Below are 72089 nucleotides of genomic sequence, written 5' to 3' on the forward strand. Positions count from 1 at the left end.
GAGGCAGAGACAAAGTTAAACCTCCACAATCTCTATCCTGAGTCTTTTTTAGTTTTGCACACACTTTGCAGAAGGAAACCAAATCTATCCTATGACAAAAATTACACTTAGTTTTCTGCTCAAATGGACAGTAAGGTCTGTTAATGTCTCACAAATGATTTTACAAAACAAAAATTTTAAGCCAGTATTGTTATTAGGAAAAAGTAGATATGCTTCAAACTTAACCTCTGAGCAGCTGTTTTGAAAGAGATTCTAAAATCCAAACAGAGATCTATTGCAAGAGCAGTTGTTCAGTACGGTCCATGTTGGCCTACCTATATACATAGTGTGAATACTAGCCATATAAGATTATGCTTTTCTTTTGTGTTTCGTTAGGTCTTGCAGTTAAGGTGGTATGATGAACAAATGCAGTTTCAGTGGCTTTTAAAATACATTCTGAGGGCTGCAATTTTCATTCACAAAACACTCCAACTGAAACATAGCAAGGATGTGCGCCTGTCAATTTACGTGGAAGGCACATTATGTCAAGCTGCTCCCAATTAGTGATTGACAAACTCTGAGATTATCTCTGTTTAGCTCTGGAATTTTCCAAGGTTTCCTGGGGGAAAAAGGGAAACCCCGATAACAATTTCCTGAATCAAACCAAGAGATCAGAAAAATGTCACCCCAATTCCTCAAACACATTCCTCATTGTTTCTGGCATAGAAGGATTAGCAGCAGCAATAAGCAAGAGAAGTAAAAAGGTTGATGGTATAGCATGTGATGGACTATGGAAAGTGTTGTTCTTTGAAGGGGCCATGCAATTTCCAAAGATTAAAGTGAAAGGGGGTACTGCATTTTGGCGATGGGGAAAACTTTGGAGGATGTGCAGGGGTTGCAATAGATATGGGCAGCGGGAGCTTGGAAGTCTCTTCGCTCTTGGATTTTGCTCTGGGTAGGAGAGGAAGTTTGACCATGTAAAAAAAAAAAACCTTCTCCTTTTGTGGTGAATTTTCTTGGTCCTCAAAGTTTGATTCTGTGTGTTGCTCATGAAAACTCGTGAGTAACATAATTATTCCAAATCCTACACCCCATCTGACTTCGAGCATACACCTTTTGCACACATTGGTGACACACCTGTGAGAGAAAATAGTGTGTGTAAATATCAGATTATGCTCTTGGATTTTCTTTTCTTTTCTTTGGTGTCAGTAGCTGCTGTTTGGCTTTCCAAATCTCTTTTCATATATGGAGAAGTAGACAAAAGGAATGTAGTGGTTTGATCCATGGAAATCAAAGCAGAGAGTCCAGAGGTACAAATGTGAATCATGTGAGCTTATGAGCTTGGCTTCTCTTAATTGAGACCACTGCGAGCCATGGCTCTTGGAATGCCACTGAAATTGGAATGTTTAGTCTGACTCTTCTCCTGTTGAAGTCAGAAACAAAATTCTAATTCCAGCTATCAGTGTCAATCTCCCTAAGCATTTAATAGCAAAGGAAAATTTTCATTTTCTTATTTGTTTAGGAACTGCAGTTCTGCCAAAAATGGCACACAAAGCAGTGTACAATACTAAAAATTAAAAGTAAAATTATTATGGTCATGCTTACTATCTTATAAACCGTTATAAACTGTTAGCACAACATTGTCACAGATATGGAAAGGAAATGTTATAACACCCTGTAGCCCCTAATAGCTTCTATAATACCCTCCATTGGTTTCTGTAAGTAATTTGAGAACTTCATTGTTCAGCAGAACAAGTAATTCAGAAAATATAACTAATATTCTAGCATATACAAGTTGCATCCTATTCTGAATGATATAAAATAAACTTTTAAAATCTGCTGTCTTTATGACGTATTCACTAAAAGAAGTAGTAAGACATAAGAATATATGAGTTAATGATACTCTCCATGATTTGGAAACATTCTATGTCTTTGTGTATTCCAGCTTAGATTTTTTTAAATTTTCTCCTTAGAAATTCCCTACTAGATACATTTCCTTTGCTTGCTCAATAATCTTTTAGGAGATGTACACTCTGGAAACACTAAGCAAGTGCTGTTGTTTTACTCTATTACAGCACATAGTAAATCCCCATAATAAAAGCACTGTAGCTTAGTAAATGAATCTCAACAGTATCAAAGTCACCAGAATATTTTAGCCTTTGACTTACGTGAATATTAGTAGTTACTGTAAATTTTACAGTGTAAAAGTTTAAAGGAGCTCCTTTCAAAAAAAATTAAATGCTATAAATGTTTGTGTGCACCAGAAAGAAAGTGTTTAGGAAGAAATAGTTTTGTATTGATAAAACAAGGTATCTACATAGCAGTTCATTTCAGAAAACCTCATTTTGACTTTGTTTTCAAGATCAAATGCGATGAATCTTTGTGTAAAACTAAGCTGCTTCAGAATTACTCTAGCCTTGTTCTTTAGAGCTAAATTCAGAGATTCTCCCTTTAACCCTTTCATTCTAGCCTAAAAAAAAAAAAGTCTTTGGAGGCAATAACATTCCAAAACAGTCTTATTTGGAAGCAATATGTCTGTCAGTTCACTAATGTAGCAGTAATGTGGTTCTTTGGATGATGCTTATGCCAATTTTCTACTAACACAAAAATAGAAAAGAGGAAATTGATAAGCCAATTCTTTTTGCTGTTGCAACTTGTTGGCCAACATGAAAGTCTGAATATCCTAAAGGGCTGTATTGCGTTGGAAAACACGACACACCCACCAACAGCTGCTGGTTCAATAAAATGTGCACCCAACCTTCTTTACTGTCTTTCTTTCAGTTGGCTCCATGTTAGTACTTAGATTCTTGTACAGTCTTTAAATTAAATTCCAGCACATCCTTCTGTGTGCTCTTTGTAGATTTTGGCAACAATCCACTGCAGTTATGCGCTGCTTGATTTTAAACTGGACAAAGCAATTGAAATTAAGCATACCTATTGGCCTATTTATTGTGTATGCTTTATGCATGTATGATTCATTTTAGTGAAGAATGTTTTGGTAGTATTTTAATTTTATTATTCCCTTGAAAAGTCTGAAACCTAAGAATAGTATTAGCACTGGAGAACCAGCTGGAAAGCTCAAGGAATTGAAAAAAAAAGTAGCCTACACTGACTTAGGAAAAGAGCAGAAGATTGCTGAAAAAAACTGACAGTGGTTTTCAGACTATGTTCCCAGGAACTCTCGTGTCCCCTGGAAGTTATCAGGGCATCCTCAGTAAGAAGGTATGCAAAAATTGACAAGCTTCCCTGAAATACAGCTAGACCTCCATCTTCCCCTGCAATGTGCAGCCACAGGAAAAGGTTGGATGTATTGTAGTTCTTAAGTTACACACTCCACTATTTATGTAGGGTAGCTGTGAGATTGAATAGGAGTCACCAGTTTCTCCATGAGGCTGAATGCATACCCTAAAACATGCACCAGAATAATCTACAATGTTCAGGGGCCAGTGAGGTGGTACACCATAAAGAGGAAAGAATAGCCACTTCTGCAGGATGGCAGACAAGGACACACAGACACCCTTGCCAGCAGGAGACATGAAACAGTGGTAGAAGCAGGAAGTAGCACCTTACAGGTGTGGGGCTGCTGGGAATGACCAGGAGTGTCCAGAACTCATGCTGCTTCTCTGGTAACCACTAGCTGGTTCTATTGGGAACCATATAGGAGCTCCTCAACAGAGGAGTCAATATAGAGAGATCTCTGAAGACTGACATTAGAAAGAAAAAAAACTGATCTAATAGTATTTTTAAACCAACATAGGTAAGAGGGATTGTTGTTAAAACCTCCATATTCATGTACCCTTCCAATAAAATAGATGGTTATATTATTCCTTTTAGAGAAACCTGGGATTATTAGCATGAAGTCTCTCAACCCCTATATTGAGATGGGGATTCTCTGGCCTTCCAGATGTTATTGGAGTGCTAATCTTATTAGTTCTAACCAACAAGGTGAGCGGCCAAGAATGTTGGAAGCTTTGGTTCAGCAACATCTGGATGACCACAGCTTCCCCAGCTCTGTTCTATATCATCAAAGGAATCTTGCCACTGAATGAGAATTTCATGACTGGGGAAAGAAAGAAGGGGAAGGGGCGGACTGGCCCAATATGCAAAAGTCAAACATACTACTTTTATATACATATAAGAAGATCTGCTCGTTATTATTTACACTTTTAAAAAAGAAAAGAAAAATAGCTCTTCAAATGTACTCTCACTTTGACTTTCCAAGGTGAAATAAAACAACCTCAAATAGACATTTTTTTCTTAATAGAAAATTATGATAAGAATACCTAAAAAATAACATGTTAGCCAGATGTCACTTTTTATACAACAAAAAAGTTTGGAGTTGCCTTTACTGTACAAAACCACTCTAATACTTAATATTTACATAGTTTGGGCTAAACTCAGGTCTCAAAGGTGGCCATGGGGTGTTTGCTTCCAGCTGAAGAATTTGAAGCAGGGATGATATATTGCATCCTCACTTTGTACTCATTTTTCTCAGAAGTAAAGTACCACAGGTTTCAATGGAACATGCTGCTGACTAATGGCCTGATTATTTTTTTAAGCTGTATTATTCAGTTCCTAAGATTCTCTCATCTGCACAGCTGCCATGCCCACACATCTACACAAATCAATATTCTTGCCTTGTCCACCTCTTCCCATTTTACAAGTGGGAACCAGAAGGCTAAGGAAGCAGAAGGGCAACCTGGTGGAGAGAAATACAGAGGACTTCTAGCTGTTTTTTATTTTTGTGTGTACATATCACTATGTACATAAAGAGATCAGCCAAAGGTGCTTTGTCTGAGGCAAGGATCTCATTTACTGTTATTGGCCTAGTCTACACATAAAGCAGGATGAAATGGGAATGAGCTGACAGATTGGACTAGACTACTTCAGAATGCAGGTAAGGGATGCTTCCCTGTGTAAATAATAATATTTATGCAGAAACCTAGCATGGCTGTGAAAGGGAGCCTAGAATTTTCTCCATTTTACCTGGTGCCCCCTCTTGCTCAGTTATTGGGAAGGATTCAACTAATGAATCACATCAACAGAAGCCCTACACAAAGGCTTCTGCTTGTGCAACAGGGCTTCCCTTCCCTTCTTCTGCATGCCCCATATCCCCTGAAACTGGCACAGGGGTGCGAGAACCCCTAGAACAGTGCATGGGGGAGGAAAGTAGGGACTGTTGCATCTGGCAAGCCACAATGCTTGCCCTTTTGGAACAATCGCCTTAGTACAACATTCAGTTCCTTCCTTTTTTAAAATAACTTGGAGTACAGTATTCAGAAATGGCACCTCCTCTCAACTCATCTGTATTCTGAAGTTGTAAGACCACTCTACCACCTCAGGGTTCTTTTACCTAGTGTCATGTTATGTGCAGATCAGGCCTGCCTCTTTCCTGGAAATGATTCACGTTTATTTTACACAAGAAACACCCAACAGATTAAAAAGCAGGAGACATGTAACCAGTGAATGCATAATCCTACAGTGATCTCTATGATAGGACCACTGCAGAATCCATATACAGGTCATGAAAATGATACAGAGGAGGGAGCTTTCTTGAAACAAAAATGCCATGTAAATGGAAGTTCTCTTAAACCCAAACATCCCCAGGAACACAGGCAAGCAGTTGTCCTGTTTAGAGCAATACACAACATATTTGCAAAGGAATCCTTTCACAGGGAATGCTATTGGAATGATATCCAAAACTAATTTGTGTAAGTAGGTCCTTAGAACCAAATACTATCTTTCCACTGCTTTGGGATTTATTATGTTCTATAAAGACGCTTTCGCTCCTTTCCCATAAATTGTATTGTTTTGTACTACCTCACACTTCTTTTGCTCAATTCTAATCTCCACTATTCAGTGCTGAACAATACGAAAAAGCAGCACCTGTGTCTCTGAAACCACATTCCTTTTATAATCTGGTATGAGGTACAGCTAACGAAGGTCCGCTGAATGAACCTTCACGTTTCCAAGAAACAAAATGGCTGACCAGAGCGACTTGTCTTGGATACACACCAAGTGTTAAAACCATCTTGGCGGGGCGGGGGGACACACTCATTCTTTTGTCATTTTCTTTTCCACAAGATAAAAAGGCCACGTGGATTAATGTGGCTAGTAAATCATTCCTGAGTTTCTGAAAGAAATTAAGACAGAGTTACTCTACTTTTAAAATGCTGAGTCCTTAATAAGCTTCTTTTCTGTTGCTGTCTTTGGTAGTTAGTGTCCATTTGTCTACAGATTTCCTCCACACACAAAAACCAGTTTGTTTCTCCTTACTTCATGCAGCAGAAAAGTGAGACCTTATAGAGTCCTCTCGTAATTGCCAGTGCTTGCCGATGTTGTATTCTTCCAGTCGACTTCGCCTCTCAATAGTTATTTTGTATTTTTTTCTGCATAAAAGAAATGGGTAGCACAGGGTAAGAAAACCTCCTTCAGTTTAGGATAATTAGGAATATAACTCCCTTCACAAAAGAATGTCTGTGAAGGACAAATGTGTTCCTAATGATAAATGAGATGAATGAACACCATTGCCAAAAGATTAAAGAGGTGTGCCTTGAAGCATTTTTGCCTGGTCTCAAAGTTAAGTTATATTCAAAGATTTCAGACAAATTGAATGTTCTTCCACAGATCTGAAACTAAGTGAGCAGGAAGCCAGTATAAAGTGCAACAGATGCTTTGAAGTTAGGGCTGCAAATAGTGAAACCATTTAGTAGTTAGTTCTTTCAAAAACTTTTTTTTTAAAGAACTGCTTCAAGATTGCAGCATATTGCTTCATATTGTTCAATGGAATAGATTGCTTGCCACCTCACACAGTTAAATATAATTTGTGTTCTGTATTTGTGTTCTTCAGTGAAATCGGGACTGCCCCATTAAAGTCCAATCACAATTCAGTAAAATCTAAATACTCAAACATATCTAATTTGCTAATTAATTGTTATTCTGACTAAATTCTTACATGTGTTACTGCCAAAAAATATTTATAGACCGTTTTTATGAGTAATAAACGCTGAATGTCTCTTACACTAACAGAATAATAATACAATTACAACTATAATAAAACAGAGTGCAATACAAAACTGCTCATAAAGTTCACAACATTAAAAAATCAGCAATATTAAGTACCCATCTACTCCTCAAAATAAATAAAGCACGTAAATTAACAACAATCTGCCCCACAGATGATTTAACAAACCATGGATTGTTTCTCTAATGATTGATTTGCTTTCCAGCTGCTCTTCCCTTGTGTCACTGCAGTTTGGTGAACATCTGGGGTGGGATGGCCAAACAAACCATGTTTAAAAAATGGTGTGAGGCTCACATGCAACACGAAGCCATAGTTAAACCAAGGTTCATAAGCCAATAAGCCATGGCTTCAGATCATCGTTTGCTGGCAGTAAAAATACCATAGTTAAGCTGCTAGACAGAGGTCACAAATACTAAGCCAGGCTTCCTCAACCTCGGCCCTCCAGATGTTTTGAGACTACAATTCTCATTATCCCTGACCACTGGTCCTGCTAACTAGGGGTCATGGGAGTTGTAGTCCAAAAACATCTGGAGGGCCGAGGTTGAGGAAGCCTGTACTAAGCCATGGGTTAATAAACCATAGTTTAATAGAGGCAGTTCCTCCACTACATGTATGTCTAAATTTGCATGGAGAAATGTGACCTAGGCTACACTCTGACATACCTGACAGAAATTTTGGTGAGTGATCACAGGAATCACTGGGGCAATTTCTGCATTCAGCTTGGTTCAAACTTATGTTATTATTTAGGGAGTTGTGCACCTTCAGGTAGCTAGGAGCGATCATGTGAAGGAGCCAAAGTGCAGATGGACTCCTGAAGGCCTTTCTCTGCAAGCTAGGATAAAAAGCAGGTGGCCACACGAGAAAGGGCTCTGTCAGCAGTGGCCCCGTTGCTTGTAGAATATGCTCCCCAAAAGGCTCGCCTGCCATTTACTTTCATGTTGTTTTGCAACAAGATACAGACCTTTTTATTCTCATGAGCCTTTTAATTCTTATTGTTTTAAGCTGTTATTATATTCCGCTGATATGATTCTTAATTTTCTCTCTCATGCTGATTGGCTTAATAATGAACTGCATTTTGTATTTTGCAGTTATTATTTGGTGTATATTACAGCAACAGTTTAGTTAAAGAAAATAAAGTATGAATTTCTGATAAACTTTTCCTATCCTTTTCTTCAAAACAATAAGGAACATGCTTTTCAATTATACAAATTATAAAATGTAGGCAATATTTCCCCCCCAAACAGAACCAACCTGAAAAAGTAGAAAGCCATCAACAATCCTGCTCCTAGCAAGGCACCCACAACAATTCCTGTAACTGCTGATTCTCCTAGACCACCTGCTTGAAAAATTAAAAAAGAAATAACCAATAGCAATTCACAAAGAAATATGTTCAAGCTCGCAGAATGACTGAATAAACGATCAATGTAATATTATAAACAAATCTATTCAAAATCCATTTTGAAAAGTGCCAAAAGAAACTTTTATATAGTTCCAACTGCTTTTATGATCTTCCTTTATGTTTACCTTGGAGCTTATTGTTGTCACACTCTGAAGTGCTGCTGATTTATTTCAGTTATTTCTAAGCCACCTTTCAAGACTATACAAGGCGGCTTACATTAAAACAAAGATAGTTTCCATTAAAAACAAACATTGAAATATACCATTCAAATCACAATAAATCAGTCAGCTAATAAATTTCAATAAACGCTAACAGAAATCCCAAAGTTTAAAATTAAACATTTTGTTAAAAAGCCAAGGAAAACAGGTGAGTTTTAAAAACTTTCTATAACAGCTGAACTGAAAGAGTTGAACGGATCCTTTTAAAGGGAAGGCATGTATTTTTTCTCCAACAGGCCTTGAGGGCACTGCGCAATGGTAATTCTCAGTCAATAATGAATTACCTTAGGATGGGTTGCAATACAACTTTTTACATCCATATGCTTTTTTGTTGTTGTGATTTTTATGTGTGTGTGTGTGTGTGTGTGTGTGTGTGTGTTGAAATGCTTCATCCATAGAATTCAAATCTTCTCAAATATATAAAAATCTGCCATCTTTTATATTGATGCTGGGAGATAGGAAGTGAGCCAACAACCTGACTACCACCTTGGCTGCATTGTGGAACCTGCTCCTTGGTCAACTAGCAAATGCCAGCTGGCCATGGATAGGTGGAAAGGGAGTGAAGCTAGGTGGTGAATCATTTGCCTTGCATACAAAAGGTCCCAGCTTCAATTCCAGGCATCTCCACCTAGGACTGGGTAAGACTCGAGAGAACTACTGCCAGTCAGTGTAGACAGTATTGCACTAGGTGGAGCAAAGTTCTGACTTGCTCTAAGGAATTCAATCCATCTGGTGCACTTCTGGACTATAAATTCTGGCTCCTATCCTGGTGGAGATGGGGTGGGGAATTCTTAAATGCCCTAACACTCTCCCTAATTCTTGGATGTTTCTTCTGCTTGCTATCTTTGTTATGGGCTAATTGCTGGTCACTGGGTGATAGTGCCAGGAAGAAATTTTACCTGCATTCCTAATCAACCATTTGGTTCCAGGCCTTTTTTTTTTGCCTTCCTCCTAACAAGGATATTTTCTTTCATAGTGCTTTCAGTCTCTTGCATCAGTAATTGTATCACAACTTACTCTACCACTGGGGCACTGGACAGGGAACATAGTTTGAGAGCAGGTGGGAGTGATTTCCCCGAATGCCTTCCTTGGGAGAGCCCTTAAGGGCTCTGGGGGTAATGTCTCGCTTCTGGACCATTTTGGGTACCTTGGCACTATTAACATTCTGTGGTTGGTCACAGCAGGTAGAAAGAGCAGTCTGCAGTGAAGAAGCTGACTTTCCTCTCAACATCAGTTAGGCTATAAGGCAGGCGCCAGAATGCTTTGGTTCCCTCGGCTATTCTATGCCAAACATTTCAAAACTTAATAAACTTTGGGCCTGATTCATTCTTGTGCCTGTTCAGCATTTACACTCACTTCATAACAGCTTCATTTCAACTGCATCTCTGTAACTTCTCCCATTTACTCCTTTATCCCACCTAGCTCCATCTGCAGCACCACTATTCTCTTCCGGGGGTTTCAGCAAGGTTATTTATTTATTTTATATCCCACCTTTACTCCAAGGAGCTCAAGGTGGTGCACATAGCTCTCCTATTCCCTGTTTTATCTGTACAACAACCCTGTGAGGTAGTTGGGCTGAGATACAGTGACTGGCCCAAGGTCACCCAGTGAGTTTCTTTGCTGAGTGGGGACTGGAACCCTGGTGTCCCAGGTCCGACACTCTAACGACTATACCATATTGGCTCTCTACATTGCAACCTTTTGCTTGGGAAATCTTGATGCTATTGCCACAATACAAAACTGTTTGCACATAGCCACTTTGCCAGTGTTCCATCTTCCCATTTTGAAAGAAACTATCCCATAAACATTAGCTATACGTAAATTGAGCCTCAGTAAATTTCCTCTGGTCAGGTTGTTCTTTGTAGTATTGATAGTGATACAGAAGTGTATCTGAAAACAAGCGCAATTCCTTAACATGGACTGCTGTCCGTTGCAGATTTGGAAACGAGAAGTTAACCTCAGTAAACTTACATGATTTGCAGGGTGTGTTGCTTGGGTGTTCCAAACCTCGGCTGTCATCTGTTCTTGCTTTGAGTTTCCAGGGGTAATTTACATTTGGAAGCATTTCAAGCCGTCCATGCTTTCCATAATAGTTCCAAATAACCTGTGAAGAAAATAGATACTGTATATAGCAAAATGACAATTATTTCTAACCAGCTTTTGGAAGTAGGGAGAAAACTGGGGTATATCAGCTAGCTTAATCTCTGTTATATATAACATATACTTTTCAGAATCGCATCCCAAAATCCATCAGTTGAAAGACATAATTGGTGTAGCCATAACATTTTTAGATCATAAATCCCTCCTTGCCCCATTCTGAAATTTGGAGGAACCAATTGTCTAGCACATAAACTTTTGTTTACTTCACCGAATGGTGTGTGAATTATTGCTGTCATTTGTGTGTAGCTGTCAGAGCTCTTTGGGCTATGTGCCTGGCTCTTGTTCTCCACCACCACAACTCTATTTTTTGTGGTCCCAAACTACTCTGTTTTTCTTTAAAATGTATGTTTACTTCATTTTAGGTTCATTTCATTTATCATATTCTAGACACCAGATTATCAGATAAAGATTTGCTGGTGAAGCCTAAATTGGTTTGGCTGCATTCCACTTAGAAACTAAGGTTTTCATGACCAGTGGGAATCAATCTTCCAAATAAACTAATATTACCACCAGCACCATCAAACAGAGGTCAGCATTATAAATTAGGATGAGACAATCCCAGCAAAATGAATGATGTCAACAAACATAAAATGGAAAGAAGCCGGAATGTGACATGAGTGAGGCTTCCAAAGGGAAACAGAAAGGATGTACTAAATATACAAAAAAGTCTAATCATGCAGTTGCTGGATTTCCTGTCATAGATGAGAGCTGCACATGAATATATGTAGAGACTGAGGTCAATATTATCCTTCCCATGTGCACTTCCCCTCCACTCCAGGGTTTTGGGTTAACAGGCTGTGTCCTTCAGCCTTTCCTCAGATGACTTTCTGGACTTGTAATGAGCTTTATACAGTAGTTCTTTTCTGACATCTTCCATGTTATCAGTCAGTCAGGTCTTTGTGTATGGTCAAGGCAGCACAATATTACACACACAAATCAATCAAAAGCACCATAACAGCAGTACAAACAGTTGGGTTGACACCAGATCACCAGATCAAACCAATTCACTGTCCTTACATTTAACAGGTTTATATGTACAATTTCCAAACTAATCTTAGCAGTTTATTACTATACTTTATAAGCCATTATTTCCATTTTACCAACATTCTTCTTGAAATGTATGACATCTAAGTAGCTGCGGCTGCGGACCACTGAGGCAGCCAGAAAATTTCACCTCTCTGCTGCCTCATATTTAGTTTCTTGTTCACTGCAACTAAAACCTTCTGAACAATGCCACTGTCTAGGAAATTATCCACATCTGATATACATCTATCTGGATTTTCACTCTAGCATGTAATATTTTTGGTTGAATGCTGTCTTTAATTTCTACAGATGAAGACCATGACATTTGTAAACCAAGGACCCTGTAGTGTTATTATGCAATTATAGTGTTTAATTTCACAGTACCAATACTCAGGGCACTCTCCTTTGGCCTCATTGTATCTCCTGCTTTTGATGACCAGCCTAGCTAAACAAGGTCATGAATACTTTTCATTTTCTTTGAAAATGCATGCAGTCTCCCACATTCATTAAGATCTTGAATTCAAGAGTCTAGGTTGCACATACCATATCATATTTTTCAGGCTGATGATGATCCAGTAATAATCCAGTAAGAAAGTGTGTGTGTGTGTGTGTGTGTGTGTGTGTGTGTTTGTTTTAATGGCAGTTTGTTCCAATCCCTGCACATCAAGCTTTCTTAGGTTCTGCTGAAGGGTTAGTAAGAATGGAAACTGCAAGATACATAATATGCCTTGCCCAAGGTAGAGTCAATAAACATTTTGCCACCGAATCCTTGTTCCAGCCCTAGCATTTAGCATTATTTCAGCACTTACCTGCTGCATTCCAGTTTCTGGATCAGTCATTGCAATCACAGAAAAATCTCCGTATCTTTCTCCATTGGCATCTATGGATACTGGCCCTGCAATGCCTAGAGAGTGGCAGGTGAGAAATTTTAAAATTAGTGAGTTGACAGCACATAATGCTTCCAAGAAAAGCAAATGGCACAATTATTAGAGACTGATATGGCAGAAAACCTCATCAGTCTTCCAGTACTTCTGTTGGCATTCCAAAAGAAATTGTAATTTTACCTCTGGGGCTGCATTCCTAAAATTCCTAACACCCCCCCCCCCTCTCTCTCTCTCTCACACACACACAGCCTGCGGGGCATAAGTCCTATTTTGCTGATTTTAAAAAAGCCATTAAGGGGCAAAATAATTTTACACGGGAAAGTCTAGGCCCTGGAATATTTGAGGAAGCTAATACTTTAATGCATCTACTCATCTGAAGTCAAAAGGCAAGCAAAGAGCCCTAATACATTCACCCTTTGAGATGGCATAGCATATTTTGGGAAAGAGTGGCAACTATGAGGCTAGAAATCCTTAACAGCATGTTACATGGTTCTTACTGCTACCCTTCTATCCTCACAGCAACTCTGTGAAGTAGGGTGAGAGACAGAAACTGGTTTAAGGTCTCTTCAGTCTAAATCCAGCACTACTCACTGCACTACACTGGCTATCTTCATATGCAGTCCCATGTTTACTGCACTGGTATAAAGCATGTAAAATGCATATGGTACTAGAATAATCCTTTTTAAAAAAAAGTAAAATCAACATTACTGATTTATTTAGGATAATGGTATCCTGCTTTGTAGCCCTGAAAGGCTCTCAAATTAAGTTAAAAAAGGGTTGTTACAATAAAAATCACATTCAAGCTGAGTATCAGGAACAGAAATAACATCATCCTTTGGTGCAGCCCTTCAATTTCTGCCTATTATAATTTTCTATCATTCTTATTTATCTCTTTTTTTTTAAACAGAATTTATTAGCATTTTCATAATATAACACAAACCCAACCCCACACCTACAGATACAAAAACAAATACAAATACACATAATGTCAGGATTCTTCTTCTTATTTATATACCTTACAAAAAAAAATTTCTAGTTCTGAATCTTGACGTTTGACTTCCCCCGCCTATTCACCTTCGGTTTTAAATCAATATACTATTTCCTTAACAACTTTTCTCTATAAATTTTTTTTAACTTTACTTAAAAAAAAGATAACTTACTTATCTTAATCTTTGCATTATAACCTAAATCATAACCAAATATTCTTATAGCTAAACTTATTTCTTCTATCCTTTATCATGCTGCTTTTAACTTAAAATTCAATATCTCCTTACTTATTTAAAATAAACTTGTAATTAACAGACTTCACACTCCAATTTCAGATACCATGGCAGACCATTTGGATTATACATTTAGTACTTCAACCCACTCCCCCTCTGTCCATTGTCTTTTTCTGTCTTTCACCGGAACCAAATCTCCAATTGTCTTCCTCTGAGTGTCCACAGGTCCAGGCAACATCCACAACAAACCCCGCATCAAGCCTCAAGGTCTTCATCACTTCCATGGGCTCCTCCGTTTCTTTTTCTTCTTCTTCTTGTAGAAATCTCAATTCCATGTCCCTTGCCCCCGAGTTGCCACCTCGGAGTCTGGATATTGTAAATTTTCCCGTTCCAGGGCTGCCACCCCCAGAAATCGGCTCCTCCTCCTTTCGGAGTTGCCCAGCCATTTCAAACCATTCTTCCAGCGCCCCTCCCAGCTCTTTGCCGAGGTTTGATTCCATTGTGTAAAACTTTTGAAAAGCCTCCTCTGTGGAAAATAAGTCCTTTTTATTTATAATTCCACTCAAAACTTGTAGTTTTCGATTAAGCAGTTCCAGCTGCAAGACAGTGAGCATTTCCTCATCCTTTAAACCAGAGTTCGATACCAGTGCGAGGACAAAGTCCAGCATTTTAGGAGAGAGGGTGAGTATCAGATTTCAGTTCCTGTCTCTTCCTTCCTTTGTTTCAGTTTTTTCCCACGACAAACCAAGTCGTCGCCATTTCTCCGAAGCCGGAGTATAAAGACCAAAGCTTCAAATGGAGATATTTTTTCCCCAGTTAACCCCCGAGGGGAAATCTCAACAGTCTCAGTTTTTAAATTCCAAATACTTTCTATCGATTGTTGTAGCAGCAGTCACTTAAAGAGTTAATTTCTTTCACCACCCGAAGGGAGGGAGGCGGGCTGCCTTTCTTCTTTCCCCCAGATCGTTCCAGGAATTACAAAGAGTCAATCAATTACTCACAGCCTCTGGGTTCTTATCAGCTCCTTAAAGACAGGTAGAACTTAGACGCTCATCACAGGCTTTGTCGCCGCATTTACATCCCGGTTGGGGCATGTCCCCTATAGCCCGGCTCCGTCGTCCCTTCACCCCCACTCCCCCTTTACAGGGGGAGCGGGGGAAGGGTTCGGAGCCACAACGGGCACAGCCGGGGAGCCCAGGGTGCGGGACGCTCTTCCCGCACCCCAACCGGAGCCCCGCTATGTGGCTGCAGGGCTCCTAACCCCCGGGATGGACTGGGTGCCTCGTAGCCGAAGCATCCCACGACCACCCGTAATGGCGTCAGCCGCCGGAAGTCCATTCTTATTTATCTCATTTGTGAATCACTTCCCATAAAACATTCCAAAGTGCTCTATACAATAAAAAGATAGCTAAAAACAATTTCAAGTTCAGTACAGACACAGACTGGGATTTTTTAAAAAATATCATCTTAAAATGTTTGTTGGGTGAAGGAAGGGCTTCAATAGGCACCAAAACGATAACATAGATACTGCCAATCTGTTATGTGGTGGGAGGGAGATCCAAAGGGCAGGTGCAACCACACTAAATGCCTGATTCCAACATCATGCAGAATGGCCCTCCTGAGGAAATGGCATCTGAAGGAGGCCCACCCCTGCAGAGTGCAGTGATTGGCTGCGTATATAGCAGAGCCCACTGATGCAAGAGAGCAGCTAAACTCTCTTAACCCATGATGGATTCGACTCCTTCCCCTGCTGGTAGTTGGCTAACCCATCACTATTTGTTACTGTCTTTTGATCTATTGAGGTTTGGATTATGTGGATTATTGTTGGGGCTCAATGTGTTAAGCTCCTGGATCAGTAAGGTAAAAGGGAAATGACCCCTGGACGGTTAAGTTCAGTCAAAGGCGGCTATGAGGTTGAGGTGCTCATCTCGCTTTCAGGCTGAGGGAATCAATGTTTGTCCACAGACAGCTTTCCAGGTCATGTGGCCAGCATGACTAAATCACTTTTGGTGCAACGGAACACCGTGACGGAAACCAGAGCACATGGAAATGCAGTTTACCATCCCGCCACAGCAGTACCTATTTATCTACTTGCACTGGCGTGCTTTCAAACTGCTAGGTTGGCAGGAGCTGGGACAGAGCAATGGGAGCTCACCCCGTCGCGGGGATTCGAACCGCCGGCCTTCTGATCAGCAAGCCCAAGAGGCTCAGTGGTTTAGACCACAGTGCCACCTCCCACCTGGATCAGTATAAAGACTTGGACAGGATAAATTTCTTGTCCTTTCCAACCCAATGCCTCTCTATTACTGTGAGAAAGAAAAATCCACTGAAGCCGAGAAAGTGGTCCATTATGTTTTTCATAGCTGTTCCAATTTCAGAACTCATTGTTGGGTTCTTATCTAAAGGAAATATTTCCTTTCAGTTTAAGTACTTCCACTGGAAATTGTGGTAATCTTACACTGTAAGAAATGACAGATGTATCTGGCAAGAGCAGCTTGGTCTTACCAGTAAGGTCCAGCTGACCTTACAAAGTTTAATGCACGGGTGTGTGTTCTGGAGTTTGAACATATTCATAGATTCTAAGATTGGCAGGATGCGGGTGGGGCAGAAGGGCCCAAAAGGTTTGGCACTGAAAACCCTGACCACTTTGGCATGCACAGTCTAAAATAGCAAATGGAGACCTTGAAACATTTCTGAACACACACACACAAAAAGCTGTTCAAAATCTAATACAGCAAAGAAAAGGAAGGGGGACTTGGCATTTTTGCATTTTTATTAAACCCAGCTTTTCAGTTATAAAAGCTAAATGGAAAAGATGAAGCAATGTAAGGAAGTATGCTAATATATGCACATGAAAGAGTCAAATGGCTGCAATCTTCAAAAACAAGGAAGGAGCCAAGAACCTTAATGATGACAGCTAAACTATTACTCTAAGGGTTTTCTTTGTATATGAAATTATTGGCAGTGATGCTATAAAAATGTAGACGACAGGGGGCTATTTAATGTAGTTTCTTAATATCTAGTGTGCAGGCATGCTATCTATACACCCTGTTTAAACATGTCACAGTCTACATTTTTGTCTATGTTGTCCATGTTAATATGTATGTGTAGATAACCAGAGGTGGGGAGAACCTTCCAAATACAACATGTGAGGCCTAAGGTGGTATGTAAAGGAATGATAAAAAGCTTTCACTGCGCATGTAGATGGAAACCATTATCTTCTTACCTCCTTATTACAAGTTGCCACTTCTTTTTTGTAACAATAATTATCTACTAGGAATCCTTAATTTATATCTCATCCTTTCAAGGAACCACATTATTCATGGTTCTACCCCCTTTCCTCTTTTTTATTGCTGGAAACAGTACAACACAACACAACAAGGGTGGGGGTCTTTCCCACCCTGAGCCCCACATTCCAGCAGTGGGTGTGCCAAAGCAAAAAAGGGAATGGTAACCCCGTGTGTGTGTGTGTGTGTGTGTGCACGCGCACGCACGCACGCGCACACACGCACACACACAAAACTGTAATTTGCATTGGAGAGAAATATCTCATTCACACCAATAGGAGTCCCCACCCATGCAAGTAGGAGGCACTCTGAACCTAATCTGGATCAGGACCCTCCATTCTCATATTGGCATTAATTTGCTTCAACTGAACCTTTTTTGTGAAAACAAATTGCAAGCAAGAGCTCCTCAAGTCAAATCAGAACCACAGCAGGGAGCAAAGGTTTATAACCCTTCTACAGCACTATGCCAGAGTTCTCATCCAGGTTAGACTCTCAGCTCCTGAAATTTGCTGCTCTTCTCCATCCTCCCATGCTAGCACGGATGAGATAGAAAAGGCATAAGGAGAGGTGCTGGAGGCCAGGTAAGAAATCTCCAAGGGTCATATCCAGCCATGGTGTGTGTCAAAGCTTTCCCATCCTCTCAGAAAAGGCCTTTTTAACAACCAGTGGGGAATGGACGCTCCCTCAGTTTTCATTTCATGGTATGCTATCAGCAGGAGGTGGCAGATTTTAATTTTAAGAAGCTAGAGGGTACAACCGAAAAGTTACAGATTTTCCCAAGACTGGACAAACAAAATCACATCAAACACTTGATTATTCCTACCTTCATATGTCCTATTCCATGTCTGATGGACAATCTTTTCTCCATCTTTCTTAGTGAAGCCATTCTTCAAAACTTCCCGTAAAGCCAGAACATAGAGGATAATAGCATCATGGAATCCTTCCACAAACATGTTAACCTAAGGACAAAGCAAACTTTATTATTATACTGGACTATAACAAAGGGGGTGTTTGCAACATTCAGCAAAATCCCACAATTTGTACAAACTGATTAAGATCAGTCAATTAAATAGAAAAAAACCAAGTAAACTTAGTATGTCTCAGAAAGTGGTTAAAATATATATCCCAGCATTTCTCCTTATTGATGAAAAATCTACATTCAAACTGTGGAACCAAAAAGAATGTCATTCTTCAGAAAATTTTAAATGGGCTGTGTACTTTTTCAAGATTATTGTGTTTAAGTCATATATGACAAGGGTAGCAAGCCTGTGCCCCTTGGGCAACATCCTTACCCAATTGTTTTTTGTGTGTGTGGCCCCAATGCTTTTGTTTTAGGTATTTTTTTAAAAAGATACTGTACTGTATATGTGTGTTTATAAGTGTAAAACTTGGCTGGGGGCAGCAGGGTGAATTTCAGACTGCCTCTAGCAATTCGTTATCAACAAAGATTAGGCAGACATGCAGTGGAGTAGCCAACATGGTACCTGCCAAAAGTTGTTGGATTACAGCTCCCATTGATCTCAGCATACATGACTAGCATTCAAGGATAATGGAAGTTGTTGTTCATGTTGGGTACCCTTGCTTTATACAAATCTGAGATCTTAAAACTCTCTACTGGCCTCACTCTGAGTCTACAACAATTACCCTACTTGAGTTATATGTTTATACACATAATCCTTTAAATCATCTATAACTTTACCTGGAAGTAAGTCCCACTGAACATATCTACTTCTGAGTAGGCATGCATTGCTCTGTAATTCTGCTTTATCTTGTTAGGGTAGTGGTAAAATAATCTGTCATTGCTCAAACCGTGAATAGTAGAAATGCTTCAGTGCCTGCTTTACAAAGCACCTTCATTGGCTATGGAAATACTGTCTCCCTGTTGTAATTGTGGAAGCTTTTTTTCAGACTGTGCTGCTTATTTTGTTTGTCTGATGATTGCTCTCCCCCAGCTCTAAGCCTCCCTTACACATCTGTGAACTCTGGACTTTGCTCAACAGACTCCTTGTCTGTTGGAATATGAACCAGCAGCATGTTTTCTAAAGCGGTAAAACAATAAATAAAAGTTCCCCATCTTTTGTGGCCCTTTCAGTAAATGGCATGAGCTAAATGAAATGTCACTTTCCACTACAAATCTCCAAAACAAATAAATGGATTTGTGTTTTATAGCAGTACTGTCAGTATTGTCCTGCAAGGAATCCAACTGTGAATGCACTCTCTCAGGGTTGCATTTACTATGCTTGGCCTTTTGGGCAAGCTCCTGTAGTTCAGAAAACATGTAAGCAGCCCCTTCAAATTGGCAGGATTTGTCTCCAATAGCAAGCTCGTGATATCACTTTTCACTGTGTATTGATTTTTGTCTTTTTCTTTCGTTCCTCCAATACGTTTGAAGTACACATTGAAAATTCAAGTTCAATATAGCTTTGAAACAAGAGTCAATGTGAAGTAAATAAATTCAGGCATGAAGAACAGGATCAAAAGCAAGTAAGACAAATCAAAAGTAGTGAAAAGACATTTTAAGAATCTGTACTGTCTTTTTTAGGAATGCAATGAAGCTGCTTCAAACGGAGTAATATCCAGCTCAATATTGTCTACATTGACTAGCTCTGACTCTCCAGGGTTTCAGGCAGGGGTCTTTTCGAGCCCTACCCAGAAATGCAAGAGCTGCATAATTTCTTCATGTAAGTGTGTATTCTACCACTGAGCTACACCCCTTCCCTTTGAGAGTTATCCAAAAGAGGGCTGAATTGCACATTTACTGAGTGTTTACAGGAGAACATCTTAAAGGCAATTTGCTAATTTAAGGAGCTATATACTCACCATACTTTGTAGAATAGAATAAAAAACTATACAATAATCTAACAGATGATTTATAAGACTGTTAAGGCAGCAGTTATTTTCAACCAATAACACCAGGTTGAAAATCCAAGATTCCATTTCATTGATGGAGCAATGATGTGACATTCAAACAGTAGGAACAGACAGAACTGTAGCATACCAATTGGGGACATGTGGAATCTCAGCCATGTGAGGCAGGAGAAAGGCTCCATCTTGCCCCTGGTCTGATTATCTTTCCATTGGCCATATGAACCATATGTGAAGACCTCTCTCTATATGGAAGGCAGATGGAGACAATGTGGAAAATTTCCCTTCCTATCCATTTCAGGTAATGTTTGCTGGAGGGGCAGGACAATTCAGTGGCAGAGAGTGACAGAGCACAGGCATGTCCTCCACATCTGCAGTCCCATCACTCATTATGACTGGGACAGAAAGTGTGGGGCCAGCCTATTGCTCTCAGCTATCAAGCTTGGTTCAAGCCAGTATCATTAAGTAGTAGCAACTTCCCATGACTTAGCCCAGGCATAGGCAACCTTCGGCTCTCCAGATGTTTCGGACTACAATTCCCATCATCCCTGACCACTGGTCCTGTTAGCTAGGGATCATGGGAGTTGTAGGCCAAAACATCTGGAGAGCCGAAGGTTGCCTATGCCTGACTTAGCCTCTCCCTTAGAATGTCCCATTTAGCCACATTTTGGGGCAGAACAGGGAGCTCTGCAGCAACAGCTACACAGATGTCACTTTACAGGCAGAGGCTGGCAAGGCTGGCGAGAGGGACACCTCTGCCCAATCCAATCCCACCCTCCCCCAGCTGGTGGTTTGGATTCCAGTCTGAGCCAGAAAAGGGCCTGAACAAATTGGTACTGATGGAGGATATAAAGGATCTGTGTGTGTATAGATGAAAGAGAATGTGCATTCCTGTATGGGAGAACAAGTAAAAGTGCACTGTAGAGACTGAAAGTTAACCTTGAGACTCCTGGAGCCAAACTGGACACGAAATGCAACTTTGTATCTAACTTGCAATATCAAGAAAAATCCTCCTACTGAAGCTGGTATATGCTTTGGGAGGAACACCAAAGAGATGTAGCAGCAGAGGTAAATAGCTAATAGGAGAAACAGTGTCAAAAGGGGTTTAAGCAGGAGGGCAGACAACATAAAAAGTTCTTTGGAGAAGTTGGGAGACAGGGTTGCCTACTCCTAAACAAGGGATATCTATGTAGGAGTAGTTCTGATGCTTGAAGGCATTGCTACCATTGCTTATCAGAGAACCCCATAAGGCAAAATAATAATAATAATAAAAAAAATCAGACAAGCTGCCACTTACAGAAATGAGGAAGATGAAATAGCCCCTGGAAGTGAGCCACCTAGCTACCAGGATTTGGTAGTGCCAGATGTTTTCATCAGCTCCTTCTGGGCAACTAGATGGTATGCAGAATTAAGAGGGGGATGGGATTATGATATTAACAGTCCACTCCCCAGGTCTCAGATATTTACTTAGCTAACAAGCAGGAACAGTGTTATCTTTTGGCACAAGGTTGGCAATTACATCACTGGAATTCTAGTATTTCACTTTCCAGACATTATGGGCAGCTTTCAAATGCAAAACAGTCGCCTGTTCACTAGGGTGGAAAACCTGAAGGTAGACTGTACAACTTCAGACAGCTGGAGGGGGCTCATGACTACTCTTCCATGAGGGGAGAGCGAAGAATATAAAATGGGGGGGGGGGGGTTCTAGCTTAACCTTCCTGGTTTTCATTATGAAAAAGATGCCTGCACAAAGAAAATTGGCATGAATGGAAGAAGGCTAAACCAGAATTTAGTTCCCTGATATTTAGTTTTCTACTTGAGGGGATTGTGTGGAGAAGCACTCAATCATGTGAGCCCCAACCTGCAATCTGAAATAATACAGAACTCCAGACACAGGTTTACCATCTCAGTGAAAACTAGGAGCTGGCGGTGCTGATGTCTAAAAAAAAATATGGCCTAGATTTTGGGCAACGAACACTTATTTAGCTTTTGTTTTATAGCACAAGAGTTAAGGTACAGATAAAATAAATGGTATTCAGAGACCTAAAAAAGAGTGCAGTTCATTACAAAATTTCACAACTTCAGCACACTGTGAACACTTAAGATGATTTTGCAATATTTGTGCATGTTGATGAGCCCTTATCTCTTCCTAAGGTCAATGGCATTTCCTTTACTCCATTCTAAAGATTTCCAAAGGGTGATATGAGGTCACTGTACTTAGCACTGGCAACAGGAGCAAGGAGAAAGCATGCAAACCTACAGCCTATACACATGCTTACTGCACATAGAGGTGGGGGGGAGTCTTTTGCTTGAGACCCTGGAGAGCTGATGCCGGAAGAAGGCATGCAATGTGCCATCCAACCATCTCAGGAACTTCACTCCAGATTTGTGTAGAGTTTGCTTCTTAGCCTTTTCTTCTCCCAATGATATCCAGGAAGGCAGTGGAGGTTTAGGATCAGAGTTTTCCTTCTCCTAGATGGTCTAACTTCCCAGATTGATGAGCCCCATCTACCCCTCACTTCCCTCTACAGCATGTGCAGAAACCGCATTGTATTAGAATGCTTATATTCATAAGGCTTTGGGAAAGTGCTTATTAAGGACTTGCCACCCATTTTTTAGTGAATTGTCATACATTACAGGTATGTAAGGTGCTGAGATTTCCTTAAGCATTTGGCATCTTAATTTCTGTAAAGGAAAAGGAGCAGCTCAAGGAAGTTTGTTCCCTGAGGCATAACAGCAAATGGCATTTGCCCTCCACTTGGTCTCAGTCAAAGTCCGTAGTACCCAAGCTTAGCCAAGTTATTTTGGCACCTGAGACTGAAGATCTCACACCAGCCTTTTCCTGGGAGTTAAAATACAACAAAAATAAACTGAATAACTAGCAATTCTGTCTTTTTGTGACACCTAAAATCAGCTGGCCAAACTGCGAGAGGCAGTGAAGGATAGGTGTGCCTGGCGTGCTCTGGTCCATGGGATCACGAAGAGTCGGACACGACTGAACGACTGAACATAAAAACCAGCTACCTGAGGTGGCTGCCTCATCTACCTGTAATACCATAATAGGTACTTTGGGCATTTTATCTGACACAGAAAGTTGGGCTAGAAATATTTTAATTTTAATAAATAAATGTTCATTTGTAGTGTAAACATGCCCTAAGAGTTATGCTTCATTTGAATAGTCACCTTGTTTTTGTAGCTCTAGGAGGAAAAATAATTTGCTTCGATTCATTTCTGGTTGCTCCCCACCCTTACATTTCAAACTTGAAAATTTACTGATTTTGGAACAGCCACAGCCTGTCCTTTTGATGCAGTATAAATCTATCCTGCCCCTGATCTGTGCAAGAGCGCTATAGTAGAAAAAGGGGATATATACCACAGTGACAAGTAGCTTACAAACAAGGAAGCAAATTCCTTTATCTGCAAACAGTATATCTTATTAGGGTTCCCAATTGTATCTTTTTTATTACCACACTTTTTTGAAGTGATTAACCAGAAAATAAATGGCTGTAAGCTCCTGGCAATGTTTACTTGTAAACTTACAATAAATCCCATAAATATTAACCATACATCACTAATGGTTCCTCTTATTGTCTTCCTACTATTGAAAAACAAATTGCCACTTCATTAGATTTAGGATCCGATACGAAGCCAAGGTTTGTTTTTTATAAAATGGATTTAAATAGGCTTTGAATCAAGCTCTAGGAGAGACAGACTCTTTGGCTCTGCACCAGACATCCGATTCCTTCCAAAATTAAGCTGACATCACTTTTTGTTACAAAGAGCAAAGGAAAGCCAGGTTGGTTCTATTTATCCTTACTCTGTTTGTTCTCTGAGTGGCCAGCCATATTCAGGAAGGTTCACAAGCGGGGCACACTGGCAGTATTTGTCTCTTAATAATCCCAAACACTTGTCAATCAGATAGATGATGAAAAGGTGGTTATGTTAGGCCAACACAGGGTTGGGGGTCAGAAGAGGAGCCTGCTGGATCAGGCCAATAGCCCATCTAGTCCAGCATCCTGTTCTCACAGTGGCCAACTAGATGCCTGTGGGAAAGCCACAAGCAGAACCTGAGCACATGAGCGCCCACTCCACATCTGCAATTAACTTACATTGTTATCTGGTGTTCAAAAGAGGCATTGACTCCTATTATTATTGTTATAGGAATTCTAAGGTCTTATATATATAAAATAAATGTTCGTAACTGTACAAGGCAAACACATACATTAGTATATAAACCACATGACGCCATTTTGACTCTCCCAAATTGACCCAAAATATTTCTCTGCAAGGAGGAAGGAAATGGGGAAAGCTTTCCAATTGTCTTTGGACTGTAGGGACTTACACCTCTCTGTAAATACAGTCTTGCAAGTATCTGTTAAGCTGAGCACACTATCAAGATGCTTAAGAGATTCAGGAACTAAGTATTTACCACCTCAAAGGAATGGCCAGGCTACCCAGAAAAGGCAATCAGATAAGGCATTATCAGGTATCCTGGCAGACAGGAGAGAAGCAACACACTCAATTTTTTGGCTGGGGACCACCTCTTTCTGTGATGTATGTATAATGTTTTGGGGGGTGGTATTGAGCTACAGGGTAGGCAATTTCAAAAGTCTATTTAAGAGCTTACACACCAATGTTCTAGGTTCCTCTCCTCCCTCCCTGCGTGGAGTAAGCAGGGGACCTTGTTGCAACAGTTTAATAAAGATCATGCTTATTAGCTGCTTTGCTTCTCAATATTCTCTGGTTGGTCTCTGTTATTTTCTCCTACTGATAGAGAACTTACATAAGGACTCTATATGGGCTCTTGGATATCCCATAAGGGAAAAAGGAGCAGTTTTTTCTTATAACATTATTATTACTTGTTGTTGTTCAGTCGTTCAGTCGTGTCCGACTCTTCGTGACCCCATGGACCAGAGCACGCCAGGCACGCCTATCCTTCACTTCCTCTCGCAGTTTGGCCAAACTCATGTTAGTAGCTTCGAGAACACTGTCCAACCATCTCATCCTCTGTCGTCCCCTTCTCCTTGTGCCCTCCATCTTTCCCAACATCAGGGTCTTTTCTAGGGATTCTTCTCTTCTCATGAGGTGGCCAAAGTACTGGAGCCTCAACTTCAGGATCTGTCCTTCTAGTGAGTACTCAGGGCTGATTTCTTTGAGAATGGATAGGTTTGATCTTCTTGCAGTCCATGGGACTCTCAAGAGTCTCCTCCAGCACCATAATTCAAAAGCATCAATTCTACGGCGATCAGCCTTCTTTATGGTCCAGCTCTCACTTCCGTACATTACTACTGGGAAAACCATAGCTTTAACTATACGGACCTTTGTTGGCAAGGTGATGTCTTTGCTTTTTAAGATGCTGTCTAGGTTTTTTATTATTACTTATAACATTATTATTACATGTTTATTGCTCCCTGTGAAGATGAAGCTTGTATTTAACTTCTACTGGATTATTGTGTTCTGAGTGTGCATGCTCACTTTCATTTGGATACCCCATGTGTTCAAAACAGTGTGCAGTGTGCACAGCCTTTTGACCCTTGGGAGAAAGGCAGATTATCTATGTAATACATAAAAAATATGGCCAGTGAGCAAACAGAGAATGCTAAACATTCAAATTAAATCAAAGGCTGTGCTTTGAGTGGACCAAAAATCCACACACACAGGCATACACAAAAGGCCACTACTAGAGACATTCAATCTCAACTAAACTACACAGGCCGGAACTCAATGCAACTCAACCATCATGCTCCAGAATGGAATGCGGCATCCCTGTTCTCTAATAGGCCACTTTGCTATACTCACTGTGGCTTGTGTCTTCTCAAAGCTTCCTCATTGGGTACGTACCATTCTGTCATTGGCTGGCACTGATTGGGCTACTGCCATGCATACAAAGGCTGCACGGTCTCAGCTGGGAGGTGTGTGTGGTAATTTGAGCTGTAGTCCAGCACCACCCAGAAGGTCACAGGTTCTGCATCCCGGCTAAAATATTATTTCTGGTGGAAGACACCCAGTGAGCTTCGTGGCCCCACAGGATTTTGAGCACAAGCTTTCTTGCTTCTGTCTATCCACTAGACTATACTGGTGGTAATAGTTCTCCTACCTCTCTTTGATTACAAAACCCCTTACTATGTCACCAAAATTAGCTTTCTGCATGATTCATTCATCGGTTATCACAAATCAACTTGCCAGCTAGCTTGGAAAACAGCAGCCACAGAATTTATGCCATGGAATGGGCATGCCCACCCCAAGTTAAATGTGTACCGACATGGTCCTGAAACCAATACACACGTCAGATTCTCTGCACATCTTTTTTTAAAACAAACAAACAAACAAAAAACCAAGGGTCTATGGCAGATCTTAGAGACACTGCACTTTTAGCAACTGGTATCTCTCATATCAGCAATAAGTCTGTACAATAAAAACCACAGAAAAGTTAAAACGGACATCAATAAAACACCATGGAAGGATGTATTCTTAATTGCCTGCATAGGCCTGGTGGAATAAAGAAGTTTTCAGAAAATGTTTAAAAGTTGTCACAGCAGGCCTGCGCGTGTGTATTTCTACTGTTGTGAATTTTAGAAAATTGGAAACAACTGGGGGTTTTTTAGGTTAGTTTTCTCTGTTTTTATTTTTTGTATTCTTGTGTAGTTACCTTTTTTGCATCTGTTTTTGTATTGAATGGAAATATATATATTCTTATTTCTGTATTATACTGTATTATAATTAAATCATTTTGATCTGAATTTAACCATTAGTAAGTTTATATAACTTTATTTAAAAACAAACAAAATACACCACTATGGCCAATGGACAAGGACACTTTAAGAGTCACTGCCGTTGCAGAAATCACACATACAACACCCAGATGAAGTCACTAGTTCATACAAATGCCTCATCCATTCAGCCCCTGTGGTGGCACACTCCCAATGTTTATTACACTGGAGCTGTCTTCTCTGCAAACTTGCTCTAAGAATCCCCAAAGTCAGAAAATATGCACTGATTAAAATAGATCTGACAACAGAGGTGCTTCAAGTCTCTCAAAACTAGGGATGGAGGAAAATTTCATCTTGCATTTTTAAGTGAACTGACCTAATTCACACCTAGATTAATACATAGATTGGAACGTGCCCTGAATTTTGCAATGGAGCTCTAAAAACATACCAAAACCAATAAAAATGTGTAATTAAGGCTAAAGTAACTTTAGACGTGCATGAACCAAGATAAAAAATGTAATTAAAAATGTTTGTGATACGTATGGGATAACATATGCATTTAAATATTTAAATATTTGTCTTCATACTTTTTTTAAAATCACATTTATGTATAATCAAGGCAAAATTGCCCTGAAATCAAATCAGACAGATCTGTCCATTCCTATTCAAAACACACAGGCATAGCTTTCTTGTGTTTTATTCTCTCAGTTTGAGGCTGTATTGCAAGAACTTCGAATTGAGATAATCAAGGTTTATATTTTGTTTTTGGGAACACAGAAAATAGTACTATAAAGTCTTATAGTACCACAGGACCAAAATAATGGTTTGAAGGTGCATTGGATGTTCCATTACTGGATATGTTCCATTGTGCCAAAAGCAGTTTAGTCCTGCTGGCCACATGACCTGGAAAGCTGTCTGTAGACAAACGCCAGCTCCCTCAGCCTGAAAGTGGAGATGAGTGCCGCACCCCATAGTCACCTTTGACTGGACTTAATTGTGGAGTGGGCAGTGGTGGAGTTAGCTGCATGGGCGCCTGGAGCAGCGGCCATGCCGTGCACCTGGAGGGGGGGGCATGCTGCGCAGGGGGCAACGGCATGATCCGCTGCACGCGGGGGCGGCAGGACGAGCCCCTGCAGTGTGCCTTTTTGTCACCCCCCCCTCAGGGATGATAGCCAGGGCGAACTGCCCCCACCGCCCCCCCTTCCTATGCCCCTGTCCATGGGTCCTCTAGCTTTACCTTTTTTAAACCTGGGGACTGCTTCTTGGAGAAAGAATAGAATGCACATATACTCAAACTAGTTTGGACAATCTTTCAGTAAATGAGGACTAAATGTAAGGCTTGGAGTTTTAATATTGCTGGTTTCAGGACGGGGAATTCTGGTGTGTTTTTACAAGTGCTGTTTTAAATTGTTAAAGTGTATTTTTAATTGTTAGTTTTGTTTAACCAACACTAAGACTTTGGGGAAGGACTGGGTGTGACTGCAAATATATCCAGGGAACACCAAGTTAATGTAGATGAATTACATAACCCTGCCCAAATTAATAAACTCAATTTTGTTAGGAGACCAGGGTGAGGGCATTTTCTCTCTCTCCCAACATTCAAAGCCACAAAAACAAGGTAGGATCTAGCCCTGCAAATATGTGCAATTTAAAGATGTTGCCTTAAAAAATGATTAGACACGGTCACGGAGGATAGCTCAATCAACAGCTATGAGTCATGGTGGCTAAATGAAACCTCTGTGTTCAGAGGAAATGTATCTCTGAATACCAATTGCCAGGGGGAACAGCAGCAGCAGCAGAAGCAGACAGTCCTCTTACTTTTGTGTTCCCTAGCCGATTTTGACCTGTCACAATGGAAAACAGTATGCTGGACTAGATGAGCTTTTGGTCTGATATGCAGCAGGGCACTTCTTACATCATGGATGGGTGGCTTTCTAGATGTTGTTGCATTGTAACTCCCATTGGCCATGCTAACTAGGACTGATGGGAGTTGGAGTTCAACAACAACTGGAGATCCACAGGCTCTCTATCCTTGTCTTGTCTTAAATTGTTATGTGCAGCTACCATTGGGCACTACAAACACCACTGCAATGTTTGCTAGAGAGCTCACAACACTTTTCATTATGTACCATTTCAACTTCTTTAAAAAAAAACACCACACAAACATACACCACAACTCCAGAATTTTGTAAGTCACTGTTATTAGATATTTGAATGAAGCAGAATTAAGGAACAAATTAGATGTCATATTAAATACATCTTTGCATTTAACACACAAGCTTTTTAATTCAAAACTGCTGGTGTGGTGTGTAAGTGTGTACTGTGGAGAGGTGGGGTTTAACTCTTTCTTCTCCTATATGATCCTAACAAAAGTCTATCAATGGGAGATTCTCTCTCATTGCAGACAGTGGCCTCAGAAGAGTGATTGTCAACCGCATGAAGGGAGGAAAGGTTTAACAATTCCCCCGGCTCCTGCAACCCCAATAATTATCAGCTTCTACTAGCTGCATTTTAGAACACTTGCATGCTAAATGCATTTAACATCTAATTTGGCCCTAAATTTCAGGTGTCAGAAATGGTAGCAGTCAGAGGTTAATGCATTGGGGTCGGTACAGAATTTGTACTGGGAGCATGAAGGCATTCATATAACACAGTACAATGTTCCTCCAAAATTAACGTTCCTAAATATATAAGTTTAGTCATAGCTGTAAAGGTTCACAGTGCTCAGAAGGTCTCATTGCCCTCAGGAGATTTCTCATTGGGACAGATGTTTTTAGCATCTAATGGAAACAGAAAGCTCAAGACACACAGCTTTTCATTACAGAGAACCAAACCACAGTATGGACTCAAATATCAATGCAGGTTCCTTCATTTGGGGTACAACATGTCCAGCATTGAGGGCTACACTTGAAGGATACCACACATGAGAGAACTGATTCTACTTTGTATATTTTTCCTTCACATATTGCATTGCTTGTGCATAATCTTTCCTACGCCCTCCCTTTTCAAAACGTTTAACTTTAAACGTGAACAATACATGAGTCCATAATAGGAGTCCATCAAAACAAATTGGGCCTTTCCACATCATTTTTTTTTTACTTACCGTAAACAGAAGGGCTGCAGGCTTAGGATGCAATCCACATTTCATTCAAGCTAATGGCCACAGATTTTAATAAGAGTTGGACTCCACGCCACAAAAATATGCCTCAAGTAGGATCCATTTGTTGCCTTCTACTGAATTTTATCTATTTTGTGCCATAGCATTTGCAGTTCTTTAAGAAGATTTCACAATAAGTTCAACGGCGTTGATATACACACATTTCTTTTGGCATGTAGATGTGCTACTTAATAATGCCCCTCTAGGCCACCTCCTCCAGCACCATAATTCAAAATCATCAATTCTTCAGTGATCAGCCATAAAGAAGGCTGATCGCCGAAGAATTGATGATTTTGGATTATGGTGCTGGAGGAGACTCTTGAGAGTCCCATGGACTGCAAGATCAAACCTATCCATTCTGAAGGAAATCAGCCCTGAGTGCTCACTGGAAGGACAGATCCTGAAGCTGAGGCTCCAATACTTTGGCCACCTCATGAGAAGACTCCCGGGGAAAGACCCTGATATTGGGAAAGACTGAGGGCACAAGGAGAAGGGGACAACAAAGGACGAGATGGTTGGACAGTGTTCTCGAAGCTACCTACATGAGTCTGACCAAACTGCGGGAGGCAGTGGAAGAAAGGAGTGCCTTGCGTGCTCTGGTCCATGGGGTCACGAAGAGTCGGACATGACTAAACGACTAAACAACAACAACAAGGCCAAAAATAAGCATAGCAAGAGCTATGTGGCTCCTACCAGAAGCTACAGTCTTGCATCTCCTATTTCCCTTCCCAGCCCCAGTAATGTCTAGTACTACAGAATACATGACCTGATATTACTTACTGTTCCCATATCCACAAGTGGCAGACAGTGCAGGGGAGTGCAAGTGTGGAAACTCACAGCACAATGATGTACTGCTACACTTAATACTAAGCATTAACAGGAAGACTACACAATGAATTGCTGCTTTTGGTGATTAGCGCGTGGCTCCTATAACTTCCAGTTCTGGCAGGATTAAAAGCTGACTGTTACCATGTCTTTGCTCTACATTGCTTTGTGGTTGTTTTTGGTCCTGCCACTAATCTGCTATTGCTGGTGTATGAATTTTGTATTTTTTATTTTATTGTTGGCTTCATTTGATTTTGTAAACCACTGTGGATCTCTTTGATTAGCAATGCAGAAATATTTTATGAAAGAAAAAACTGGCATTGGCACAGCTTTAATGCCCTGGGTTTGAAGTTGATTAGGTCTGCAGAATGTGAATCCATCAAAACTGCCTTGCAAAAATGTACTAGAAATCCTTCAGTTACAACTTAACCTACACCCTAGCCGTATGTTACCATAAAATTAATTCCAAGCCTCAACAATACCTTACAGCAAGGATGGTTATACCTTAGAGCAGTGGTTACTAGCTATGGTGGCTATGATCTGCCTCCTTGGTCGGAGGCAATAATGCTTCTAAATATTAAGTTACTGGAAACTACAAGAGAGGAAAGTGCTCTTGTGCTTGGGTCTTGATTGTGGGTTGTGCCAGCAGGAACAGGATGCTGGATGAGATGGGCCATTGACCTGATCCAACAGGCTCTTGTTATGTTCCTATGGGGAACCTGTGGCCCTCTAGATGCTGTTGGATTACATACTTCCATCATCCGTGACCATTGACCATGCAGGCTGGGGCTGATGGGATTTGTAGTCCAGGAGGGCTGCAGGTGGTTCCTCATCCCTGCTTTATAACAATATGTTGAATATATTACCAGGTTAGTTTTATTCCCATCTTACTTGCTCTAAATGTCTCCCAAGTATTGCATTCAAAGGAAAAGATGCCTATGCTGGGGATAATATGCTGAAAACCAATAAAGGGACCTAAGGATTAGGTTGCTAAACTACTAAACATAACATTGAATGGGCCTGGTCTGGGTAGATGTAGTCTGTTTCAAAATGTCCACATATACTAGGGACAAAAATGCATTGGGGCATAAGGAAAAATAAGAGTGTAATTTTATTCATTATCAGTAAACATCAGATATCTTGGACTTAATCCTTTCAACAAAGATAGTGGGAAAGCTCTTGCTGACTTTAGTGGCTATACAGTCATTCCACAAACTTCTAATAAATAGTGGATTGATTCTGTCAGCAAAACATAAGCTGCCATGTGAATTCAGGTTTTTTTTGCCACTGAAAGCAAATCTGTGGTTTGCTTTTATTCTTTCAAAGACAATTAGCAAAGCACTCCAGATACTGAATAGTTCTATTCATTTGTACAAATTATTCCTTGGCAGCAGCCTATTTATTTCCTCTCCTTTTGCTCCTGATGCATTTAAAAGAGGATACAAAAGCCTGCCTGTCATTAATCCTACTTGGCTGGTTTGGAAAAAGACAAGTGGTGCACACACCACTGAACATGTAACATTTTTGCTTTCTTTTAAAGAGATTTTTAGGAAGCGCTTAGCAATCTTCCATCACCTCCACTCTCTGTGACTGTATAGTCCCAATTAATGGATAATGTGGGGGGTTTGGGGGGGGGTGCCTGTGTGTGTGTGTGTGTGTGTGTGAGAGAGAGAGAGAGAGAGAGAGAGAGAGAGAGAGAGAGAGAGAGAGAAGTTGGGGGAACTGGAAGACAGATAAGTGGGAGTATTTGGCATGGAAATTATGGATCAGCTGACAAGCATTCCAATTTCTGCTGCCTCCCATGTAGCTTTTTTAAGATAATCAACACACTGCTAAATTGTTGCTTCAGAGGACTGGCAGTGCCTTCAACTCTCATTGACAAATGTTGCCTAACTGACCTGCTCATTAGAGAGCGAGAGAATATCTGATTAAAATAATTAATAATTAATGCACTGGTGCACATTCTTTCAATAAGAAAAGTTATAAATCAAATAAGGCCTGCTCTTCATTCTCTCCGACATTAGTGTTGAGGAAATGCCTCTTAGAGTGACAAAACTCTGATCCCACCAAACAATGCAACCCCGCTCTATCCAACCAACCTTGCTGGAATATTTGTTAAATTAGTTAATTTTCCCCTTGCTTTTAAATGAGAAGAAAAAACAAGCCATGGGTGGCCTTGCTAACCTCAAAAGGCCAAATAGCCAAGGTTATAAAATCATCCCAGCTCAGAATACTGGATCTGAAATAAAAGAAGCATTTATTAAATTCTACCCCCAAACCAGTAACAGAGGTAGCATTAATAATTTTGAAAAGCAAAGCCTAAGCCAATTTCCTGTAAGAGTGCAGAATCATTTAATAAAAATGGACTGTGCCTGAACTTTAACTGAAAAACAATTTTTAGTAAACTAGGTATGTCAGGATCTATTTTTACTCTGGGGTTGTCCTTACTTTTTACAGGCATGGTAACACTATAATGGGTACAAGCCTGATCACACACTCATTTTCTTATGCATATTCAAATCATACCCCTCTTCAGCACTCATAAATTATGATATAAATGTTTTTTAAAAATTGAAATTGCAGTTTTATAGCATGAAGAATGGACAAATTATTCATTTGTTGCAAGACACTTGTTCTCCAGCCAGTAAGGGCAATTTGTGTGTATGTTTTGGGGTGGGGGATTCACACGTCTTCCCACAGCTACCGCTTCCTTTGTAGCCAAACTGCAGTTTGCCAGCAATAGATATGTGCACCTTTCCTAACATCCAACCAACTGCAGGTGTGCCTGGAGGAAGAAGATTATCTGGACCCATTTCATTCTGGCTTCAGACCCAGTTTCAGCACTGAAACATGGATGAGCACCCCAGTTGATGACCTTTTATCTTTAAGTGGCTTTTAACAGAAGAAGAAGAGAAGAGTTTTGGATTTGATATCCCGCTTTTCACTACCCGAAGGAGTCTCAACTGTCTGTGATGTTCTTCTGAAGCTACTCAGAGGAACTGGAGGCAGTTGCAGCGGTTCTACTCTTACCTATAGAGAGCAGCACTGGGGAACTTTTCTCAACCCCATGGCTATTAGGCTGTAAGGTTCCTCAAGGGTCTATTCTGTCCCTTGTGCTATGAAAGCAATGAAAGCTGTCATCTGGGGATTTGCAGCACAATATCATCAGTATGCTGATGGCATGCAGCTCTACCTCTCCATGGCATATAAATCAGCAAAGGCTGTACCAGCTACTGGTACTAGACAAGTGAGGCTGAAGCCGTTGGTGGGCTGGATGGGAGCCAATAAATGGAGGCTGAAACTGATTAAGAGGGAGGTGTTGTGGGCAGGCAGTACTCATGTTAGGAAATTAGGCAGGCAGCCTGCTCTGGGGATGGTTGCACATCTGAAGGAGCAGGTATGCAGTCTCCTTGATGTCAATTTGTCACTAGAGGCCCAAATGGCTTCTGTGGCAAGGGATGCTTATGCTCCACTACAGCTGGCTAGTTCGCTGCAGCACTTCCATTTGGACTACTTCAATCCACTCTACATGGGGCTACCCTTGAAGATGGTCTGAAAGATGCAGCTGGTGCAGAATGTGGTTGCCAGGATAGTGACGGGGGCAGTACAGTTGGACCATTCATCAATATCCCAATGTGTCCTGTTTCAGGCCAGGTCCCAGCAAGAGAGGGTCCACAAGGCCCACAAGCAGTCCAGGAACTGGGCAAACAACTAGCAGTAAAGACAAGGGCACAGGCCAAAGACAAGAGGCAGTACACAGCCTGGCCACACAGAGATAGGTGTTCAGGCCAGGTGTGTAGCTGGTAGAAAAACAGCTCTTCCACCCAGGTACTTTTGAACTGGAGCTGCTGGAACCACACCAGTGTCCTGCTGAATTCCACCAGTTATCAGAGAGACGTTTCCTCATGGGGAGGACGTTGTCTCCAAATGAGTCTTTTCCTGAATTATGGCAGGAATTATGGGGCAGGTTTCCACATGTCATTTAAGGAGCTGTTGCTCTTGTGGGCTTGGGGACCATTCAGCCTCAGCTTCTTGGACAACACTCCCTTGCTGTCTGGTTCAAAAGCCCTGACTCTAAGGTGCTTTTCAAATGTATTTTACATTGTTTTAAATTCTGTGTTGTTTTACATTGTGATGTTGTATGACTGTTCTGGGCTTCTTCAGGGAAAAGGTATAGATAAAAATCTAACAAACAACAACATCTCAAAGAAACAAAAATCAAAATCAAATGTATGTCATTTGATTCTGAAAAGGTTGTAGTTTCAGTTAACTAAGAAAAACAGAACCAGCTTCTGCCCGTGGTAAACTTGTACAGTGTCTTTTGGATAAGAAAACAAACAGTGGGATACTTACATTTGAAGAGAGCATGGCATTATTGAAGCTTCTATACATACACCCTATCTAATCCATGGATTAAAATCTCTTATGGGTGCCCTGTTATGTAAAGTTCAGTAATAGTAATCTAGAGGGAACCAGATTTATGCAGTTACTTAAGATACTGTTCACCTTCCTCTACAAAACAATAGACTATTGAGAAGAAATTTCATATGCTCGGGGCCAGATTCTGTAAGCTTTAAGTATGCAGGACATGCCAACTTGGGAACAAACTTTTGTGCTATAGATTTGCGTAGTTTTGGTGTTTACTTTTAACAATCGCTATCTCAGGGCTTAAGGCTGGAGTCATGAAATGACAGTTTGTAATTTTACCACCAGCTAAGGAATATGTGGGTGAGGCTAGACTTGACTTCTGCCAAGTCATCATGCTTCTGAATTAGTAAATTAGGCTGCAAACATAACCTCACATACCTGGGAGTAAGCTTCACTGAATTCAGTGGGACTTACTTCTGAGTAGGCATGCTTAGAATTCTAGCTTTATGTAAATTTCCAGGATCACAAGAGGAAAATAATGGAACCATCTAATATATTAAGAAACTTTCATCAGACTCAGAAGACACCCTTTTCCCTATCTCTATGGGATTTTAGAAAGGCTGTACTGTATTACCACCTGTCAGGTAAATGGGAATAGGCAGGCACCAGCAGAAGAACTGAATTACAGTATAGTTTCAGGAGACCTGTCTTTCATCTTTCCACCCACTTTGGCTTGTTGAGTCAATACAGTCCAAAGTTAAGGTGCATTTATGATGGCAGCTTACTACCATTGGAATTGTCCCCCCATTGCATGTTTTGCTATTAGCAGTAGTTTGAGGTTACATTTTACTGTGTGATTTAAGAGAACATACTGCTATTTCTACTGTGTTGCTTAAAAGACTGCAGATGGCTCTCGAGAACTGTTAACAGCTCTCTGTCCTTCTGAGCAGAGTTCCTATTCAAGGCCAAGGTTGTATTCTTTTGCACCAAGGCAGAATGAAGAACAGTAAATCAACTCTTTATGCTTTTGTTAGCAGGACTTGAGATAACACACAAACACACACACACACACACACTTATGAACAAATGCAGCAGCTTTCATTGACAATGGCTTAGTCTCAACATCTTTCCTGTTATGCTGTTATCAGAATGGGAAATCAAACACAAGTGTGCTCATTTATTGTGAGGCACTTGAAATCACAGGGTCACCTACAGTAATATTAAAGGGCCATAACAAAACTGAGTGTTTCAGGTGAGAATACTGTCTAGAGTTCATATTTTTGGGGTTTTCCCACCAGGCACCAATTCAGGGCCTGTTCAATTCTGCTTTTTAAAAAGCTATGCTTAAAAAAAAATCCTACAACGCCTGTTTAAATGATTCAGTTTTACATTAATATTACTCCATACTGATTTACTGCTTTGTTAATAGACTGACAAGACAGCAATGGGACAGGGACAGTACAAGAAAACCAATGCAAGAGGATATCTGTATAGCTCACTTTAAGGACCCTGGAAACAGATTATCAACTACATTTGCAGATGCGGTCTACCTTACGGTTGCTTTAGTTTATACCAACACAATGTTCCAATTCTGAAAGAAGTACAGTTGAGAGAAACATTGTTACCTGTTCAACGTTAAGATTTGCTCGCACAGGAAATTCCAGTTTGATGAGAGACTAATAATAATATGTTGGCCAACTGGCTGTGACTGAGGAAGACTGACTTCTATTTAGAAAGCTCTACTACTCTCCTCAGGAAGGCACCCTTGGACTTTCTTAGAATACAATATTCCAGACAAATTCAACCTAACAGAGATCCTAAGTACACTTACTTGCAACAAGTACATTTCATTGAAATCAGCTGCATCTGTTGGAAATGAACCAAGGAGGAACCAAAATATTCCTCCATCTCTTCCTTCATGTGACTTCAGACCATGGCCTTGGATATGGACACTTGAGGAATCTGCTTGCTTCACAGTTGAAGCAAATTGGCCTGATGTGCTCCTCCTAAACTAACTCATGGATCAGAACAAAGCATTTCTGCTACCAATACTGTGTTCAAAATGGAACTGACAAGATCCCTGTGATCAGGTGTGGGGGGAGATGGTTACCTGCAACAGTACACAGTTGTGGAGGCAGATATGCTTGAAGTGGTTACTTTGACTGTTCTTTGAAAAGGGATTAAAATGTTAAAGGCAGCCCTTCAACCACTTTTCAAACATGCAAGTAAGTTGAATAAGATGTTCATGTTTAAATACAAACTTTAATGTGTTTTTTAGTTTCGAAAATTCACTAATGCAATGTAAAGTACAGAATGGATTCAATAAGTAACACATGTGCAACAAAAACAGACTAAGAAGTACAGTCATACCTCGGGTTATGGCCACTTCAGGTTGCACGTTTTCGGGTTGCACACCACGCCAAATCCAGAAGTACCAGAATGGGTTACTTTTGGGTTTGGTCCTTCGTGCATGCGCAGAAGCGGCGAATCACAACCCACATGTGCACAGACACGGCACTGCGGTTTGTGAATGCGCCTCCTGCACAGATCGCGTTCGCAACCCGAGCATCCACTGTAGACTGATCCAGCCATCTCTACCCTGGTACCCTAATGCTGCTATGGTATATTGTTATTCATACTGGTATTTCAATGCCAACATCCTAATTTAAATTTCTAGTAGTTCTTGGGAGGTATGTAGATGGCCTTAAATTAGGTTTATTACTTGTGGAACTCCAAAGTGCAACTTCCCTGTCTCCTCTCCCTTTTCAATGCTATGACTGAACTCCTACGTTCTCTCTTAGGTGATGTTCACAACATATTTTTAAAGCACATTGACTTCCCCCCAAATATTCCTGGGAACTGTAGTTTGTTTTGGGTGCTGGGGTTTGTTGTTTGGGGGGACTACAGTTCGCAGGATTATTTTAGGGTAAACCATGTGCTTTAAATTTGCATTAAATGTATGGTGTCAATGTGACACCATACTGAGGTTGCTAACACTTGTAGCAGTCTGACATTAAATGCTAGGAGGACAGCTACCATTCAAAGCAACATTTTCAGACATCTCAGCAAAATATAGCATTATACAACTCTCCTGAATGGCCTATCATGTTCTCACGCAGACCATGTTCTGTATGGCTCCCGGCCTGGGCGGTGGGGCAGGGCAGAAGTTTCCTCCCCCTTTGGTTCAAAAAAGAAAAGAAACCTTCACAAGTCCTAAGAAGTTTAATTACAGTGGGGCTTTAAACCCAAATCTGTATAAAACAGATTTCAAGGTCTGCTACTAAAAATGATTTGCATTTGGGGAGCATTAGAAATTACCAGATGTACTGTGTCCCATTAACCTTTTGTGGAGGGGCATACAAAATGGATTTTAGTTCCAAATGATTGCTTCCACTATCTACAACTACAAGGAGTTGGTAGACTTTCAATGAGGGCTGTGCCACATCTGACACAGAGTTTTTATTCCTAACAGAGCTCCATAGAGGGTGTTCTCATGGGGAAAAAGAAGGTGAAACAGCAGAGATTACAGTTCAGTGCCTCTGAACAGGCAAAACTCTGGTGGGGTGTTTTAAAAAAAAAATCCTCTGACACCCTGCCTGTCAAATGCTGCATTCAGCAGCTGTAATATAAAGCCAATGTAGAGAATGGAAATTGCTGTAGTGGAATATTTGAAATCACTTGCCGAAAGTGTCTGTGGAACATCTAAGAACCCTTCAGTCACTGACATACAATGGAATATTTATCAAGGAACTTGGCATTTCTTAAAGGGTTTATTAAAGAACTCTACATGTGTCCCCATTGTTATGCTTCATTATGTTCCATGCCTAAAATCTTCACAAGATAAAACACTTCAGGGGTTTTCAGGAGGTAATTTCTCCCCTACAGAAAAGGGTGGTATCTAACTGATGCCCTGTGCTGACAGAAGGCATCTGGAAGTGGACAGAGAGGGGGGCAATTTTGTGCTATTTCCTCTCCCCCCCTCAATATAATCTACCCTGGGGGTCTTAGGGAGCAGATTTTAAGGGACTGCAGGGGCAAAGCGGTAAATTCCCTCCCTCCCTTTTCTGCTCTGAATGCATTCCATTAGCAAAGGGGCACCAATTGGATGCCACCCGAACAGTATACATTTCATTTCATTTCATTTTACTTTTAATGTTAAGGAAAATTGCAACAAAGTTATAATTTGAAAGCAGAAAACAGTGACAACGGATGTTACATGCTAACATCCAACCATAGCTGTCAACTTTTCCCTTTTCTTGTGAGGAATCCTATTCGGAATAAGGGAATTTCCCTTTAAAAAAGGGAAAAGTTGACAGCTATGCAACCAACCATTGTTTTGGACCGAAAATTTTGAATCTTTAACCTGGAATCATCTTCCTCTTAATCACATTGCACTATCTACAAACAGCTGTTACTTACACTCTAGGAACCTACCGGTAATCATTATTCATCTCCTGTAAAGATAGGCCTCACCCATGGATGGAGAACAACATTTTTTGCTCAAGCGCTGTTCATAACTGAAGCTGCAGAGGAGCTACACCATAGCAGCAGGCAGGATAGCCAGGAAAGTACTTACAGCAATAGCCACAGATGGGCCACAGAGCCAAGCAGGCAAGCATAATTGCCTAGAGATTTTTTTTAAAAAAATTAAATGACTCATAAATGGAATAAAATAAATGAATAAAAGAGAGGTGTTTGGTGTCAGAACCTGGGACAGCGATTGTGGGAGCTGGAGCCAAGCAAAGGCAAATGATCAGTGCCAAGGACGGGGAGCAGGCAATCCAGTATATTACCCCAGTACTGACCTGAACTCTCATGAGGGCAAATATACCTAGGCAGGGCGGTCTGTGCCATAGGCCCCACCTCCCTGGAGGAAATCAGTACAGTGGACACTCGGGTTGCGAACACGATCCATGCGGGAGGCGCATCCGCAACCCGCAGTGCCGCACCTATGCATGCACGGGTTGCGATCCGGCGCTTCTGCACATGCACAAAGTGAGATTTAGTGGTCCTGCGCATGCGCAAGCGCCGAAACCTGGAAGTAACCCGTTCCAGTACTTCCGGGTTCGGCACGGAGCGCAACCCGAAATCACGTAAACTGCAGCGTTCGCAACCTGAAGTATGACTGTACTCAATTAAAGAGATGCTTTGTTTTTGCAACCTGCCTTTGACTGAAGTGGTGTTTTCTGCTGCCTCAGGGACTGGCATGTGTGTGTGTGTGTGTGTGTGTGTGTGTGTATAGCAGAATGCACAGAGCTGAGATAAATTCTGGGGTCTTGGGTGATACAGGCAAGAAACCATGATTGGAGCCAGAGGATAAAAGAAGCAAAGTCCCTGGGGATTAGGGACAGACAGCTGTGTCTTCTCTTCATTTCAGGAAGTCTCCACCAGAAGAACTGCCTCAGTGGCTGCTTCCTGAAACGTTCCAGATACAAGGTCTTCCTTGGGTTTGTTATTATTTAGTTAATTAAATTTATACACCACCCTTTACCCGATGACCACAGGGTGGTTTACAGTATAAACCTCCACTGTTATGTCCCCTAACTGTGTCTCTGCCTGGATCCAAGACCACGACAGCAGTATTAGATATTCCAATGCTGATATTTCCGGGTTCAGAATAGTTGTGAGTGCAAAAGAGCTCTTTTCAGGATATTTTGATAAACCGTAAGATGTTTCTGTAACACAATTAAGGAAGTAAAATGCAAATCTCACAAGCTGCATCTGAGAAACCCTGTTCCTCCCCCTTCACTTTTGATAGGTTCCACATTTTCCCATTGTACCTTTGCATGAGCAGACATAAATGCATCTAAAATGCACCTTAACTAATATAAAGAGAGTGAGAGAAAGAGATGCATCAAGAAGAAAAAAGTTACAATGGCAAAACAAACTTCTCAAATTTGGTCTGAGAGCCTGTTCAAGTCAAGAGAGCAGATAAAGTTCATTTAAGTACTTTGCAATAGAACCCAGCTACAACTATAAAGAAAGGAGTGAGAAAAGGTCTCAAGCGGGGAAAGGGATTCATGGCATGGTTTATGTTCCCCAGTATCATCCATCAACACAAGTGGGAAAGAATGTGGTTTGTTGATTGACTGCAATAAATTATTTGATAAGGTGAGGACAGGACAAGGAGCTAGAGGATAACTTGGTTCTCTGCTGGAATGGCTTTTGAGATAACTCAGGGAAACCTGGAACTAAATGGAAAACTAAGGAAGTCCTGACGCAGAAAAAACAGTAAGGGTTACAGAATCAGTTTCTTCAGCACATCATCCCTTAAAAGCCTCATGATGAGCAAGACAGATGAAGATGAAAGGAACTCTGTTCCATATGACTGCGAACAAACAGAAAGAGCAATTTTCACTTGCAAGTGGGGTTGCTTTTTTTAAGGCTACCAGGAAAAGTGTTCTGAAAAAGTAGCTGAACACTCTGACAATTTGGTCCAATTCAGAAAAGGCTACTTTGTTACCTCTGATTTAATTAGGAGGGTGTTTTTATGATGCCAAAAGCTCTAGCCTCATAATCGGGCACTTACGTAATCATCATCATGGATTCCTTGTTTCTGTACAGAACTTTTCACCTCCATGGCAAACCTCTCAAATTCAGGTTTCACTGTCCTCAGTAGTGTGACTGTCTGGAGGGATGAGTATGCTTGCTTTGCTTCAAGGTCATATTTGTCTCCTCTCTTCCATGAGCCATTACCTAAGGGAGAAATAAAAATATTTACAATTCCAAACCAGTTACCATAAAGAGCTCGTTTCCCCCCTTTCCTCCTGCTGTATTCCCCATGTGTTGCTGGGAGTAGCCAGAGATTTAAAGGATGTTGTCTTGCTAACAAAGGTGCACAATCCACCAAATTTAAACACTTTTAAATCACACTTATTACCTATGAGAGCATCAAACACATTATCAAATCTCTCCCATTGAAATTAAATGTGGATGGATTGTACCCTGCGTGATTCATTAATGCAGATTTTTAAAACAAAAGGCTACACACTGTACTACAGAAAAAGGAAGCATGGTGTTTTGGAGGGTGAGATGTGTGGCAAAAGTCTGACATTCTTTACAGGAAGTTCAGGACAAAAATGAAATGAAAACAAGCATAGCTCTTGGGACCTAAGAAAGGGAAACACAGAAATATTTCCATTTGGGGGGGGGTCCCAAGAGATAGGCTTGTTTTTATTTCATTTTTAAAGAAATAACATTGTGCACTGGCAATACAGACATCAGAGTGCCACAACACAACTGCTATAATCTCCCTGGAAATCTAATTTTTACAACTGGAAATTTACACTAATGAATAAGAAAAAAGAATCAAAAAGAATTTAAGAGTGGAAAAGAGAAAAGAAAAAGATGACTAGAGGAGTGAGGTGGGTGGGGAGTGTGTCTGCTTATTGTGGTGGTTATATTTAGCAATTTGGATGTTTGTGTCTTTTAAAAAATATTTCTCGTTGCTCTTATAATATAAGCCGCCTTGAGGCATTGCTGCTTGGTGATGAATTGAGCAAATAATCCACATCATTCCTCTACCTCCCGTCTTGTGGGATTCTATGAGGGTGTTTGGATGAGCATACCTTTGATTAATCAGTTGAGAAATGAATGAGCCCCTCAGTGTAAATCAGCAAACAAACCAGGACACATTCAGCTAACCATAGTTTCCTTATTTGAAATGGAAAACTATGGTTAAACAATTTCAGAACAAGCCAGGCCTTTGAAATCACAGACTCATAGAATGGGAAGTAATCTTTGAGGTCATGAAGATCAACCCCATGCTCATTATCTTGCCTGAGCAGCCAGGGGCTGCACCAACATGTGTGGATCAAACTTCCCATGTGATAATGTGGTTGTCCGATGGGGACACATGTTCAAATTGACACTGGCTTGGCATATGAAACATACTGGTGGTTCCAGACAAGTTACTGTCTCTCAACATAAGCTATCTCACAGGACTCAAATCCAGCTCTGAATTCCTTGAAGGCAGAGGGGGAAACAAATTAAAAACTAAAGGCTATCAGTTTCTCATACATTTCATAGAATCATAGAATTGTAGAGTTGGGAGGTACCCAAAGGCATCAAGTCCAACCCTTGCAATGCAGGAATCTCAACTAAAGCATCCATGACAGATGACCATCCAACCTCTGCTTAAAACCCTCTAATGAAAGAGTCCATGGCCTTTTGAGAGAGTCCATTCCACTGTTGAACAGAAAGTTCAGCTGTCAGAAAGTTCCTCCTGGTGATTAGTGGGAATCTCCTTTCTTGCAACTTGAATTCATTGGTTTGGGTCCTAACCTCTGGAGCAGGAGAAATCAAGCTTGCTCCATCTTTCACATGACAGCTCTTGAGATATTTGAAGATGGCTATCATATCTCCTCCCAGTCTTAGCTCTTTTTTGCGTCACCAATCTCTCTTTATATACTGAACTTTTAAAACCACCCCCCTTCTAATTTCATAATCCAAGTGGATACTAATATGTGTGAGAAGAGACAATGCTATGTGGCATCTTTTAGGACTTACAAACTTAAAGACTAAAGTGATCTTTAAAATGTTGCTTTGTTTATAAAAGCCTTGAACCCACCAGAGGAAAGAAACCATATTACCATATGATGAACTGTTGAAGAGTTCAATACTGAAGAAAGCATAGTCTCCATTGGTCATTCCTTGCCGATGTGCAGCCAACATGATGTTCCTTATTGCGTCACTGCTAGCACACATGATCACAACTGGTGAAAAGAAATGGAAAACACAGATAAGAAACTATTCCTCAAACTACTGGAAACAGATTGTCAAATTTATGTACAGCTGGAGATAAGGACATAAAATGTCCTCCAGTTGCTTTTCAAAATCTTGGAAATAACGGCCAGCAACAAGGCTAGGGGTTTCAAAGGAAAATATACCAACCAATGGGTCAAATTTCACTGCCACTCTGCAGAAGCCCAGGTCCTAATTCTGCTAGGCTTATTTGAAGATACCACCCGAGATGGCCTATTATTGTCAGGCTTTTCATTGACATAATGTTTGTGGGGGTTTTAAACATCAATTTCATCATCCACATTTTAAATATTTCATGCAATGGCATATTATTTTTTATTGTTGGAGGGAAGACTTAAATAGTTGGAACATTTAACAATACATAGTTAGGGGGCAATCCAATTAAAGTTAAGCATTTAAAAATACCATTATAAGTATATGGTAGGATATTTCATGGAAAGCATTTAAAAATACTTTGCTTTGGCCGGATCATACCCATGATGTTTAATAATGTGCAGAAAAGGAGGAGTGCTGTGATTCTTAAGACTTAGGGTGGTAGTTAAGTACGATTTACTCAGAGTAGACCCTCTGAAATTAATGGACAAAACTTAGTCATGCTCATTAATTTCAGTGACTTAAAGGTAGTTGTGTACTCTTTCCTGGGCATTGTGAACTAGGCATTCCTAGATCGTAATGCTACAACCTTCTCCTTTAATCCAGCACTTTCCAACTTTGTTTCCTCCAGATGTTTTGGAAAACATAGCACTTGGCTGGGGCTGATGGCACTTGTAGTCTGAAAGGCACCAGGCTGGGGAAGGCTGCTTTAATCTGAATAACCAAGATCAGTGATAACAATGTAGAATGATTGAGTTACAGAAATTAAATTGCTAAAACTTCACCAGATCTAAATCAAGAGAACTGGAACATCTTCAAAAACCTACGACACGGTAAGAAAAGTATTTTAGATTGTGCGAGAAAACCTGTCTGCTTTAGCCAGACGCTTTAAACCTAAATCAAAGATCACAACTGAAATCTTATCTGTGCTGAACCTAAAACCAAAATATGGCTACACATGGAAAAGAACTGTCAAATTATCATAATTAATGAAAATTGGCTTCATAAATTATACTATGATTAAGTGAGTCTCTGCATTTACAGAATCACTAATCAGAGCAGTCAGTCTGCAGCAAAGGCCACAGCTGAGTTGAGCAAGCAGAAGGCTGCTCATCAACAAAGAGGCAGACAAGGCAAGGCATGGAGGCAAAGAGGAAGCAAATGGTATGCTCATGGACCAGAAGGAATTTACAGGCCTTCTGCCAGCAGTAAGTAATGAAAGGGAATCTATGGCACTCCAGATAATGTTGGACTACAACTCCCATCATATCTGACCATTGTCTTGATGCTTGATAGGGCTGATGAGAGCTGGATTCCAGCACCATCTAGAGCACCACAGGTTCTGGTACAGAAGGCAAACTGCTCAGATTGAGGGGCAGTCTGAAGCCTCACAGGACAAAGTGAAACCCCACAGGTGCATTGTGCTTGCTAATAACGGCCAAGTTGATAGATGCAGTATCTCAACTTGGAAAGATGCATTGGCCGCACAGTCTCATAGGATCACAGCAGCCAAGAATGGCTTTATAGGTCATCTAGTCCAATCTCCTGCTTGGTGCAGGCCCATAGTTTAATCTCCTAACAAGCTGCCATAGCAGTGAAGACAGTATGGCACTTGGGACTGACTGCCAGCTTCAGATGCACACATACAACTTATACAAGCAAAATCCAGCGCATGCATGGATCACTTTCTAGCTACAAAGAAGTTGTGCTGGATTTCCTTCAAAAATACCCACTCAGTTCTAACCTATATATATTTAATCTGCCATTAAGTAAGCAGAATCAAAGACATTCCTCAAGTATCAATTAGCAGAATTGACCCAAAGCACTGAAGAATTCAAGTATTGATAAATCATGCACAACAAACCACAGAAGAGCTAATTATATCAACTATCCACCATCACCGCAATTACATGTTCTCACCTGATTAACGTCATTATGTTATAGGTAGAGAGTGTATAGGACTATTTATTTTTGGTCATTTATAGAAGACCCCGATAACGAGGACACCCAGTGAGGAAAGAGGACCAAGGCCCCAGTCACCATCCTCCAGTGTCTTGTGACTGGCATGTCCTGTTACCACATGCCCCTATTTTGCCTTTGGGTTGGTAACTAGGGGCCTTTTCAGGGAGCAGCACTGGGCCCAATATCTGCCAGTTGCTGATCCTTAACTTGGGATTTACCTGCTGCTTCACCCCATTGGGAGTTTTAATTGTGGTTGTTTGTTGATTTTAACATGCTGTGAGTAGTCTACAGAAAACAGCTGGACAGGCAGCATAAAAGTACAGTATAGCTAATAATGTATAAATATGACTTGCAAAGCTTACTCAGTCCTATATTCAAGACAATGTTGTATAATAAAAGCTAGTGCTTATCTATTTCTTACTGACATATAAATGAGATAGTTAATGTGTAGTTAACTAAGGCTCAGTCTACACATGACAGCAGATTATTTCTGTAAACTGCAGTGTCTGCCCCAAAACATATATACAGTGCATAGTGGGAGTAAAGGTCCTATTTTTAAAGCAAAGGGGTATGTGGTGGTCCTGGTGGGGCACTAATCTTTTCCCCATATGTGATTAATCTTCCTTCAGTCTGTCTCTCTGGCTTTTCTCCAATATCAGAAATGAACTGGGGGAGGGGTGAGCACTTGGGGCCAGGAGATGCCATGATAGGGGTGCAGAACAGCCTACTGTACAAAGAAAAGAGACATATTTACCCACCATTAACATATGGCCCCTTGGAAGGCTTCCCAAGAGGCCATGTAATGCCATCAGGGTGACAAAGGTTCCCCCACCCCTGGAGGATGGGGAAGTAAGCAGCAGTCACATGGAAGGTTTTGTTCCCTTCATTTGTTCAGTCTAAAAACCAACCCCCATTTCAGTCCTTGTAAGTGACTGGGGAAGACCCAGATTTGACACAATGTATCTCCCAATACTTACAGCTCAAGCCCTGGATTTTGTAATTAATTGTATCCACCATTGTCCACCCAAAATGTATATCACTAGTGATCACACTAAGAATGATTATTAAATTCATTTGCTATATTGTATCTAAGTTTTCAACAGCAAGAACAACAAAATGTTTTCCAAGCTGTTTGTCTCCCAGTTGCTTGATTTTCTAAATTGATGAGTGTATTGCTGAACAAATGTGAGAGTCAGGAATCCATGTGCTCCCCTGATGGTTCCTTCCACAAAATGCCTTTGTTATTTATGCAATACTCAACGGGATCTCTCCAAGGTTGAGGGGGAAGAGACTCTATATTCAGCATGGCCAAAAGAAAACATCTCTCACACTCCTAACATAGGCAGAGTCACTATAAAAGAATGAAAGGTTAAGCATCAGATTTGTTGCTGTCCATCCAACATTTCCTTTTGGGTACACTCATGGGGTTTTTGCATTCTTAAAATGAAAGACCTTGAAAAAGAGGCTGATTGCTAAGGAACTATTATTATATAGTATAACAACAACTACTACAGGGGATGCTTAAATCAAACAGGAGGGGTCATTGGCTTGAATAAATAGTTGAATTTAATCACTTTCCACAAAATACGATGGCTCAGTTTGCATGTAACGGTAAGCTATGGTTAATGGTTTACTGTAAATATTCCTTTCTGGACTGTTAAAACTAATCTCTGCTCACACATGCAGTAAAACAAACCATAATCCCTAGCTGAGAGTTATGTCTGATCCAGGGATTGTACTACAATGTGCAAACATGGCTCTTGTCTGATGGTGAAACTAGAAATGTGCTGGGAATTCCTTTTTGCTCTTGATATACAAGGCAGAGGTGGGTTGACATTTGCAGGAGCTACGAGAGGGAATTGGAAGAGGTGCTTAACCCTGCCCTGACCTCACTCTGCAATTTCTTGTTGTGTCTGCCTTCCCCCACTTCCTAGGTCTTGGATGTCCTGCTTGAGGTAGAGATGGTAAGAATAAAGCTGGAAGGAGCAGAGAAAAGTTAAACAACCCCACTGCTCCACATCTCCCACTTCTCTACTGTATATGCCCCTCTCTCATGTTTGGACATCACACAGCAGAAAATCCCATGTTTACTCTCAAATGTTTAGTTCCACCTTGAGTGTACAGTACACAGTGCACTTTTAAAATACCAAAAGAAAGAAGACAGTTTTTCTAATATAAGTAGATTTTGAAAGAAGTAACCCTAGTCACTTTCATATGAAGCAAGCCAATACCAGCTTTATAATCCAATGCAAGTGTCTGTCTGCCCCAATAAAGTATGTGTGAAGGTTTATAATTAATCAAGAAGCCATTTGAACAAGATTCTAATGCAGACATAGCTCTTGCTTAGTTTATCCGTACAAGTGGAAAGCTTTCATTCAGACACTTGGGATTTTTTTGTGGTGTGCTGGTGATGCAGAGAAACATTTCAACAGCCCTTGACATCTCTATTCCATAGCCTACTCCACTCCCCAAATGTTACAAGGGGGTGTTTTATCTCAATTTATCTGCATCCTGCACCTGCAAGCTGATTTTTCTAGAGTGACAGTGCAGCAAACTTCTTTCTCCTGTACAACAGCGTAAAGTTACAATATGTAAATGTTCAACTGTTGCTTCAGAAGACACACACACACACTTATAAATGAGAAGAGAGATGTGTACATGATCAAGAATAACTATGAGCCAGGGCATTTTTAATACATATCCCAAGGCAGTTCAGAAGTGAGGCTTTGTGGTGTCTCTTGTGTAACAGATGACAAGCAAATGCAATGAACAACCCAGAGGTATCAATCTGAAGTTTCAGTGGAGTACATCTCAATCCCCATTCATTGTAAATCTGACTCCTGTGCTTCCTGCTACCCCTGCTGAACTCAAGAAGTCCAAAAGCCAACAGGGTATGACCTACCAGAGAACAACTTCCTACTCAGAATAAAAACAGGAAACACCACAGAAGATTAGACTCTGCTGCTATTGAGAGTAGTTGGCTCGAAAGCTCCAAACAAGAACTATTTGTAACTGACAGAAAAACAATAAAGAGAAGCACAGAAAATGTTATATCTTTAATGCAATGCATTCTCCAAAATTGTATAATAACCTGCCCATATAGATTCTACATAGGCAGGTAATGAAATGTTGGATGAGTCAGCTTTTGAAGGAAATGCAAGGGGAAATCCTGGCCCAGTTCCTTCACTGGCAAATCTAAACAAAGAAACAGAAAATGGAAATGAGAGAGGCTGGCATAGACAGGAACATTACTTTTGAGAAAGTTGCACAGGAAGTCAGGAAACAGAACCCTGGCGTTAACTCATTCTTGCTATATTATCTGGGGCATTTCTTCTGACAGGATTCGCTTTCCTATTTTATTTTTTCATAAAAGGCATGCTGAAATGTATAACCTCAAGTTTATTCCCTTCTCCCCTGATCTTACATTCCCTAGACAACGACTGTTTCTTCAGTCATGTGCATCTCACAGCAACTGCTTGTGTCACAATTCTTAGCAATCACACCATGCATGCTAGCCTGTCACACACAGTCCAGGTGCTATTAGCTGGAGCTAAAAGCACACATGCATACATGTTTTAGAAAGCCTTAATAAGCTTAGCTAATACAAATCACAATAAGGCTAGTCAAATGAACACTGGATCATGCTACATCCCGGGGGTTCCTGTTTTCTCCATTTGAATACAGCCCACACTCAATCAGACTTACTGTGCTAGGATCATATGAAGTGCTCCACATCAACAAAAATGCAATCCTTTTCTAAATGATCCATTCCAGGCAATTCCTGCTCAATTGCTTTCACAAACAGGACAGGAGAAAATGACCTAGTAGAAAACCAAACTCTGAAGGAGACTCGATCTTTCAAGAGCCTTATATACCTAGTACATTAACTGGGCAGAGGTCAGAACTGAACTTCCTCATTACCTCAAACTCAAAAGCTAAGGCACTGTACCAGATCTATGTATGCATATATCTGTACAAAATAATCCAGGAAAGTCTGCAGCACATTCAGACTCTACAATCCAGCTGCACCCATGATTTCCACTGTTCATATCTGACTCAGTCATTCACAGAGTGGGTGGAAAGGCATTCTTATTTCATACCACTTTCCATTATGTATGGACACAAGAGAAAGTGTGTATGTAGCAAGTCCTCTAACAGCATATAAAAAGCAGCAAAATAATTGAGTTTTAGCCAACTACGGCAAACTGAAGAGTAGGTCCACTGGACTAATTTTAGTCTATTGATTTCAGTAGGTCTAATCTGACCTGGTTGGGTACAACCCTTTTGTTTTTAACTTGTTGTAAGGGTTTGTTGTTGTTGTTGGCTTTTGCCCTGAAAGGAGGGGATATACATTTATTACATAAATAAGACCAGATCTAAGAATACTTGTGTGGAGGAAAGAGTGAGGAGTTGGGTTACGTGTCACTCCATTCAGAAAATGCTTTGTTTAAACAAATTCTTGATGTCCATTGTTTATTCCTATCCATTCCTGATCCACCAATAGCAGCCTGCAATATCCCCTATTGACCATCTGCCAATGTGCCTGTTTAGGAAATCCCATTTCCCCAGTGCATCTATTGCAATAAGAGGTGCTAGGCATACTGTGCTTTCCAGAATGTTATGAACGCCTACTGGATAGTGCTTGTGGCATCATTGATGATAATACATTCTTTTGTGTCTTCATCATTTCTGAATATGTTTTTTAAACGGTTATTTAAAACTAACCTTTAGTTGTTTTATACTGTATATGTTTTAAGAGGTTGAGTGTTCCCATGTGTACCAATGTTGTCCTAGCAATCATGCTGCCCTTCAATATGGAAAAAGCTGGTGAACAGTTGCATAGTTATCACCTCTGCCATAATTTCCATGAACCCTTTGCCATTTTAACATATAGTTTTGCAGCAGTTGCGCACACAGGCACCTAATGTATATTTTTGTGTGCTCCCAAGCTCAATACAAGTCAATTGACAAGTTTTAATGGATTTGAATGCTGTTGTTAACTTTAATATATGCAAAGGAGAGGTTCCCCATTGATCAAGGTGGCAACCCTGGGAAAAGGAGCAATAAAAGCTGTAGCAGGTAGTGTAATGGAAAGAGTAGCTGAATCCTCCCAGGAACTGAGTGTATTTGACTGGGATGTGGTAGACCTCAATTCAAGTTACATCCCTGGTCTATGGCAGGTTGCTCCCCCTTGGCCTCTTTTCCCTTCTGTGAAATGGGAATAGTAGTAGCCTACATAAGAGGGCCATTGTGAGGATAGGTCAAACTGAACCCGGGACAAAGCACCCTGCCAATAAGATGATAACCTCTTTACTGAGCATTCATTCCGATTGTTTGCAGAGAGGTGTGATAACTGTCTCAAAACAAGTGCTAGCCAGTTTCCAGTGCCTTTCCCCTTCACTTTTCATATCACAAAAAGCCGGCTCTCTGGGAAAAGCGGGTTTGTTACGCAGCCCCCCCCCCCAAGCAACAATAATCGGGCAACCTGAATGTGTCTGTTTGTGACTGAATCCCACTCTGAAACGGCGATAGTCTGGATGCACTCCCCTTCCCCATTTTTTAAAAGCGAATATAGCTCTAAACTGGAAATAGTGAAGAGGTGCTGCCAGACAGAGATGCCGAGTAACGCAAAGGCGTTATTTGACTGGATCCCAACATGCTAGCGAATGCGGGCACAACCTCGCGCGGATCGCCGGGCGCAGATTCTCCGGAAGAGCGGCTGCCTCGGGCCAATTCTCCGCTTTCCCCTAGGTGGCTGCACCAAGCAGTGCGGAAAGAGGAGCGTCGCAGGATCCTTCCCCAGGGCCCTGGGACGCCCCTCCTTCCGCACTCTCGTCCAGGCGTTGCGCTCGCCCACCCCCAGCCGGAGGATCCTCGTTTGGCTCTGGGTAACGGCAGCTCCCCTGGAGGTCGATCCCCGCCTCGGCCCGCGCACCGCCTCACCTTTCTCGCCGCCCTGGATGGCGCGCACCACGTCCTCGGCGTACTTGCCGCTCTCGTCGAAGGCGAAGTCGTCCATGTGAAAGCCCGCGTCGCGGAAGACCACATGGACACCCTCGGCGGCGAAGAAGCAGCTGCGCTGCTCCTTGTCTTCGTGGTAGACCAGCAGCACCCGGTTCCAGTTGTGGTGGCGGAAGAGCGCCAGGAACATCTCGCCCATCTTGGCGTAGCCCGGCGACACCCGGGTCAGGTGCGAGTACTCGCCCGTCTTGGTGCCGAAGCCCGCGGCCAAGGCGCCGGCCGAGATCATGGGCAGGTTCCAGTGCGAGGCCAGGCGCGCCACAGGCGCGGCCGCGTACTCGCACACGGGGCCCAGCAGCAGGTCCGGCCACTGGCCGCTCAAGGCGACCATATCCACCAGGCTGAACAACGCCCCGTTGCCGCAATCCGAGTCGTTGTAGAAGAGCCGGAACTTGTAGCCCGCCGGCAGGAGCGTCCCGTTCGCCTCCAGCCGCCGCACCGCGTACTCGACGGCCGGCTTGACCCGCGCCAGGGAAAACAGGTACGCGTTGTCCTTGGGGAGAAGCACGAGCACCCGCAGCGCTTTCTCCTCCTCCTCCTCCACGCTCGGGCGGCTGCTGCTGCCGCCGGCGAGGAGCAGCCAAGCCATCAGGCTGCAAGAAAAGCAGCCGAGGAAGAAAAAGGACGGCATGGTTGCGATGCAAAAGAAAAAAGAACTTGGAGAGGGGTGGAAAAGCACTCCTGAATGCCTTCTGCACGGGAACTACGTCCCCAAAGATGCAGGAAGAGCACGCGCTAGAAAAAAAACCCAAGCAAGCCCTGCAAAGTTTGTATGGATCCAACAACAAGAAGCGCCTCGTCTTTTCTCTCTCTCTCTCTCTCCCTCTCGTCTTGATGCCTAGTAGGGAATGTGTTGCTTTTTCTTTTTTTTAAAAAAGGAGGGATGTTTTGCAACTCAACTACAACTCTCCCGCGACTTATCCCTGATGCTGCGATGGTGGTGGCGGGGGCGCCAAGAGCATCTTCTTATTCTTCTCCCCTTTCTTCTTCTTCCTCCTCCCCCTCCTCCCCCGTCCCCCGTCTCTCTGCCTCCTGAGTGATCTCGGTGGACCTCCGTTGCTCCTCCTGGTCTCATAGCCTCTGTTTAAATAGGGTGGCAGCAGCCCGCGCGCCTGGTCGCCACACACATGGCGCGGCGAGGCCGGGTTTGAGCTGGAGGTGGGGGGTGCGTGGGAGGAGACCGCCATTAACGCCCCTTGCCTGCCGGTGGCCCCTCCCCTGCTCTGCCCCGCCCCGCCCCTTGGCCGCAGCGCGCGCCTCCGGACGCCCTCTCGGGCTTCCGCCACTTTGTTCTGGGCTGCTGAAACGAGGACGACCCGGTGGGCAAACGGCGAGGAAAGTGAGCCGCAATTTCCCCTCCTTTTTCCAGGAGACAGGGGTGGGTGGGTGGGTGGTGCTCAATGCATGCGTGTCCCGAGGGTTCGCAGATCGCCGGTGCTGCAAACCTGTGCGTGGAAGTCCAAGCGGCTGCCCCGAACCCAGTCCGACTTCACTTGAAATGCATGAAATTGGAAAGGTCCGTTGCAAAGTTTCAAGAGGTGCTACTTTGCACAGAGGCATGGATGCAATTAGGTGCAGGGCACCAAAGAGGGGGCGCACTTCCCTAGGCTTAAAAGCTGCATTGTATGCAGATGTTCGGATTGCAATGAAGTCAGTGTCTCTCTCTCTCGTCGGTCCTCCCACTTTGAACTATCGCCTGCTTCGCGGATCAGCGGGACTGGTTGCTAGCTTGTTTACGAGCCGTGCAAAAACAGTAGGCGTGCAGTCGGGGGATGCGTGTGCCTCTTCAGGGGAACAAACGGCCAGCACACAATGATGGCTAGGGTGTCCCCAAGGAATAGGTAGAGTACCTCATCCTGGTAAGGAGGACTAGGACTCCGGAGCTATAGTCGCAGTTCGTAGCTGTACACATTTAAAGAGAGTCTCTGCTTCCCGTCACCCTCCAGCTCCCCCATAAGGACTAGAAACTTATTCTTCTTTAATCTTTGTATGAATGTTTTTGGATGTAAAGACTTTCACATTTCTGATATTTGCATACAAGGAAGTCCTGTGTTAATTTGTCACCTGTTTCTTTCTTTGGTGCCTTCCATGATCATGGTTTTAACAGCAAGTGACCGTGGAGGCCAATTCTGGATCCACACGTACTTCCACAGTGGGGACATAGGTTTCTGGGCAGGAGTTGATCGTGGTGAGGGTTTGCCAAACGCACCTTCTTCTTAACACATTTCTCACTTAACATCCTGAGTTCCAGCATCTTCAAAGTCCATGACACTTGGTACATGCTGTTCTCGAATTGGAGTACTTGCAGGCCAGTGTTTCCCAATTGTCGGTGTTTATGCTACATTTAAAAAAAGATTTGCCTTGAGAGAGTCTTTAAACCTCTTTTGTTGACCAGCATTACACTTTCCATTCTCCCCCACCCCCAGTGGCTAGACCACTGAGAAAAGGATTCCGGACTACAGTACATGGGACTTTGGCCTGATCCAGCAGGGCTCTTATGTTCTTCACTTCAGTGAGATGGAAATGTAAGTAAGGTATGCTTTGGAAACATTTCTGCACATGATAATAATTGCTTTCATTTTGTTAGAATATTTATACTTCCTATTAGAAGTTCAAATCCTATTCATCCTTCATCCTATTAGATTTCAGGGAAGTGTACATGAAATCATATACAGTGCAACACAAAAATAAAAATCAATATGGATTTAAAACATTTATAACCCCCTGTGCTATCACTTTGTAGATTTATCATGTCTTGCGATATATGGGGTTTCCTTCGCCTGCCTTTTTGCTGGCAGTGCTAATTTGCCACCTGCAACAAAGACCAAGGAGTCAAGCACAAAACTAAGTGATTTAATTCAAAGCAGCCTCAGTTGCAAGGTATACCTCACTGTAAATGAGGTTGCTGCGTTAAGGAAGGCATGGCTGTAACAAGAATCCCCTCTATTTCCAATGTTCAGGCTAAGTGTCAAGTATACCGCACTACATTTTGTTGCAAATCCCACATGTTATGGACTAATTGAATGATTCCAAATTTTATAAGAGGAGCTGGAAGGATAAGATATATTCTGCTTTTTGGATATGACAGGGAAAATCCTGCACGATAATTCAGTCCCTACAGGAAGAACACACATAGTGCTTCTTTCCAATATGCATCTCTGTGTAGCAAATCTAGTCCATGGAGAAGGTTCGTGTACAAGAGAAGTCTGAGCAGCTCCACAATTTACAGAGCAAACAGTTTCCTGCTATAAAGAAACATGGCTGTTGAGTGGCATTTTTGACATTTTCGGTATTTATTGTGTATGAATGACATTTCCAGCGTTTATTTTCGGCAAGTTTCTAATTAAAAGCAGCATGAAAGTGAGTCTCCAAGTGTTTCCTTTCCCAGTTGAAAGAGCTTGTGTTTTATTTTTAAATCAGCATTTTCCATGAAGGAAAAAAACACACATTTGGTTTTGAGTACATTTAGAATGATGTTCTCTAAGCAACAATTCTCAAACTGTATTCTATTATAATTTATGGAAAACCTGGGGGAAAGTGTTGCTGACTTCAGTAGGATATTAATTAAGTTGTTGCAATGTCACCTTTCCAATATGCACAAGATGCCCAAAGCACTTCACAAAAATGAAAATGATGGGAGTCCACTGAAATCAACAGAAGTACTCCTGAGTAAGTTGTTTGACTACTGGTACATAATTAAGGCTGTAGCAATCCAAGTCCCTTGTAGCTGGGAGTAAGCCCAATTGAACTGAATGGGATTTACTTAGTAAGATACAGGATTATACTAAGAAGGAATGCTTCATAAAAATCACCATATGGTGAACTGCCAATTTCTGATAAGGCAGAACAATGTGCAACACAGCCATTTACCAGTTATACTGAAGTCAGTTATGTGTTGCAGTGGAAATCTCTGCAGTTCCTTGTGCCAGCATTACACAGACTGATTTATTTATTTATATCTTGTTAGTAGTCAAAAATTCTAGGTTCTTTTACAGATATCTTGTTGCAATGGCCCAAGAATCCCTGCAGAAATTATTTCATTGAGTCTCTTATTTTAGATGGTAGAGGGTTTTCAGAAAATAATCGGCTCTGGAAAAACTTTCTGTGGACAGGGCAGGTGGCAGGAAAAGGGAATTACTACAGCTTGCTGTTGTAGCGATTCAACCTCACCTCTAAGAAATCTACAGAAACAGAAAACTCTGCACCCTCCCAGAGCTTACAGTGTTCCAGATTCTATGCTTATTTGGTCATTTGAATGCACACCAATTTTAAAAAGCCCTTAATACAGGCTTCCTCAAATTTGGCCCTCCAGATGTTTTGGGACTACAATTCCCATCATCCCTGACCACTGGTCCTGCTAGCTAGGGATCATGGGAGTTGTAGGCCAAAAACATCTGGAGGGCAGAGTTCGAGGAAGCCTGCCTTAATACGCTGGTAGCAGCAAGTCGAAAATGCAAGAGAAAATGTAAGTGTTCTTTATGGCCAATAAGTGACAGAGGACCAATTTTCTGCCTTCTGTTTATGTAACTCAGGCAAGTGAATCTGTGAACACAGTGGAAGTTAACCATGTAAGGCACAGGAGAAGCCTGATATGGCAAGTTGCTATGAAATATTTTTTAAAATACTTTTGTTGATTAAAATGACCAGCTTAATGAAAATTAATTAATTTCTTAATTATACACAGTGCAATTTTGCAGTTTAGGTGTAATTGGTGAGAATGTTATGTGCAGATCAAGTTGAGTGTACAAGTGCATGCCAATCACACAGTGACGGCAACATCAGCTGTTGACTTGAAAGGATAAAACAAGCTGCCACAGATTAAATACCACAGACAGAGCTTTTCTTATCACCTCACCTGAAATCCAATATTTTTCCAATGAACCTTGAAACACATTCCACTGCGAGTTATCAAATAATGAAATTGACAGGCCCTTCGTGTATTTCAAATCCTTCAACAGAGAAGCTGCTTTGGAGTCATTCCTGAATCATTCTTCAGCTGTGCTGTGTGCATGTAATTTATTTATTTCAACATTATTTTAAGTTGTCTTCTCAACCAAAAGATGGCACTTGAGTGGTGGTGTTGGCATCCGTCTGCCTCAAGAAACCATGGAGTGAGCTTGCAGGGGTGAAGTCAAACCACTAGAGAATCACAGCACCTGCTGTGGCTGCAGATACCAGTAACTTGTAACTGCTGCCTCCCATGTTGTTTTTGCTGCAATAGAAGCACTGAAGTTACATCTCGGAGGCACAAGCCTGGGCAGTATGTATGGAGGTCCTGGTCTGCCCAGACCACGAGACCCCGTTTTGCTATGCTGATGTGGTCCAAAGGAAAGCAGAGCAACAACAACAATCTTTATTATGGTCTATAGACCCATCAATTCGTTACAAAGCAATACCCAATTTGAACAACCAGCCTTTACACAAGCATTTTGTTCACACTTAAAATAGGGATCATTGGTTCTAGCGACCACTGATAAAAACTTTGCCACTGCTAATGTTCTGGCATTTGTCCGGTCTTCCGGTAGGAACCTGACATTGCAATCCTCTGATTTTCCTGGGATCAGAACTAGCAGGGGTGAAATCAGTTCAGTCCTGGCTTGCTCGAACAATATATTGTCAAAAGGAGGTGTATAAGATGCTATTCAACCATCTTAGGGACTCCTCTCTGGATTTATGGAGGGTTTACTCCTTAGCCTTTTCTCTTCCCGAAGGTGTCCGCCCTCCAAATATTTGTAGAGTTCACTGCTCCCCTTGGTTTTCTGGGAACTATGAAATGAAAGGGAAGGCAAGTAGAGCACAAATAGTGGAAGACTGAACACATACATATTAGGGCAACGACAATGATGAATCTTACTTGCCAGTGTTATCCAGCAGAGCTCCTAGGTAAAGGTAAAGGGACCCCTGACCGTTAGGTCCAGTCACAGACAACTCTGGGGTTGCAGCACTCATCTTGCTTTACTGGCTGAGGGAGCCGGCATACATCTTCTGGGTCATGTGGCAGCGCACGGAAACGCCTACAGGTGGTTAAAGATTGTAATCTGGCCAAGATAGAAAGGCAACGGAACCATTGTTTTGCTGACTAAATCACTTGAGATCTGCTCCAGTTTACACTTGTAAAACATACCAGAGCTGGGGGATGCTGTGGCAGCTTGCTTTGCTGGAAACTATCGGTCCTGAGAACATGGACAGACTTCAAAGTAAGGCCACCCACAGGGATGCCATAATGGCTGCTTAAAGCAGCAAGATCAGGCATGTCTAATTGTATCGCAGAGGAAGTCCTGAAGGAGGCTGTGGTGAGGCCCTTATTAAAAGGTATCTCTCCTTGACCCCGGCAGAACTAATAACTATTGCCCTATATCCAGCCTTGTAAACCTTGGTAAGGTGAACATGTGATGCAGCTCCAGGATTTGCTGAGCCAAACACTATTTGGATCCATTTCCAGACTGGTTTTAGGTCTGGTCTGGGAACTGCCTAGGTTGCCTTGGGTCACCTGGGTTGAGGGATGGACTGGGGAAGTGTTACTTACTGCATTAGAAACTGTTCGTTGTACTTGCATTTACATATTTCTACGTGGCATACATAAAATGTTAAGAAATGTTCAAAGAACAAGAACAATTAAAATTCATAGAAACAGAAAATGACTTTCAAAAGAAGAGCAGGATACAAATACATTATGGATTATATGAGCTCAATGTGGTTGTTGGAAAAGCTACATACAAATATCAAACCAAGCCAAATGTAACCTGCACCAATGACAGTCAAAACTAGGGACGGTGTACAGCAGAGCTTTCCAAACGTTTCATGTTGAAGATACACTTTTTAGACATGCATCATTCTGCCACCATAACCAGTTCTGTCATGTCTGCATAAACTTGTTTGTTGGTCCTCATCCAGCTCATACCTTCATTCCCACATATCCTCAGAGAATCCTGATAAGAAAGGATTTCAAAAGAAACACTGCCTTTTTAAGACCTGCATATTGATTACGATATTGACACCATACTGCTGGCTTCCTTATGATATTTCCCAGCCGTTGCATGTAGATATTAAAAAGTACCAGGAACAAGATGGCACTGGGAGATACTCCGCATGTCAGAGCCCATGGGAGAGAGTAGCAGACACTTGGTGCTACTTTCTGGTAGCTAGCTACTGCAAAGTAGTATCCCCCCTCCCAAATTAAAGTAAACTGGCAGTCTAGGAAGATTAGATGGTTCTATTGCATCAAATACCTCTGGGAGGTTTTTGAATATTAGCATGGTCACACTCCTGCCCAGTTCCACACAAGGATCATCAGCTAGGCAGTTCAGTCATTAAACTCACTCTGAATTAATGTTTCCCAAAGGGGGCTGTGGGATTAGCAGGGTGACGAGGCAAGCGAGTGGCAGAGAGGTGCTGGACGTGTAAAAGACTATCAAGGCACATAGTGAGACCATTGATTCCATGCTGGTGAGGCTAGCTGACCTCTCGGAAAAGCAAAAATATGACCTGCTCCTGTTAGGCAAAGATCAGAAGACGACCCGGATGGTCGCCAGATTCTGTGTTCAGATCTGCAGGCATAGACGTTCCCCTGATCTAAACTAGTTCGTTAGAAAATCCCTAAACCTGGTTCCGCGAGCGACCCAGGGTCAATTCTCTGCGGTAGCTTATCTTAAAGTTTTTAAGTATTTATATGCTTATTGCATTAATAAACATTAAATTTACTGTTGTACAATGTTTTATATGTATGTTTTGTCCTCCGGGATTGTTCCCCCAAATGTGTTTTTATAAGCTGGTCTCCGACCGTAATAAATTATTCATTCATTCATTCATTCAAGACTATCAAGACTTTGAAAAGCTGGTATCACCAGATTGAGTTCATCGATTTTGTTGAATTAATTAAACTAAATCATTTTTAATGGCTTTGGAATAAATGTGCAATTAATTGCTACCGATAGCTATAGATTTACCTTGAGGCTTAATTTTTTTCTTGTTTTATTACAAGCTGTGAAGGCATAATATAATGTATAGTTATTAGGCCTGAATTCCAATCAAAATCGAGATTCAGCTGAAAACCAGAATTGCAGCTCCAAATCAAATACAGTGGTACCTCGATTTACGAAGTTAATCCGTTCCGAAGAGGCGCTCGTAAGTTGAAATCTTCGCAAGTCGAAGCCGCCATCTCGGAATGGGAAAAAAATTCGTACGCCGAGAAAAGCGCATTAAAATCTTTGTAAGTCAAGGTATCGTGCCACCGCTTTCACTTTGGAAGTCAAAAATTTCGGAAGCGGTGGCCATTTTTTCACTTCCAGAGGTCATTCGGAAGTCAAAAAATGCGGAAGTCGAGTCGCTCGTAAGTCGAGGTACCACTGCACTGAACATGTTATTATTTCCTTGTATGTAGAACATAATGAAATACTAGCAGAGTGACAATCAAATATTTGGGGAAACAAGATATAAAATAAGATGCAGAAGGGCAAAGGTCAAGAGAACTTTACAGGAATTACATTTCCACATTTATTACTACAAAGTATTTCAAAATGATCTAGGAATTTTCCATTAAAACAATACCCTAAACCTTCTAAATACATTATCAGGTGGGAGTTTATTGTGCAATCAGTGCTGCTCATGCATGCATTAATATTATTTTGGCAGCATCTGCACAACAGCGATGCTATCAAAATTCCAGCCCATGCTTTTTAATTTTTTTAAAATCTGGAATTCCCCTTTATAATAAAATAAATAAATAAAATAAAATCCAGTAAATTAAAATAACCTGTTATATATCTACTACACAGGAACTGCTGATGTGTAAACTTGTTAGCATTTTTATGTTTATATTTGATGGGCAGTTTCGTCACGTGTGTGGTAAAGTTTCAGCACCCCCACTTCCATTTGCTTCCTTCCTTGAGCACAGCCCTAGCTATTTTGTTTCTGAAAGCACAAACAATAGGAACACACCTCTCTTTAACAACCTGCACAGGCTGTAGGCATGCTCAACAACTGATTAGGATGAGCTGTTCTCTCAAGATGTCCATCTAGTTACATAGGAGAGACTACATTAGAGACTGTCTTCTTGTGCTAGAGTGATAAACAAGATATTATCTAAACCATTAGAACCAAAACTATAAAATAATCAACAAGCCCAGTGCATGTACTGCAACTGCAACTAAACTGACAATGGGGAGGGACAAAAACAAACATCTGTGGATGTGTTTCATCAAGATCTCCCCAGTGATGTGGATGCCAAGCGGCAGAACAGCAATATATAAGACGGGGGGGGGGGGGACACACACCAAGGAATGCATAGAAGCTAGCATGCACACACACAAAAACAGATCTTATTCAGAAAAAGACACTTCACACCACCAAACTGGCATCCTGAGAAGGTGAATTTTGGTGGGTCCAAGTAGAGTCCACAACTGCTTTTCTATGAGCCTGTTTTTGTAACTATGCACATGTAATGTGGCCAGAATCACAACTGAACACATGGTGAATGAATGGCACAACAGCTTCACCAGAAGTGAATCTACTCTGCCCACACTGTCAACATAGAAATTTGGTCATGGAAACTGATGTTTCAGTGAAATGTCCCTTACGCAATAGTTCCAGCAAGAGCAACATGGGGAGATGCTAAGTGGCAATTTTCAATTTTCATTTGTATTAATAAATTTATATTCGTTTGCAGCATTTTCTTTTGAAAAATACCAGCTATGAAACCTAGCCATAACAGAGGACAACACCCAGAAATTTCATATAGAATTAACAAGTGAGACTAGCAACAACAACGACAAAAGTTACAGCAGAGGCAGGGTTTATTGGATTATTGTTATTCTTTTAATTAGTGCAAACGGCAGAGTCCCCCCAAACATGCTGATATCATCTTCTTGTTTCTCCCTGCCATCTCTGACTGTACTGGGGAACTGAGTGATTAGGAGTGATGGGATATAATACAAAATTACAAATCATCAGTACCATACAATTATCTGTTATTTACCTGGCACTCAGGTTGAATCCCCCTGTGTCTACCACCAAATGATGTAACGTGGCCAATCATGAGTTTGGTTTGACAGAAGACCTTGTAGGGTACTGGCACCTGTCATAAATTCAGTCTTGTCGTGCTTCAGATTAACCCTAGGATCAGGCTGCCTGTGTTCAACAAATATCTTGACTTAAAAGGAAATAGCATGTGTTGTTTTTGTTCTTCATTTGTTTCCAGTTTTAAAAAAAAACAACATGAAAGGGAAATACTCTCTGCTTGACACGGTCATTAAATGTCGAAGGCAGGGAACATTTTCACAGCAGAGGCTTTCATGAATCCACCTAAGTTTGTTTTCCCAGGATGTACATTTCCATTTCAAATGCCTTTTCTTCTTTCTCTACTGTATTGGCCACCATAAGAGCTGCAAATGTGATTTAAATGTCTCTTACCAAGGGGAGCATATGAACACCTTTTCTCATATCCATAGTTTGAAAAAACTTGGACAAAAGGCACACATAGAGAAAAGTTTTATTGAAATAGCTCAATTTTTTAAAACAAATTTCTCATCAGGTGCTAAAGTATAGTAATTCATGGGAACTACTTTTTATGGACTGGTTCTGTTGACTTCAGTGGGCCAACATATATCAAAGATGATAAAAGATACGGAAACCAAGCCTTATGAGAATGGTTGAAGGAGTTGGGTATGTTTAGCCTGGGAAAGAGGAGTTTGAGAAGAGGTATGATAGCCATCTTCTAATATTTAAAGGGTTGTCACAAGCTCTGGAGGGTAGGACCAAAACCAATGGATTCAAGTTAACAGAAAGGAGATTCTGACTAAACATCAGGAAGAACTTTCTGACAGTAAGAACTTTCTGACACTGTTCAACAGTGGAACGGTGTGGACTCTCCTTCCTTGGAGGATTGAAAGCAGAGGTTCAATATTATCGGTATATATGATCTAGTCGATATTCCTGCAGGGGGTTGGACTAGATCACTGTTGGGGTCCCTTCCAACTTTACAATTTTATGATTTTACGATATAGTAAAAAAAGGACATCAAATACTGAGAAGCAGAACATTGCAACCTGGCCCTTGATATTGGGAAACTGGCATGGGATGTGGCCTGAATGCTTTACAGTATTTTATTCCTAAATTTTGCAGCTTTCTCCAACTCACGTTGGCAAGTGATTTGCAAATCTCTCCTGAGATGAAAAGAAATGAAAGGATTTCCTGAAAGCAGGGCTCCCCCTAGAGGCTGATTAGAAGGAAGGCCAAAATGGAGAGCAATATGAAATTGTTACTTCTTTTTTCACATGATTGCACACATTTCCTCCCCTTTTTCCCTTTTATATGTTCTAATCTAGATCAGGGACAGGGAAGCTATAGCCCTCCAGATGTTGCTGGATTTCAATTCTCACCATCCCTATTGGCTATGCTGGCTGGAGTTGGTGAGAGTAGAAGCCAAGCAACATCTGGAGGGTCCACAGGTTTTCTCATCTTTATAATAACAGAAAAGTCATACTTCAGAAACATTTGAGCTGCAGTATTTAAGGGGCCCTTCTTGCATCTTGCATCTTGCCAGAGATAACAGCAGCCCCCCTTTTATAATTTCCTGCCCCCAGAATTTACTTTCAGTGCTGAGTTTCAGATATCAGCTCAAGACATCTATTCCCCCCAGACCCTGACACTATACTGGGGCCTGTCAGCATGATTATTTGCTGCAGCCATTGGTATTTGTTAGGGATTCTTATATTGTTGGTGTCAAAGCTTGTTTCATGGGATGTTAAAGACAGCTGTTTTATATTGCACTGTTGTTGTAATGTTGCAAACTGCCCTGCGGCCTTTGATTATTTATTTTCTATTTAAAATTCGATTATGGTAATAACAATGATGATGATGATATGCCTCAATTACGAAACCAAAACACAGCCATCCTTCATCAGCCAAAACAGAGCCATCCTTCACACTTCTCTGAATTTTGCCACGCAGTTCTGCCACCTTGTCTCACACAGAAGGGGGTGGACCCTCCCAGCTCTCACCTGGGAGCTTCTCTTTCTTCTCCCAGCTTCCCACCCTGGGAGATGTTCCCTTCCCTGCCTCTCACACAGGCTCTTTCACCAACCATCCACCCCCTTCCTGTGTGTACCCTCATTAACACAGAGTAGAGGACAAAAGATGCAGGGTTCTACATGTGTTTTACACAACAGTACACCAGAAAGTACAGTGCTATATGGCATAGCAGGAGTAGTTAATGTTTCTAAACATTCAGGACTCGTCGTTAAAGTACTTCAGTCCCAATGCTCTGATTTTCCTGACAAAAGGTGATCCTGCACTAGCGTGGAACAGCCAGCAAGGGGCAGGAGAGAGTACATGCTGCTCAGCTCTTACAAAGAGACTTCCAAAGGCATTATCAACTGAAACGTGGAAGAACTACAGCACTAGTGGGTACAGGTGTAGGGATGTCCTCCTGGCTAAGGACAGCCACAGGCAGCTCTCTGCCTTGATCCACAAATCTGTTTTATTTATTCCATTATATTCTGCCCAATGGCCAAAGTGGCTTTTAAGCACTTTAGGAGCATAAAACTAATGACCCCAAAATAACAATGAATGATCACATATAATTCTATCAATGCATTAAAGTAAGCACCCACAATTAAAGTGTGCAACAAAAGAAGCCTGTTAAACATTAAACTGGTTAAAACAGCAATTAAAAGCAGGAGCTACAGATAAGGAGATCAGAAGAATGTTTGTCTAAACAGGCGCGTCTTCAATAATTCCTATGCAATGTTGGCACAGTGGTTTCGGGTGTGATGTGCATGCGTTTCGTTTGCAACACCAGAGTAACAATTGATGTAAACAGCCAGAATTGTCCACTTAAATAGAAGACAGGAGAAGAAACAGCAGACAAGAGAAAGATGGTGGATTCCACTACAAGCTGCACTGCTTTGTGTCATTTTTGCAATACCAGCCTTTCTCGGAAAGAGCCTTAAGTATAACAGTCTGGCTAAGCAAAACACAGTAAGTGGGATATAAAAATGGTTTGTGATGTTGAGTGCTTTGATCAACTCGTTTTTGATCTCTCTCCACCTGTAAAGTCTCTGTGCAGAATCAGGCTGTTGCCCCCAAACTGGCAGACTGGAAATGTGAAGACTGTGCAGATGCCATATTAAGAGTTAATCCAAACCAAATGTTTCAGTGCACATTTGAGGTTCAGATCATGAGTCTTAGATCCTGAGTAACACATATGAGACTGTGTGAAACCTGTTTTCTATTTATCCTGGGTGGAAAAACTGGGATCCATTATTAGTCTGAGACCATCCCCAAACTTTTTGTTGGTGTCTGCCTGTCTCAAGAGACAATGGAGTGGGCCTCTGGGGGTAAAGTCAAACTGCTGAAGAATCACAGCTCCTGCTGTAGCTGCAAAGACCAGTAACTCATAACTTCTGCCTCCCATGTTCGCAGCAAGCCTGGGCAGTGTGTAGGGAGCTCTTGGGCTGCCCAGACAACAAGACCCCACCCCACCCCGTTCTCAGCCACACTCATGTGGTCCAAAGGAAAGCAGAGCTGGAAGGAGGCATTTAAGACACCATCCAACCCTCTTAGAGACTCTACTCCAGATTTATGTAGGGTTTACCCCTCAGCTTTTTCTTCTGAAAATATCCTGCAAGGCAGTGGGTAACCCCCCAAACCACATGAATTTTATTTCCCCCCAAGAGCAGCAGTGCCTCTCATCAGCTAATTATTTCTCCTTGGAAATATGGTAGGACTTTCTTAGTAATCAATCAAAACGATCACATGAATTTCAAATATATATATAAAATAAAAAAAAATTGTCCAGTAGCACCTTAGAGACCAACTAAGTTTGTTCTTGGTATAAGCTTTCGTGTGCATGCACACTTCTTCAGATACTGAATTTCAGTCAGGCTCCAGTTACAGGTGGGTAGCCGTGTTGGTCTGCCATAGTCAAAACAAAATAGAAAATTCTTTCCAGTAGCACCTTAGAGACCAACTGAGTTTGTTCTTGGTATGAGCTTTCGTGTGCATGCACACTTCTTCAGATACTGAATTTCAGTCAGGCTACTGGACTTCTTCACATACACACTTGACCATAGCAGGGTCTGAACTATGCAGCCATTCCCTAACTAGTGCCCCCAGGATTGTGGCCTTAGTTGCAAAATAGTTGGTCGCAACATTTCCCTGCAATGGGCTCCATTATGGACATAGAATGTGAATAAGAAAGACGCTCACATCATCAAATAAAACACAGAAGCTCAAAGCAGTGAGGGTGGAACAAAGGTAGACCAAATACTATTGACTCAAGAGGAAAAACTAAGAGAATCTGCTTGCTGATGCTCCGAGATGTGTCACATTGGTGCTTAAGAATCCAGTTTTCCATTTTCCTTTTAGCCTTGGCATTGATTGAGATGTCCACATGGAGAAATGGCGATTAATAGTGGGATTTGTCTCCACTCCTAGCTGCTCTCTCTGCTAGACGCTGCAACTCCTTCTCAATCAAAAACCAAAGGAAACAGAGGAGCGCTCGCTAGAGAAAGTAGTCTTGATCCTTAACCAGGCCTGCTGTTCCTGGGCATGCTCAGAAGCATTATTTCCTGTTGAGCAACACTGGGCCTTGAGCTTCCTCTACTTCCTGAATGGAACTGGGCGCCACAGGAAACTACAAATTCCACGTTGCTCAGCAGGAAATGATGCCCCAGAGTGACTTGATTCACGTGGAATTGGTTAGGCGATGGCAGCAGAGCCAGTAAAAGTCTTGTCGCGCGCCCAGATTTCTGCTGATTTTTCAGGCAGCATACCCAGCAAAACAGATCTTGAAATCATGCGGCCAGCTTCAGAGCAGTATTCCAAGAAGGTGACCACACAAGAAATTGTTTAAAAGGCTGCACTGTTGAAAAAGCATTCTGTGTGCCCACACTGCACAAACAGGCTTGAACTTTTTGCTTTATCCTGAGGATTGAGACACAACAATCCAATTGCTGTGAGCTGAAAAAGCACACTGGGTACTGGCATGCAAATGGCCAAAGCAGGCATCCCGCTTTGCCCAAGAGTTCCCACGTCTGAAAAAATGTAGACATTTATCAAGCTCCGTGTCCTCAGGCAGCCTCAACAGATGTGCCATTCTGTAGATGGTTTAATTTTGAAAAAAGAAAAAAAAAGTCTTGCTGAAATCCAGGCCAGAGTGAAAACAAACTTCATCTCCAAACACAATTTGTGGTGTTTGTCACGGAACCCCCTAATGTCATATACGTGAATGGAAAATGAAGCAGAACTATAAATACAGAAGGCATTGCTTAGCAATCCACTGTAAATTTTTTACATTACCTTAAAGGCAAACAGATGTTTTCCAATAAACAATTGTTTTCTTCCCATTTGCTTTCTTTTACTGTTCGCTTCTTAATTTAAAATGTTATTGCGGGGTGGTGGGAGGAAGAGTTCCTAAGGGTTTCTAGTCAGAGTACCAAATAAATTAAAATAAAAAATGTGGAGATGAGGTACTACAGTGGAAGGAAGTGGAGGGGGAAGAATTTACAGCTTGTTCGCCTCACGAGAGAACTGTGGAATATAGCGCTATTGCCAAGTAGGGAGGGTTAGGCCTTTTTAACTGGAACAACTCATGTTGGCAGAAGGGCATCAGCTTGTGAATTTCACAGAGTTCTCCCTACATGCAGTTCACATTTCACTCGCTACGAATGCTGGGGTGCGAGGGCACATTTATTTATTTATGGCATTTATATCCTGCCTTTCTTCTGCAGAACCTAAAGCAGCATGTGTGATTTCATGAGGGGGTCTTCTATTTAGGCACTGACTAGACTTGGGCTTGCTTTACTTCAGCAGCACCCACTCAAAGAGTCACGTAGGTGGGAAGTTTTTAATGACTGATGTTTTAATGTATTTTTAATCTTTTGCTGGAAGCCACCCAGAGTGGCTGGGGAAACCCAGCCAGATGGGCAGGGTATAAACAACAACAACTGTAGCCTTGAGGTGACTCCTCAGCAAACCTGTTCTGTGGTGGGCCCCTTCTCATGTAGCCTGTTTTATAGACAACCCCCCTCTCTCTGAAGGGCTATCAGAGGGCAGCCCTCTATTGAAAGGAACCCTATATTTGAAGTCACAGGCTTCATCACTATGGATATAGATATTTCTATGTAAATACAGATAAAAAAGGTAAAGGACCCCTGACAGTTAAGTCCAGTCACAGACGACTCTGGGGTTGCAGCGCTCATCTCGCTTTACTGGCTGAGGGAGCCGGCGTTTGTCCACAGACAGCTTCTGGGTCATGTGGCCAGCATGACTAAGCCGCTTCTGGCGAAACCAGAGCAGCGCACGGAAACACCATTTACCTTCCCGCCTAGGGTTGCCAGGTGTCCACTATTTGAGTGGACAGTCCACTTTTTTCACATTATGTTCACTATTTTTTTCCCACAAAATAGTGGACATTTTTTTATTCAAAAGCTTTATAATGAAATGGTATTTTAATACATGTTAAAATGTTTGTAAGAAAATATATAATTTAATTTCATCCCCCCCCCCCCCGCTTGTCCGCTATTTTGGGGAAGCAGACCTGGCAACCCTATTCCCGCCGGAGCGGTACCTATTTATCTACTTGCACTTTTTTGGCGTGCTTTTGAAATGCTAGGTTGGCAGGAGCTGGGACCGAGCAACGGGAGCTCACCTCGTCACGGGGATTCAAACCGCCGACCTTCTGATCAGCAAGCCCAAGAGGCTCATTGGTTTAGACCACAGCGCCACCCACGCTACACATATAAATACACATATAAATTTGCACATGCAGATTTTACATCACCCAGTGATGTAGCCAGGACAGCAATTTTTGATAGATCTAAGGCAGAAACCTGGTGTTGTTTTTTGCAAGCATGGGAGCAGGAGCCAATTGCAAAAGGTACATAACTAAGCACACCCACACCCACCCACCCACCAACAACCTGGGGAGGGGGGACTTGCCTCAACTGGCCAAAAAGCAATAAAATAAAATAAAATAGCCAACGAAGCATTTCTTTTTCTTCTCTTGGTTAACTAGCAACCTTCTTGGCATTGTGCTTATCCTTTCTCGCTGACTGCATTGCCAGTTTTAACTTGGGTACTAGGACAATAAATCTTGCAACTTCAATAGATAGCTGTGTGGGCTCAGGCCTCAGAGCCAGGTCGTTAATTTCCCTCTTTTGGCTTTAGGTTTTCTTCAGATGTTGGCAGTTTTGGAAGCAAGGGTAGCAAAGCATGGTGAATGGCATTTCATTCTATACGACATCTACTTTTGGCATGCAGCTGAGCTGTAGGATCTCACCAGGCTCCCTTTAACTCTCTGCTGGCACACAGAACGGGCCCCAGTTATCAGTGCCCCTCATGGGAATTGCACAAGCATGCTTCACATTAGCTAACTTTCCTAAAATCTCTGTTGAGAATATTTCCAATAGGGAGCCTTGTGATCTCCAGTCACATGGAGTGATTTGGGGAGGGGAGGTTTGCAGGTTTCCAACAAGAAGAATTTATTGTGGGCCAAAGTTCTGATTCTGGAAGTGGCAAAAAGCCCAATCAAATTTGGACAGTACTTGGTGCCTGCCTCTCTGCTCTTTCACCCATTCTTCCAATGTCAGCTAAACCTTCCTGTGGAGAAATACCAGCAAAACGTTGCCAGCATAACTCTTGAAGTTCACAGACTTTCCCACATTCTTATTTTTTAGAGTATAGGTCAATCATTTCTCCACCAAGCAGATGCAAAGGAGTGGAAAGCATCCACATATCTGGCAATAAGAATTTTGGATGGCATTTAAATTTCTGCCATATTTCTTGTTTGTTTGTATGTTAGCTTGCTTGTTTCTTCATCGTGAAATGAAGGTTGCTGGAGTTCACTTCGTTGTCTCAGTGCAATTACATAGATGGGACCGACACCTTCCAGGCAGCCCTGGAGAACATTCCAGAGAGCTCTAGAAAGTGTAAAGAGTTTAGCTCCAACCTTCAAGAGGCTGCCCATGTATGCATTACACCAACACCCCAAAGAATCACCAGGAAAAAAGGACAGATGGGAGCACAGATGTGCATAAAATTTGCATGATAGTTTAGATGTTATTTAGAAATGTTTAAGAGAAATACAGTACAACTCGATATAATGGCAAAGGCTGCCCAAGTGACCTGTGGACCTGCTCAATCTGCTCCAGTTGCAACTTCAAGGCCCTTCTTGGTCTTGCTTCTGAGGGTTCTTTATCTTTCAACTGGACCTGGAATTAACCCTTCAAATAGAGGACTGATCTCTGTAAAGTAAGATATATGGCCTCCCTACCACATAGCAGACTTGGGACCCGGGTGGCGCTGTGGCCTAAACCACAGAGCCCAGGGCTTGCCAATCAGAAGGTCGGCGGTTCGAATCCCCATGACGGGGCCAGAAACACAGACTAACACCACAGTATTCCCTAGTATGGCCTAGTTTAGTTATGATCTGTCAGTATCTGACCACCTCCATCCTTGATGCATCCCGCAGTGTGATGACCACGATCCAAACTAAGTGCATCAGTAGAGCATGATGCCTGAGCCAATAATATAATATAGGTGGAATGATCCCATCAAGCATTCAAAGGCATGGATCTCTGATGAGGATAAAACACTTACTAAGTAAGATGCACTCAGGCATCCAATACTTAAAAAGCTGGTTCACGGTGTAGAATCTGGGTTTATTTACAGAAGCAGGGTGGGCAAGCTGCAGCCCTAGAGCCTGCAAGCTATCAGTTCTGACCTCTGACAACAGCAGAGATCTGTCCCTACTGGGGGGAGGAGAGGAGGGGATGAAAGAGAAAGAGGTGGGTGGAGAAAGGGAGAGGGAGAGGGGAAGAAAGAGGGAGGGGGAGGAAGAGGGAGATGAAGAACAGGTGTCAAAAAGTTAGGGATGGAAAGGGGGCATCCATATGCAAGATGAATCATTATATGATCAAAAACTAGAATCAACTTGCAGTAATCTGGCCTATTATAAATAGGTGCTTCTGCTTTGAATACAGACCCCAATTAAATACAAATTCTTGAAACTTCTAGAAAAGCTTCTGTCTTAGTTTCACATGATTTCTCTAAAATTGCTAAGCACATTCGGGAGAACCATTTGACAAAGACAACCAGCCACGTGACATCTTGTAACTTGGAAAAAACATGTGTGTATTTTGGAGAAACTATGTAGTAATGTACGGAACCAGTAGTAATGTACGGAAGTGAGAGCTGGACCATAAAGAAGGCTGATCGCCGAAGAATTGATGCTTTTGAATTATGGTGCTGGAGGAGACTCTTGAGAGTCCCATGGACTGCAAGAAGATCAAACCTATCCATTCTCAAAGAAATCAGCCCTGAGTGCTCACTAGAAGGACAGATCCTGAAGTTGAGGCTCCAGTACTTTGGCCACCTCATGAGAAGAGAAGACTCCCTAGAAAAGACCCTGATGTTGGGAAAGATGGAGGGCACAAGGAGAAGGGGACGACAGAGGATGAGATGGTTGGACAGTGTTCTCGAAGCTACTAACATGAATTTGGCCAAACTGCGAGAGGCAGTGAAGGATAGGCGTGCCTGGCGTGCTCTGGTCCATGGGGTCACGAAGAGTCGGACACGAATGAATGACTGAACAACAACATGTTTCTAATGCGTACTGGATCTGCCCATAACAGGCAATCTAATCCTTGGCATGTTTACACAGAAGTAAGTCCTTGATGTATTTTCCAGAGCCCCTTTTCCAGAAATCTAACTAGACTACTTTTTAATGCTTCAAAACCAAAGGAAATACAAGTCTCCGGTTAAACTTTTATAATACTAGGTAGACACAGGCCATGGTATAAGAAGTCTTGCAAAATTCCCAGCTAGTTCTTGGGCTTGAACAGCCAGTTTGAGATCAAGAAACTTCACTTACGAATTTCCTGATGAGGTCTCACTCTTCGCTCCACAGAATAAAATGTTAATTGAAAACATTAAAACCCACTTTATGTCCTAGCTAGAAGAAGTGGTTTTCCTGGGATGGTTTAGGCATAACTTGGGTTCAAAAGAAGATGGCATATACCCAAGGGCCTTCAAAGCTAGATACGTACATCATACTGATTTTAACAGTGACTTCTTACCCCATTTGTAGAAGGTCTCATACACCCCCATTTCAAGCTCCTGGCATTAGTCTGGC

General features: G+C 41.7%; 1 protein-coding gene across 3 annotated transcripts; it reads right to left on the reverse strand.

The window, feature by feature from the left end:
* Positions 1-5235: 5235 nt before the first annotated feature.
* NPR3 (natriuretic peptide receptor 3) lies at positions 5236-52651 on the reverse strand. Of its 3 annotated transcripts, XM_033164824.1 has the most exons (9): positions 51881-52651; positions 43711-43833; positions 41649-41815; positions 18018-18153; positions 12613-12707; positions 10592-10724; positions 8255-8342; positions 6256-6368; positions 5236-6112 (listed from the first exon to the last, which is right to left on the reverse strand). In XM_033164824.1, the coding sequence occupies exons 1-8, from the start codon at positions 52587-52589 to the stop codon at positions 6257-6259; spliced, it is 1563 nt and encodes a 520-aa protein (XP_033020715.1). In that variant the 5' UTR covers positions 52590-52651; the 3' UTR covers positions 5236-6112; position 6256. The 3 variants fall into 3 exon arrangements, with proteins under 3 accessions (XP_033020715.1, XP_033020716.1, XP_033020714.1); XM_033164825.1 differs by having other exon boundaries at positions 5236-6368; positions 8255-8339; XM_033164823.1 differs by having other exon boundaries at positions 5236-6368.
* Between the last annotated feature and the right edge of the window lie 19438 nt (positions 52652-72089).

Source organism: Lacerta agilis, chromosome 11 (assembly GCF_009819535.1).
Source record: "Lacerta agilis isolate rLacAgi1 chromosome 11, rLacAgi1.pri, whole genome shotgun sequence".
In the NCBI taxonomy this organism is placed as follows: Eukaryota; Metazoa; Chordata; class Lepidosauria; order Squamata; family Lacertidae; genus Lacerta; species Lacerta agilis.

Coding starts and splice junctions, on each gene's coding strand:
- NPR3 (XM_033164824.1), bottom strand. CDS start 52,589: ATGCCGTCCTTTTTCTTCCTCGGCTGCTTTTCTTGCAGCCTGATGGCT. Junction 41,816..43,710: donor CTTCAACAGTTCATCATATG/GTAATATGGTTT, acceptor TTTCTCCCTTAG/GTAATGGCTCATGGAAGAGA. Junction 8,343..10,591: donor CAACACACCCTGCAAATCAT/GTAAGTTTACTG, acceptor TAATTTTTCAAG/CAGGTGGTCTAGGAGAATCA.